The sequence below is a fragment of the Filicampus tigris genome, chromosome 5, assembly GCF_054856515.1.
Source record: "Filicampus tigris isolate MCC_2025a chromosome 5, RoL_Ftig_1.0, whole genome shotgun sequence".
Lineage (NCBI taxonomy): Eukaryota > Metazoa > Chordata > Actinopteri > Syngnathiformes > Syngnathidae > Filicampus > Filicampus tigris.
Window position 1 is genome coordinate 22,629,320 of NC_141221.1, and position 72,089 is coordinate 22,701,408.

At 40.9% G+C, this 72,089-nt stretch overlaps 2 long non-coding RNA genes across 2 annotated transcripts; one reads left to right on the plus strand and one right to left on the minus strand.

Annotated features, from left to right (window-relative positions):
• Positions 1 to 12,214: 12,214 nt before the first annotated feature.
• LOC147147792 (uncharacterized) lies at positions 12,215 to 59,448 on the minus strand. The gene is made up of 3 exons (XR_015086902.1): positions 59,083 to 59,448; positions 15,060 to 15,138; positions 12,215 to 12,722 (listed from the first exon to the last, which is right to left on the minus strand). It is a non-coding gene; the product is annotated as an uncharacterized LOC147147792 (long non-coding RNA).
• On the plus strand, positions 17,024 to 24,129 carry LOC147147793 (uncharacterized). The gene is made up of 3 exons (XR_015086937.1): positions 17,024 to 17,057; positions 23,343 to 23,782; positions 23,894 to 24,129. It is a non-coding gene; the product is annotated as an uncharacterized LOC147147793 (long non-coding RNA).
• Positions 59,449 to 72,089: the final 12,641 nt, after the last annotated feature.

Here is a 72,089-nt window from a genome sequence, read left to right on the forward strand (position 1 = left end):
ATTACTACTTTAAGATAAGAACAAGAAATTCAAATTAGTGTCAGACAAAACAATTAACAGTACCATTAAGTTTAGTTAACAGCCTGCAAACGCTGCAGGCTGTTTTCAAAATTTACAAGCATTTCTACTTGCAAGGAATTGTACTACTTTGGACTTTACTGAATTTAGAGACAACTGTTTATATAAATTCTCACAAGTGTTGGCACTGCTTTGGGTTTTGGATGTACAGTTAGTGTCTCGATGTGTTGACCTCAGGATGATACGCCACTATTTTTTCCCGGGCTGAAAAAACAATAAAGGAGGAATGCAAGAGAGCCAGTTAGAGCATATGAGTAAGTCCCAAATATGCACTAATCAAATGATGGTTTGCCATTACAATAACATGTTGTAAAAATGTATGTGGACAGCCTCTCTGACCAGTTATATCTGGCCAAGGCAGCGGGGTTAGGTGGTCAGATTGGTGGTCTGGAAATGTTTTGCAGACTTAGAATACCACTTCAGTGTAAACCTGATAGATTCAGATCCCAATGTGTTAAAATACAAACGTGTCACTCTACTTATGAATGTTTATTTCTGCACTTTATTGGGCGACCTTTTAGAACAAATGTTTGCATCAGTGGATTGGGGTACGGAAGTGATCGGTCTGCGGCTAGAAGCCCCGGATGGGGATTTGATGGTGACCAATGCCTTGTAGGATTGTAAATCAGCTATTTGAGGACTAGTGTCAATCTATTTTTTTATGTCTGTCCCTACTAGTAAGTGTGTGTGTGCGTGTGTTCGAGCATGCACAAATTCTTGTGCCCAAGAATCACAGATATATGTTATTAAAATGGGCGGCACGGTGGTCGACTGGTTAGCACGTCCGCCTCACAGTTCAGAGGTCGTGGGTTCGATCCCGGCTCCGGCCTCCCTGTGTGGAGTTTGCATGTTCTCCCCGTGCCTGCGTGGGTTTTCTCCGGGCACTCCGGTTTCCTCCCACATTCCAAAAACATGCATGGTAAGTTGATTGGATATTCTAAATTGCCCCTAGGTGTGATTGTGAGTGCGGATGTTTGTCTCGGTGTGCCCTGCGATTGGCTGGCAACCAGTTCAGGGTGTCCCCCGCCTACTGCCCAAAGACAGCTGGGATAGGCTCCAGCAAGCCCCGCGACCCTTGTGAGGAGAAGCGGTACAGATAATGGATGGATGGATGTTATTAAAATGAATAAAGTTCCCCTTAAATGTGCTGGAAGACTTTCATGCTTATTGTCCAAGAAGGCCAAGATGATACCTTCTTGAACGGTGTGTTTTATTTGTTTTATGGCCAACTTTATTGATTTAAGGTGGAAGCAAGCCTGGCAGCTATCTCAGTGCGAGTACCTTAACTTCATCTGTAGGAAGACAAAGGTGTCGATAAGTTATAGAATGGCAAACCTGTGATTTTGTCATTCTGTATCCAACTAAAATAAAATCTAACACCCACAGAGAGGCAGCACAGGTGGCTGGCCTAATTAATTTATTGGAAACAGTTATATTTATGTGATAACTAGCATATGAGAGGTTTTTACATTCGCACAGTGAAAGGTGGCACCCGTTACATATACAGTGGCAAAAAAGTTTTGTTTAATTTAATCAATTTTATTTCATCAAGTGGCTGCAGAAAATAGAATCATCTGGATCCAGATTTTTTTTTAATTAGACTATAAGACAACTAAAAAAAAGAAATCTGGATCCAGGTAATTTTATTTTGACGAAATTAAATTGAATAAATTCAACACACCATTTTTGTCTGTGTAGGCCTACATTTTAAATTGATTTATGCTGGTTTAATATTAGAAAACGATGTCCCCAGGTTGTATATGCCTGAAAGTGTCCTTTACCTCGCTAATTACTTGGCTAACTAACGAGCTAACTGGCTGGCAAATAGGCTGGTAAGTTAATGAACCAAACCAGCTTCCTAGCTGGCAGCTCAAAATAAACATGGTCACAGGTGTTGTGCACAAGTTTCATTTACTGATGGAGTAAATTAACTCTCATACACACCTTCACAAACACATGTTGTAACAAACCCAACTTTTATTTGAATTTATGTTGATGCACCCTCATGGAGCTTTGACTGATGAAAGTAAAGAGAAACTTTCCAAAAATGAGAATAATGATGATGTGCACGTTTTCACAAAGAAATTGTTGCCATCAATAAAACGGTGAAAAAGAGAATATAAAGATTTAGTTTTAACATGAGTTTCATAACCCAGGTGTTGAGTAGATCAAATATCCCATCTTGGAGTGACGGATGTTGACCCAGCTCAAAAATAACCCAAAATGGGTAAAACATTTCAGAATCCAGCATTTGGGTAGATGAAACAACCCTAAATACATTTTTAGTGTTTATGTACCGTTAATTGCACATTACTAAGCCATCAAGCTAATATTTTGTACCCCTTATACTTTTGAGAGTCACCGGACTCCCAGTGGACGTCAGATGAACACTTTCATTGGCTTAATTGAAAATTAATTTGTAAATATTTCCCATTGAGCTAATGTTGGACACTACTTTGCACAAATATATAATTGGTTTTGTTTTGACTGCATAGTTATTTGCATTTTGCACATTTAATTTGATTAGAAATGGACTGTAATCAATCACTTCAGAAATCTATCAAATAAACACTGTGGAGAGAAAATAAGTAAATTTGCACAACACATATTTTGACCTCCTCAGGAATATTATGTTCAAGCGTTATCGTCCATCCATCCATCCACCCATCCATTTTCCAAACGCCTTATCCTCACGGGCGTGCTGGAGCCTATCCTAGTTATCTTCGGGCAGTAGGTGAGATACGCCCTGAACCGGTTGCCAGCCAATCGCAGACATTTGAAATATTTTTGGAAAATCATGGGCGTTGAGTCCTCCGGGCTAAACAGGAAAAGGGCCATCCAGATTGTTATGAGCGCAAAGTTAAAAAGCTAGCATCTGTGATGGTATTGAGGTGTGTTAGTGCCCACACAAGTACATACAGGTTTAATAAGCAATGTCTTTTTCATGGAGATCCCTGATTATTTCAGCATGACGATGCCAAGCCACATTCTGCACGCGTTACAACAGCATGGCTTCAAATTAAAAGAGTAAGTAAAAGTATGAGACTGGCCTGCCTGCAGTCCAGACCTACCTCCCATTGAAAATGTGTGAGGCATTACGTGCAAAATACAATAATGCAGCCCCCGTACTGTTGAGCAAGTGAAGTTGTACATCAAGCAAGAATGGGAACGAATCCCACCTCCAAAGCTTCAACAATTGGGGTCATCAGTTCCTAAATGCCTATTGAGTATTATTAAAAGAAAAGGTGATGAAACAGAGTGGTAAATAAACATACGCCTGTCCCAGCTTTTTTGGAATATGTTACAGGCATCAAATCCAAAATAAGTGCACATAAACAACAACAACAAAAAAGTTGATCAGTTCCAACTTCATTGGAATTGTTTTTTTTTTTCAGTTGGGATTCCATTCCTATTCTCTTACCATTATCCCAACATCCTCCAACCACTGGGAAAACTTCATCTTCGTTTGACCATGCTTCCGTGGTTGTTCTTCCTTTCCACTTCGAATATTACACTCCTTCCTCTCTTCCAGTACGGTCTCTGGCTCTTTGTGTTCTGTTCTTTGTCAGGCCCAGCTTCCTGGAATTCATCCAGAGGATGTGTTACTTTGTGATCTCAACAAACCAATGTCTTGATTCCTTAGCCTATTCACAAGACACAGCCACTCTATACTATTTCAACTTTTTATTCCCGCCATGACACGTTCTACATATTTGCTATATAGGGAACAACTTCAAAACATCTCGGGGCATGTTATATATGGTTAGAAAACTGAGATTCGAATGATCCCAAACATTATAAAATACAATCATATTTGCAGGCTCGGTGAGCATTTAAGTCAAACAATCCCTAACACAAAAAAATACGGAATTCACCATTTCAGCCTCATGAATGTCCAAGGCAATATCATAATCCATCAAAATTGATCCCATTATGTCAACAACAGTCCAGTAAAAGTATTCCAATAATTAGTCCACACTAAGCCTTACATCCATAAGGCCACATTATTAGCTGCTGCAATCGTTACATACAATCGTTACAATCAGATATGCATATTTTGGACATATTTCAAGTACAGCTTCAAATTTACTTTAGGTGCACCTTTTTAGGCGTTCAGGTAAAAACGCCAGGTGGAATTTTAAAGGGTTAGAGTATACAGTATGTGAATTCATTTGTTAGTGGTACTACTAAAGGCCTGTAGTGAGTATAACACATAAGATATGGCGCATCTGTATGGTGGCGCCAATGTCGGTGGATCCTGCATATCAGCACAAGGATTGCTGCGCGTTTACCAATTCAGCAGACTGGTCTTGGCCAAGCCCGTAAAGAAAGAAATCCCTCCTAGAAAAATATCCACTCTGATCCCCATTATCATTTTTATCATTTTTCACACTATATGATTGTTTATGCAAATATTGAAATCTTATATATTGCTTTTTTTTGTTTTGTTTTGTTGATGTTTTTTCATAGAAAACCTGATGTATGAAATTTCAATAAAACTGAATTATAAAAAATGTATATTAACCTAACTAAAAATGTAAGTATTTAGATAATTATTCATTGATGAATAACTCCACAATGTGTGGATGTACATTAGACACATACACAAATGTTCATCATCATTAATTATGTCAATCCCTTCAAAACTTATTAGCAATATTCCGGTTTTGAAGAGGATATAAATCCGTATCGGAATATCTCTATTGAAAGGAACAGTGGTTTGTGTTCTACACATGCTCTATCCGCAAGAAATCTTTGTCTTTTGAGTGCATGAAGTACTTGTGTGCTTCAGCGTCTGGCGTGCAACCAAAATGAAATAAACAAGCAGGGATAAACAAACATGGGGAAACTCAGACACAGCACAGCAGCATTCTTGAGGAGCAAGGAGGAAAGCCAACAACTTCATAGTGTGGTGAAAGACATGAATATAATGTATTTTATTGATGGTAGAAAGTAAGAAGCGAAAATGACGTCTACTTGCGTCATGACGTTGTCCATGTGTTGTGACTTAGATGGGGATATTCCAATTGATCACAATTACCATGTGTACGGAATAACTCTGTCTGCTCACACATGTAAGCGTGTTATTACGAATGATTCAGAAACAGGAATTTTTACCAAAACCCGAATATTGTCAACATATAAAAGTAGTAAGTGTTTCCAGTAAAATTAATTAGGCCCGCAACAAATCAATTTTGGCACCACCTGTGCATTGTGGGTTTTAGGTTATATTACAGTTGTATAGAGAATGACAAAAGCACAGGTAATCCATTCCATAAGTTATTGATACCTACCGGTATGTCTTCCTACAGATAAAGTTGGAGACATTACATCGAGACAGCTGTCCGACTTGCTTCCACTTCAACTCTATACAAGTTAGGTGCTAAACAAATAAAACACACCGTCCAAGAAGGCAGCTTGACCTTCTTCAACTATAAGCATTTACAGTAAGCCCTCCAGCACATTTAGTCACACACACCCCCACACACACACACACGCACTAGGGGTGGGAGCGATATTCGTTTTTTCGATGCATTTTTCGGCGTATTAAAAAGATTCTGAATCGATTCATAGATATTAATAATCACTGTTTAAAGTTTAAATGAAAAAAGCTAAAAGCATGCGCAAGTGATTGAGTGCATTTGTACATCAGATTACTATGCTAGGCTAAGATAATACGTGACAAGATGGCGGAACAAGCAAAACCTCATACGAGCGCAGCGAAGTCAAAGTGTCAAATATAAATCATTGCTCTTCCTTGGGTTTTTGTTTTTCAAAAAGGTACCGGTGTTTTGGATTGACTATAAAATGTAAGCCAATTTAGTGATGCATCGGAATTGGAATCAAATCGAATCATAGGCCTCTGAATCGGAATTGAATTGAATCGTGGGCCTCGGAACCGGATCAAATCGTGAAGTACCCATAGATTCCCAGCCCTAATATTTACAGCATGTTATTGTGATGACAAACTGTCATTTGATTTGTGCACATTTGGTCCTTAGTCATACTCTCTCTCACACTTGCTGTCTTTCCATTCTTTCTTTATTTCTTTTTCAGCCTGGGACAAACACGGTGGAGTATCTATGTGAGGTCAACACATCAGACACGAACCATACCTCCAATAACCAAATTGTAGACTGTGTACATATGAATTCAGCCAATAGTTTGCAGTGTTTGCCGGCTATTAGAGACTCACTTTAATTTTATTCATTTTGCACAGACTTGTTTGTCTGCCACTGATTTGAATTTTTTCACTATTTTGCATTAAATTTAATTGAAGAGTCTAGTGTTGTTTATTTCATAATATATGTTTGAGTGACCAAATCTAGCATATATTTAGATATAGGTCTACTGGTAATCAATTTGGGCGGCACAGCAGTCGGCTGGTTAGCACATTCACCTCACTATGTAGGGGCTCGAATCTGGGCTCTGGCCTTCCTGTGTGGAGTTTGCATGTTCTCCAGTGCGTGCGTGGTTTTTCTGTGGGTACTCCGATTTCCTCTCACATACCAAAAACATGCATGGTAGGTTAAGTGAAGACTAAACCGTCGGTAGGTGCGAATGGTGTTTGGTTGTGCCCTGCAATTGGCTAGCCTGTGAGCCTAGTGAGGATACGCGGTTCAGATTATTATTCTTACAGAATGAATGAGTGAATTTTGAATATTGGATAATGAGCATTTGAATAGATTACTGAACAAAAACATGGTCGTTGAAACAACCCAGAATTGTAGTTAATTTGACCCAACATTTGGGTGAAATATAGAACTCACCCGCTGTATTAATCAACCAACCATCCAGCTGCATACCTGTCAAGTTGTACACTTTCTGCGTTATTTGTGCAGGTTTAAACATCTTTTCAGAGATGTACGCCGTACATACCTGCTTTCCGTCAGCATTTCTGACAGCAGTCATTCGAACATAATGTGTAAGATTATATACAGTTATGTTAGGGCGAATTTTGTTGAACTTTGTTAAGAGTCAATACACCCCGGGGTTGATAGGTATGCAGCTGGGTCAAACTAACTACTGTGGCCATGGTACTATAATAGCCCAGCAGGTGGGTTAAAAATGTGGATTATTTTTGACCTAATTGTTTTTAGTGTATATACTGTACCAGTTAATGGTCTAATAAGTTTCATGGTGATGAGTCACTGTTGCAATTTTTGAGTTGACTCAATTCATCCCCGCCAGTCATTTGCAATGCAAATGATTCCAGAGGCATAGTTTCCTTTTACCCTCTTTTCTGTCGTGCTTTCCTCATTAGAGTCGTGGATGAACTGGAGCTTGTCATAGCTGACTTTGGGCGAGACGCAGAGTACACCCTGGACTGGTCGCCAGCCAATCACAGGGCACATGTATCCATCCATCCATCCATTATCCGAACTGCTTATCGTCATGCGGGTCTCAAGTAGACAAAGCAAAACAAAAAAACACTCACACATCATCCCTATGATGAATTTAGACCCTTCAATTAACCTAACATGCATGTTTTAAGGGAAAGTCTGAGTATCATCAGAAAATTAACACAAGCATAGAGAAGACATGCAACCTCCACACAGGATTTCAAGATTCAAACCCTCAACCTCAGAACTGTCAGGCAGATTTGCTGACCAGTCCATTACCGTGCTGCCTATTTTAAGCAATAACTGGCCATGTTTCCATTGTTCCATTAGCATCCCTGATTTGAATTCACGCTGCACACACGGCAAGCCTGCAAGCAGCGGGGCACAGTGAGCAAGCTAGTTACCTCTTTGACACATTAAAGTTGCAGTCTGTCGCCTGCAGCACTTCATCCAACAGCTCTTTGTTGCTGTTCATTCTTTTGCCATTATCCCTCTGCAATATTTCAAAGTCAGCCAAATAAGAATCGTTTTGCGGATGCATTTTTAATGAAGGATATTTTAATCAACATGATTTCTGACAAACATTGTATTAGGGGATTAAAAACACCAGTTTTTGTTGTGACATTTATAGACTTTTACTGTGAAGTCGGAATGTTTGTTTTGAATAAGCAGGCTTCAGTCAGTGACCACCAATCCAAAATTTCATTCACTCCATTATTACACACACAGAGGGGCTTGCATCAAAGGCTCATGGTCTCAGGCATCTTTGTCCCGTCGTATCTGGTCATAGCTATTTACTTATAATAACATTTATTTACATGCAAATCCAAGAGAATGTTGTAAATCTACAGAGCAATGTGTATTGTTTACTCATGCATATTTATTATCTGTGTTTTGAGGCCACATTGCATATCTAAGAGGATTAAATTTCAAACTCACAACAAAGAATGAATGCCCGGCAGCAGAACCCAAATGTGAAGACAAATCTGCTATCCCATCTTAAATCTGCTGCCAGACAGACATAGGTGAAAAGTTCCATTGTGATGGTTTCTCTAAACACCTTTGCTGAGCCCTGGCAACAATAGCTGTGGGTCACACTGCTCTCTCTCTCCTGATGAAACATTGATGTCCTAAATAAAAAATAGATAGCCCTGAAATGTGATTACAAGTGTATATTACAAACACGTCTTGGGTGAGACCATCAAAACTGCCACTCAATAGCCTTGGGATAACGATAATGATAATGGGGAAACTGGTGGTGAGATTGTGTGGCTTGTTTACCCTCTCATACAACTGCCGTCACAACCTCAAACAATGTGTTTCCCTCTTTTAAAGTACAATTTTTTCACAAAAAAAGGCTTTGCAGTTTTGTCCTCCAAAGTCAAATGACCCTCAAGGTCATACGGATTTTCCAAGAATAATGGGCCCCATTCACTAACCGTGCGTATGCACTAATTTATGTGCCCAACGTGTGTATGCATGTTGGATGCAGATATGTGATTCATCAATATCTTCGTACTTATGACTGCTTGTTACGTGATGTATCGGTTGCTATGCAGTTGCTATGGTCCTTTTATGCTGTCATGTAGGCCTGAAGTCTTACAGTTTAAAGGTTTGAGTTACTGTGACACGTTGTCAGTACGTCCAACCTTCTTCAAGTGAGGATGCAAACTCTCTTCCAGTCCTGATCTCTGTTGTTACTTTGTATTTTTGTTGATAAAGACTTTAATCTTCAACTTTCGTGTCATGTCTACGTATGGGTCCAAATCCCGATCGTCATGTGAAAGTACTTGAATTTGTGCGTATTCACAAACAAATTTTGAACCTCCTCAGACCATGCGGAAGCACAAGTGATGATGGGTAAGCCTTCGAAACAAACGTCAAACACACACCTTTTACCCAAGATGCACAACATATTGAAACTTTTTTACTTATAAAATCAATAATAATAATGTTAACGATACAAGCCGTTTGCTAATGCTTTGACTATAACGTTCTAAATAACTGTGGACACCACTGATCACTTTCACCCTCTGCCATTCAAGTGTGTGTATGGGCTTATGTACTGCATGAGTGAATCCGCCAGTGTCTGTGTATGTGTGTGAATCACTGATGTATAAATGAATGGACTAACAATGCAGCTTACTCACTGTCTGGAGAAGCGAAGCCCCCGGCGGTCATCTTCCGTTGCCACTCGCTAAGCCTGCCTAACTTGAATACATTCATTTCTCTGTGGCGTTTTCATGCTATTTTCTGTATCCCTGGCGAAAATGCCACAGCGTTTGGTATATGGTTGTACCAATAAACCTGGGAGAAGCGCAACATGCTCATTTCATCTGGAAGAATGCGACTTTAAATTTTCTTTCTTAAGGTATATCTCTCAGTGCTACTCAAAATTTGTTAGCATCAAGTTGTCAGAATCGTCAACAATGAAATCAGACCTGGTGTGTGTGTGTGTATATATATATATATATATATATATATATGTATAGGTAGATGTATTTATTTATTTATAACACGTCTTTATGTATTCCTTTTGTTTACATATGGCAATTTTCTGTCCATTCACTTATAGGTTCTTCAAACGCACGGTTTACACAAATGTGATCATTTATCAATGGCGTTTGTGTAGCATAAATTATACATTTTCAAAATGTCAATGTTTTTGCCATTGCCATTGTATAGCACATTGCTTTTTTGCACCAAATTGTACCACAGAATCACAGGGAGGGGCTACCCAAAGATGCTTGCAGTCCTCCTAGTTTTACCCAAATATACTCCCATGTTATTCAGCACATTTCTTCTATTGCCTCAAATTGCAAAATGCACAACATTTTATGAAGAGAGAAAATGAGTAGAAGACACAAAACTGTTCTCAGAGTGTATTTTCATAAATACTCTCAGTAAATCAAAGTACTTCATTGATCATTCACTGTAAAGGCCAGAAGGAGTCCAAGCAAATATGAGGGTGGGAGCAATAATGACTCTCAAACCAAAAGGAAACCTTTTTCTCAGTGCCGTTATTCCTGGTAAAACCATCACACTGATGCATAAGATAAGCTTGTTATTTTGGGATCATGAGCAAATCCTATCTTTTGCAAGCTTGTGTCCTTTTCATCAGTTTGGCAAAGGTTAATCTTTTTCTCATTTGCAATGTCCATAGAATCCTCAAAAAATACTCTAAAAAGTCTTGTCTCTGTACTATTTGGCAAAGTCCAGCGTGGCATTCTTGATTTTCTTGTTAATAAATGGTTTGGATCTTCTAGTGTACTTTCATTTGTATCATTTGTTTGTGATCTCATCTATTTCTGTTCCCTGGATGTTGTTGCTGATGTCACTAAGAGTTGTTTAAGGGTCTTTATTTACAGCTCTCAATATATTCATGTCATCATCAGCTGATATTTTCTTGGTCCGATCAGTAAACACGGAGGTATTCACACGTAAAACGGCTAGGAAACAGAACAGACAATTTCATGCTATTTATTGTTTGAATCTTCATTTTCCAGCTTTTCACTACAGTGTTCAGTGTTTTGGATGAAGTCTTGGCATAGGTTTATGGACGGATCCCTTCTATTTAATTAGACTTGGGATGGGCACTGAGTTGGGCTGGCACACCACTCCAGAGGTTACTTTGTTACTCATTATAAAACACACCAGTCAGTGACATGTTCTGGTAGTCTTGCAGACAACAGAACTTGTAAACAACTGGAAATAAAGCAAACTTTGTTTTTTAACAACCAAATTAGTCTTGCTGTTTGAAAACTTTTGATAGAGAGTGTAGAAATGATGAAAAAAAAAAAACAATAATAAAAAAAAATCTTTTTATATAATTCTATTCCTTAGATGTATATTCTAAAATTAGGCATTCATGCAATTTTCATTTCATTAAAATCAATTTAATTAAGGGAAGTTTGAAAGCCACTAATAAATTGGATTTATTCTATATTAATTACCCCTGTTAATTTTGAAATTATTTTGTTTGTCATTTTCTTTATTTGGGCAGCAGTAAGAAAACATTCAAGCCTACGCTTTTTCACTGAATGGCTTCATCAAGGATGGCCCCAACTGTTAGGAGGTGGCGTCCAAATGGAAGGAACTGGGACTTAAATGGAATAGCAAAAACCTCCCATGGGAAGGTTCGAACTAAAGGGCGAGGACAATGACAGCATGTGACGCAGGTGTGACACAAGTCTGATTTTGCACTTTTATCAATAGAAAGCCTTGGCACAGAGCAGCAGCAGGGGAAGAGCCATGACCTTGGCAGTAGGCGGTGTCGGCTGGGATTTTAAGTAGGATATCCTATGCCAAAGGTCAAACAGAGTGAACAGGATATCCTCTCTCCTCGCCTCTCATCTCCTCTTTCCTCTAAAGATCTCCCTTTGAGACAATGCATTTCTATGCAAAAAAAAAAAAAAAAAATGTGCTTTTCAGAGATGAAGGGTTCGTGACTGTGTAAAATAATCATTATCAGTCTCTATGTTTTTCTCTTGGCTGTTTTAGAACTAAGTGCTTTCATATAGTTCAAGATAAGGGAAACGTAGCTGGGACTAGATGCATGCCGACCACCAGCCATTCTCATTTTGTTTTCTTAAAAACACTGTGGTTTATACCCATTAGAGCAGGGATTCCCAAGCAGGATGCCATGAGAGCTCAACAGTGGTATTATTCAATTTATCTTAATTTGTCAGGAAAATGCCATTTATTAATGAGAAGTAAATGAGGTGCATCACAAACATTCCAAGACTGGTGTCACAAACGTATTACAAATCCAAACTGCAAGTTTCTCCTTTCCAAGTAATCCCCCTGAGTCTAACATACTTTTCCAGATTCTCTGCCACGCCTTCATGCACTCCTGTAAGGATTCTTCCATAAACGTCTGTAGCGCAACATCTTTACAATGGGTCCCCTTGGGCTTGACGATGTTCTTCTCTGCCAGGAACTTCCGGATGCTTGGTGCGTTGAGAGCAGGCGTGTTGTCGCAGTGAATAGCCACGGTTTACCCTAGCACAGCACTCGCCTCTTCTCGCACATTTGAATGAAGGATGTCTTGGATATGATTTTCTGGCCCTGTGGCAAGATCTCGCAGTGGGCGACGCCCATCACATTGGAGAAAGCAATCAAAATGACTTTGACTAGACTTGGACTGTCTTACTTTCTTCATCCTTGGTGACATCACTGAAGGCTCTGACGTTTCGTCTTTGTGTTTTACTCGAAGCGCCGTGACTCATCACAAGTGATGACTCTGTCTAGCAAGTCCGGTCTCATTGACCTCATCGTTTACTCTGCTCAGTGCTTGAGAACCTGACACAGAAGCTATGTATATTAGTGCATGAGGGAAAAGGTTAAAGGCCTGTAGAGAGATGAAGTCATATTATGTACAGCACACCAAGGGCAATTACATTGAAGGGGACATTTTTTGGTTTGTTGGTGGGTGTATGAAATATATTTATCTGTTTATACCAATTAAATGCTCTTCCATTAGATGGAAGAAGGTACTGTGCAATAAAGCTGTGTATCCACCATTCATTTAATAGAGTAAGTCATGACTTTGTGCAAGGATGTTACCCTTGTGTTCAATTAAACAAGCCCAGATTTCCCACTGAGTAAATCCATTTTTTGTTAAATAGAAACAAGATAATTATCTCAGTATTCATACTTTTTATGACATTTTCGTTTGGTGTTGTGATTTGAGATTTTTATTAAGTAAAATGGACGGCTCACTAAGGTTTTAGAAACACTACATAGAGCACTGACATGGTTGAGTTAAAAAAATTTTAAAAATAGAATTTTCAATTAGAATTATACTGACTGCTCTACTGATGGATTTACAGGGCTCCCTCATTCATTGCGGTTAATGGGGGGACAGAACCCACTGCGATAAGTGAAACCCGCAAAGTAGAGTCGGACTTATGATTATGATTATTATTTTATATGATATTTATTGTACAGTTTTATTTTGGGGGATTTGCGCCTCTTGTTACGCTGTTGCGAACCCCAACATGGTTCCCACACTTCTAAATACTTGTTAAACAATCAATTTAACTATAAAAATGCTAAATGAAGAATATAAATACCAAGGTTGCAGGCTGTGATCAGAATTTAGCTTCGACCGACCGCTGCAGCTGACGAGCACGACGGAACGTTCGCTAAAAACTACTTTAAAGTTTTAATTTTTATCATAAAATTGACTTACCTTAACTAGAATGCCACAGTATAATTTATCCAATCCTGCACTTTAAATTGCATGTCGCCGTCGTGAAAAGTGAAAGTAAAAGCGGCCGCTTCTTCTTCTTCTTCTTCTTCCCTCATTCTTCTTCGCCTGCTTTTTCTTTTTCTTCTCCTCCTACTTCATTTAAATGAAGAAGCATGGCCGCCGGGGATCATGCATTAACTTTATCTTTGCACAACAACATCAATAAAGTCCTTTGGATAAAATGTAACGCGGGATTGTAGTTAAATTAAGCAGTTTTAAGACAACCTAAAACAAAAATAACACGCACTTTCACACTTTATTTGGCGATGTCTTAAGTTGTCCATGCCGCTGGTCGGCCGGGAGCGCGCTGTGCTGCGCTCATCAATTGTAAACACAGCAGTTGTACTGTACTATCTGATTTTTACAAAACTTTACAAACACGTCATTACAAATATGGAGGAGAAAGTATCCGGCTTGACTCTGACTAAAACAACGGCACATTTGAATAGTGGACGAGACTAAGCGAGAGGATGCGATGACGCGCAGCTCAGCTCACATACAGTACAGTGTGTGGAAAAATTAAATCCACGTGTACTCTCGTTGGTCGATCTCGCGCTGGGAACCAGTCACTGCCTTTTATGAGAGCCTGCGGGTATGTACAAAGTCTCCGAGTCAACTCATATCTTTGAAACAATGCGTCTTTCTGCAGTTTAGCTCCCAATATGGCTGTGTTGTTTCATTTTTAATTTATGAATGCTTCTGAAAAATCCGCAATGCACTGAGGGCGCGAAAGTTGAAGCGCGAAGTAGCGAGGGATCACTGTATATTGAAAATCCTTGTTCTCGTTTGCTAGTAGTATCTGCAACATGTAAGTACTGAATTAAGGACCATTTGTCCAGGATCATCTTGTTTTGAGACATTTTCCAAAGAAGATTCCGTGACACAATACTGAACCATTATATATACTACACTGTTATGAAACCCATGTCTTTATTCAACCTTGTGAGAGTAAAACTCTTCAGAAACTCAAAGTTTGGCTGTTTTCACTAGTCTGGACCAAAGGGGGAGGGAAGAGGTGGGGGCACATAAATCTGGTTCGCTAAACTTTCATAATGGCAATTTTATGATTTGATTGGCATTACTGCATGACAAAATCCAAATTTTCCGTACAAAAATACCGCCTATCGGCTTATACATATTTAATAGTTTATGCTGTGCAAAATTTATCAGTTGAGATGCGATGTAATGCTTCGTAAATGTAAATTGCAATGGAGAAGTGTGCTCATCATTATTAAGCTACTATGTGTTGACTCGTTTGCATTGCCATTGCTTGCTGTCTTTGGACAACAATACAATAACGGGAGCAGTAGGCTCGCTTTATTTGCACAGTTTAGAAGAAAGAGGCACACTAACACAACAAGCAACCATAAATCACCATAACTCACCTACACACTCTTGGCGCTCTGCTCATTAATCTAATAACTCTTATGGCCATGAAATATGCAGCCTCTCTCCATACTTGTCCTGAGCAGAAAACAGAAAGGAGCAGTAATAAGACATAAAATATTCAAGTGTAGACCATTAGGCGTTTCCTCTCAGCAATCTGACACGCTATTACTTTCCACGTCCGACTTTAATCTAATCCCTTTGCCCAACGCATTTCCGTAAACTACTATACCAGCCTACAGCAAGAGCTCTCAAGATTGCGTCATGCATGCTTCTTACACTTTTTTTTTTGCAACTAAGCATAAGCGGGAGATGAATACACAGTATGCTGTTTTTGTGCAAAGCTCAATGTGTACTGTACAAGTGCAATGTGCGAGTTTGTGTTTGACTGATCAAGCATTTTGTTTGTGTGTTGCAGGAATCACTCAGTAAAATATTACTACCGGTATATAACGCCAAATCAAACCAGCAATTATGTTGGGGCTTTTTCCTTTAAACTGAACAGATCTTGGACTTTGCTCCTTACATATTTAGAACAACCCGACCAATCCCCACATGAGCAAGCACTTGGCAACAGTGGGGCGGAAAAACTCATAAATGGAAGAAACCTTTAGTAGAACCACACTCACAGCAGGGGATATGCCTCAAGCAAGTGGTTTGAAAAATACTAGTGTAGGATGTTACGAGAGCATAAAATGCTCCAATAATATGTATTGGCCTATACATACAGTATTATTTTTAATAATGTGGGTTACAACGGCAAATAAAATTAACATATGGCAGCATATCTAGAAGATACATTCATGAAGCATTTTTTTAAGTATACTAAGTTTCTCTTACAGGCCTTTTCAGGTATTACTTACTGTATTGCAGCAGAGTGTGCAATCAACCAACTCATCCATTGTGTATGTACTGCAGCGGCGCAGCGATGAAACACCGTGCTGTCAACATCCATGCTAAAACATCATCAAGATCTGGTGGTGGCCACACATCACAAATGCAGAAGTGTTGAAGAGGACCACCTGTAACTCCATCGATGCAAACATCAGGTCAAACCGATTGCCAAGCCATTGGCTTGGTCATGTCTGCAGGATGGATAGCAATAGGCGCTCCCTTCAACGCTACTTTTTGTGGAATTAGCTGATGGCAAGCAATCTAGAGGAAGACCAAAGATGCATTGCAAAGACTGCACTAAGGATGATCTGTGCATTTTTGGCATCCCAGACTACTTGTTCGACCTGACAGCCAACCGTGAGGGCTGATGATGTCATTATGTGGCTCACTTGAAGGTAAATGTAGTGTTAATACAGTCACAAATCAGATATTGATACTCAAACCAAAAAGGGTACAAGACCTGCAACGTAAACATATATATTGCTTTGACCTGTAATTGGCTGGTCTAGGGAGTCAACTGGGATAGGCTACAGCACACCCATGACCCTAATGAGGATAAACAGTAGAAAATATATACTTTTGATTAGGATTTCTATTTTTTTTGCAGAAGTGGTTTGTAAAGTGGTCAATGGATTTCAGTCCGTTGCACTCTACACATTTAGTTGAACTGAATGAATACAATGGAGTGGGACCATTTAAAAAAAAAAATCAACAAATATGTGTTGTCGGGTGATCTAGAGCCAGCTGAGGTGATGACCAGATAATTGGTGCCAGCTGGTTTTTGCATTTGAGTTAGAGGGCTTGTCTCTTTAAAGGCCCTGATACACCAAACCGTCGTCGGAGGTCGTGAAGCGTCGTGGCGTCTTCAAGAGCCGTCTGTTTAGTGTAGTGGCCACCGTCGTAGTGTCGCAACCCCTCTGTAAGCGTCTTGGGGGCGTTTACGTATGTTGAATCACCAGTCGTGACATTTGGTCACTCTGATTGGCTGTTAGCTAGCAAATCAGCGGGCGGAGCACCAACGGGAAGTGACAAATGCGGAAAAACAGTGAGCTCACCTCCGCTGCCTTAATCTTCTTGGAAGTACAAGAGCGAGGGTTGACAATGTAAGTATTTCACAATACTGTGTCAAGAACGTAATGGTTTACTTCGCGTGGGAGTTCATCGTGAGCGAAGAATAGAGCTGAATGCATTGTTTACGTTTTTATAAACCGCCCCCGGCCAACAGCTTTCTGGTTGGGGTTTTCTAACCATGAGAAATGGAGACTACCCCCGCCGATGGTATGGAAGGGTATTATATCTTATGCATGCGCAGAAGGTACTTTAATGGTCAGCGTCGCTGTCTGTCGTTGCGGTGTGTTCCTCCAGCGTGACGTGCCGACAGCCGGCTGGACGCCACAGGGGGTAAGCGTCTGTCACTGTTGGCCAGCGTCTTTTGGTGTATCAGGGCCTTAAGAGCCCTCTACCTCCTTGCTTCTCTCTTCTCCTCCTCAGTGGCTGGCTTAGCGCACTGCTTGCAGTGACTTGGTTTCAGGTTGGCGTGAATTTAAAACCATTGGGAAGGTGGATCAATTTGAGCTCTTCACAGCAACTCTGCTCTAATTGGAAAGGCTTTACTCAGTAACTACTACTACTACTTACTACTTAGTAACTACTTACTGAGTAACTAAAACCTTGTTGGTCCACTCAACATCATTGTTGTAGTTTTGTCACTTAATCATTTTTGTACTGTCACAGACCCGTCCTCAATAAACCTCCTGGCATTTTGTGTTAACCTTGACATCCATCAGCTCGTTGGTGAGTCAAAGCCAAACATTTTTTTGCCTAATTGTATTGTGCTTTGTTGGGTGAAGGAATGAGCAATAACTGTAGAGCTAGCTTTAGTCAACTCAAACTAGCCCACTCAAATCCGGTCAACACAGCCAACTTATTCCTTCTTTTATTGAATAATTGAACACCTATGTTAAATTACTAGCAGAGCTTAATGGTTTAAATCATTGTGTAATTATCCATGCCGAATTAGATTGGACATTTGTGGCGCTTTTGAATTTATTGATTCTAATGCCAATCAAGCTATTTGATTTTGTGTTTTTAGCCTACTGACAAAAAACAAAACAAAACCCTGTTGCACAATATTATTTTAAGAACATGGTCTTCAATTTAGCTTTGAGCTAACTATTTGATTTAAATGCACTATACGCTTGAATTTTTTAATGAAATTTGCTTTTGCAATGTGAGCTTATGTTTACAATTGTTTTGGTATTTCAATTCAAATTCATGTTAAATGATTTGATGTGAATATATATTCTTATGATTGTAAAACAATTGCTACAATGAATTATAGCATTTATTGTTTTATTTTCAGACAGTGAGCTAATGTTTAAACTGGATTTGTTGTGCTAATTGCAATTTTGGCATTGTTTTAGGTCATGGTTTTTTTTCCACTATGCAATTCTGAAATTTGATGGTGAGCTATCCAACCACTGCTGTGAAGTGGCATTGAACTGGACATTCACAGCTTTGAAGATTTTTTTTCCAAGTTATTATATATTTTTTTTTGTTTGTTTGTCAATTATATCTGATTTTATTTATAGACAATTCGTCTTTTTATAGCTCTATATATTATAATATCTCTTTGTGATTGATATTATTTAAAATATCTTAAATATATTTCTTGAAACTTATTTCAGGTGTCTTGTGCAATTATTCTCACTCTGTGGCCCCATGGTCGATCCTATTCTGTATGCCTCACATAAAACACCTTGGCGGTAGTCAGTCCTTTGAGCCCTAGCCCAATAGTGTTACATATGGTACTCCTCTTCAGAGGAGAATTTTCATTGTGGGTGCTGATTAGAATGTTAGTATTCCTCAGCATTCAATCAAGAGACATTAATAGTACACCTCGATAACTGCCTGACTGCACAAGCCGTAAAGTTCAGCATCTAGTCATATTTTAATGGCATCAAGTTTTAACTAGAGATGGGCCGATAATTGGCATTTTGGCGATTATCGGCATCGGTCTTTTTTATTAATTTTGTGGCCGATATGCGATCAATTAAAAACGTATCATTTTGGCTCTCATAGCCGCTGCGCACGTCTCTGTCTGCTGCCTCCTGAGGCTGTGAATGTGTCCGGCATTGACCCGCCCACAGCACCATCTGATTGGCTGCGCGTGCTGTGGGTAACAGCCAATCAGCAGTCAAAGCTGCTGGCTTGTTGCTTCGAGAGTTGAGCAAGAGCACTGTGTTTCAAGACCTCACTGTTTTTTTTCTCTCAACATGAAAAAGCAGCCCCGCCATTGGTTAAGAGTGTCCACTCTGGGCCAATAGCGATGCCTAATACTGAACAGTCAGCACACACCAGTGTCGTGAGTGAGCAAGATACAAAGCGCTGCATTCAATGTAAATTGAGCAGGGTTTGTTGTTCAGTCAATTCCCCTTGTTAATGTTTGCTGCCGCCGCCACCGCCAGCTCTTGGTGCTCGTTCACATGTTTCGTTCTCAAATGTTGCATCAGGTTTAACCTATTGAACCTGGCCACTTTGGTCCCGCCTCTTGCAACATTCGCTCTAGCTGGAGTTTCTATGTTGAAGTAGTTAAATATCGCCGACATTATACCTCCTGTACCCCACTGCCCCCCCCCCACCACACACACACACACACACACACACACACCCACACAATCATGAAAAAGCAGCAGTGAGCAAGATACAAAGCGCTGCATTCAACGTTCTTTACTAGTACAGCATCGGGAAATGGCATCGGCACGTTATTTGTAAGTACTCGCAGATACCAATACCAGTGTTTTAATGTGGTATCGGGATACTTACCGATACCAGTAGTCGGTATCGGAACAACACTAATACAAACACAAGTGAAGCAGCAGCTCTGCTCACTATCAGTCACTCTACACATGCCTTAAGTGTAAATAACTTGAATTTAGAGCAATTTTAATTCCGTGCAAAACACATCAAGTTACCTCGTGTATTAAATGTGCTATTACAGTGGTACCTCTACTTATGAAATTAATTGGCTCTGGAAGAAATTTCTTAAGTAGAACATTTTGTAAGTAGAGACGCCTTTTCCATGTAAAAAAAAAATCCAAGCCCCCCAATATTGAGACATAAATGTTTTATAAAGCATACAAATGCATGAAAACATGTAACAAACACATTTTACAATTAGATTATTGCACAATAAATGAGAGTTGTGTATAATGTAAAAAAAACTAAGAATGGAGTAAGAAATAAAAATGATGGTCATTTACCTTTTAATTGCTGTCCTCATCGCTTTTTGCCCTCTTTGTTTCATGTTCTCTCTCAGAAGTGTTTTTTGCCTGGCGTTTTGTAAGGAACTGATTTAATAACGTGGCGACTGTCGATACATTACGATCATATTCTTTGGCGAGATCAACCAAACGCATCCCTCTTTCATACTTTTCTGTCATGGTCCGTGTTCGCTGTTGCTGTGTTGCGCCGCAGTTTCTCTTTCTCCCCTTCCTTCTCTGTGCAGTGCTGGAGGGTGGCAGTAGGGGGAGCTTAACTCTGGCAGCAGAGACTCACACACTCACCTGAACTGCATCAGACTAATTAAATTGAACTATTTAACCAGCTTCTCCCCTTACTGCTGTGCCAGATGATTACTTGACCTCCATGCGCCTTGCTGTTGAATCCCTCCTTCCATGCGCTCCAGCTCTTGAGTTGACAACACCTGGTGATCTTAGTTACTCCCTTTTGTTGTTTAAATGTATTTCCCTGAGCAAGGTGATTCTCAGTTGCTACTTTGTTTTCCTGAATATATATTAGTTTTCGCTACTTTTGAACCCGTTGATTTTGTGTTGTTACTTTGTGCCAAAATAAATGTTACCTTTTTTGGAATACTGCTCTCTGTCTCCTTGGTCCTGGCCTTTTAATTGCCTTACGGCACGGCACGTAACAGAATCATCTGGCCAAAGTACAGAATGGACCCAGCAGAGACTGAGCGTTTCAAGCTTGCGCTCTCAGCGCAAGGAACACTGGTCGGCCAACATGAAACCACATTGCGACAAGTGTTGGACCACCTGCAGCAACTCTCCACCAATGTGGCCCGGATGAGTGAACAGCTGGCGGCCGTCAACAATCATCTGGCTCCTCAGGTCCTGTGTCCTCCCAGCAGGCTGCCGCTCCTCTCCCTTCCCCAACATCTCCCCGAGAGCCATTTATTCCGATCACGGCTAGGTATTTGGGAGACTTGGGTACATGCGCACAATTTTTATTGCAATGTACGTAAGTGTTTAACCAGCAGCCTAGCACTTATGCTACCACCCAGTCTAAAAAAGCCTTCATCATGAGTTTATTGACTGGACAGGCAGCCGCCTGGGCCTTAGCCATTACAGAGCAAGAATCAGAGTTGTTGACGGACTACAAAGAGTTCACTGAAGAAATTAAGCGTATTTTCGACCACCCAGTGCAGGGTAAGGAAGCCGTCGGACAACTGCTGGACCTACATCAGGGCAGTCAGACGGTCTCCCAATATGCTGTTAACTTCCAAATTCTAGCAGCCAAAAGTGGCTGGGGGGACTTAGACCTGCAAGCAATTTTTCGAAGGGGGTTGGCTGGGGAGGTTTTAGATGAGATGCCGGTGAGAGAGGAGTGTGGCTCACTCACTGGTAAAATTAGCCACGCGCATAGACAACAGGCTTAGGGAGAGATGGAGGCAGAAGACATGCTGAGCTCGCCACCCTCCGGCCTCATCGCTCAGCACAGCAAACGCGGGCAACTTCACCTTCTCTTCAGCCATCAACGCTCTCCAGCATCAACCCAGCGCAACTTCCCCCGCGGAACCCATGCAGTTGGGAAGGGCCCGACTCACCCCTGCTGAGCGACAACGGCATATGAAGAATCAACTATGCTTCTACTGTGGCCAGGGAGGTCACTACATTACCAGCTGTTCCAAACTGCCAGAAGACGGGGCTCACCAGTAAGACGGGAGGCCTTGGTGAGCCGGATCTCTTCCCTTTCTTCCTCCCAAACACGTGTACCAGGTATGATTCACGAATCGCAACGTTCGTTGCCGGTCCACGTGCTAATTGACTAATTGGCTGATGACAATTTCATAGACACTGACTCCCTCCCACTGACCCCGCTATCTTCCCCCAAGCGGGTAGTAGCAGTAGATGGAAGCCTCCTCAAAGAAGTACCACGCCCCTTGACCTGGTCCTGTCCAGTAACCACCAAGAAATAGCTGAGTTCTATGCAATAACTTCCCCACTCACACCTGTGATTTTAGGGATACTCTGGTTAAAGTTGCACAGTCCTCACATAGACTGGTCCACAGGAACTATTAGGGACTGGAGCAACCATTGCCATTTCCACTGTCTGAAGTCGGCAATACCCGTCAGAGTCCCCAGTTCCACCTGCACCTCAGAGGTCATTGACATGAGCAACGTCCCCAGCGACTACCATGACCTAAAAGTGGTTGTTAATCAGGACTAAGCGCGTTCCCTCCCACCGCACCGGCCCTATGACTGCAGTATCGACTTGCTTCCAGGGGCTCCGCTCCCAAGCCACAGACTATACAACTTGACCAAACCAGAACGGGAAGCTATGGAGAAATACATTAATGAATCACTAGCGGCAGGGTTCATAAGACCTCCCTCGTCTCCCGCGGGCGCAGGGTTTTTCTTTGTAGGGAAGAAAGACGGAACCCTGCGTCCCTGCATTGACTACACAGTCCTAAATTCTATTACAGTAAAAAAGAAGTACCCTCTGCCTCTTCTTGACTCTGCATTTAGTCCTCTTCATGACGTAACTGTATTCCCCAAATTGGACTTGCGTAACGCCTATCACCTGGTAAGAATCCGTGAGGGTGATGAATGGAAGACTGCCTTAAATACCCATTTGGGCTACTTCGAGTACCCTTTGGCCTCACAAACACTCCGGCAGTCTTCCAATCCCTGGTGAATGATGTACTGAGAGACTTGCTGAACAAGACAGTATTTGTATACCAAGAGGACATCCTTGTGTTTTCTCGCTCGCAGAAGGAGCATGTGGACCACGTGAAGGATGTTCTCAGGAGGCTTTTGGAAAATAAGTTATGGCAGAGAAATGTGAGTTTAGCGTTTCCACGGTTAAATTCTTTATGCTACGTAGTGGAAAAAGGGCACCTCAGAGCTGATCCTGCAAAAATCGAAGCAGTCAGATGATGGCCAGTTCCCACCAGTCGCAAGCAGCTACAGCGTTTTCTTGGGTTCACCAATTTTTCCGCCAGTTCATTCGCAACTATAGCAGCATCGCAGCACCTCTTACAAAGCTGACCTCCAGCAAACTTCGCTTCACATGGTCCACTGACACTTAGGGTGCTTTAGACCAACTGAGGGATCTTTTTGTAAACACCCCTGTTCTTATTTACCCAGATCCCGAGCAGCGGTTTGTGGTGGAGGTAGACGTGTCAGATTCAGGAGTGGGGGCCGTGCTCTACCAGCGCCTGCCTGCGGACCAGAAACTGCACCCCTGTGCTTAATTCTCCAGACGCGTCACCCCAGCCAAGCGCAATTATGATATGGGAAACTGAACTGCTGGCGGTGGTTCTGGCTCTTCAGGAGTGGCGGCATTGGCTGAAGGGGGCAGCCCAGCTCTTTATTGTTTGGACTGACCATAAAAACCTGTCCTACCTCCGCTCCGCCAAAAGGCTGAACTCTCGCCAGGCTCGTCAGGCCTTCCTCCGCGCTTTGACTTCGCCCTCACCTACCGTCGTGGGTCCCGGAACGTGAAGCCCGATGCTCTCTCCATGGCTACGGAGAAAGGCTGAACAACTTGAAATAAGGTTGCTGATAAAATTGATAGGGAATAAAAAGTGAGTGTCTGTGTTTGTAAGCCACATTAAAGCTGATTCAGAAATTCATGGTAGAGCACTGCGAGTGAAAGTCAGTAATGGCTGTGCTTGTGTCACGACTTTCTGCCACAGAAACCCAGGATGAAGAAGACGGCAGCTGCATATGAGATACACAAGAATAAAGGAACACCCACAAAAAGAAACGGAGAGAAGACAGTCCCATGATGAGATGTTCATTTTGCCGCTGGCCAGTTGCTGCGTTGAGGATTTTTTGTTTTTGAACTTTAAAACAAAGATAATAGGTGATACGTGAAAGATGAATATTTGTATTACAGTATATTGAATTTTGGGGAAACTATTACTATGTAAACTTAAAGGAGATGCTGTATTTAATTGTATGTTTTAATTCAACTTTATAAGACATGCTGCTGAGCTTGGGAGCTCCCTGTACATTTTGTTAGAATTTTAAAACTAAGTTGTCCATTTTCTAAGATATAAAACAACTTTAACATATTGCACATCACAAAAGCTGTTTAATAAACATGTGCTTAAAGTCATATAAACAGTGAAAAGCTGGAGTTTTTATTATTCTAAAGTTATACGCCAATTTTTTCCTTTTTTATGCATATTAATATCGGCTTCAAATATCGGTTATCGGCCACCTGGACTACTAATAATCGGTATCATATCAGCCCTGGAAAACCCATATCAGTCTATCCCTAGTTTTAACGTCAGATTTATTTTAAGTGTTTAACTTAGAACAAGGAAATTCATTTGAGTAGCATAGGGAATTGAAAATAGTCTGGTTGAAATTATGCAGTTTGATAGCTCCCATGTGATACAAACATAATGAGAGGATTGAAAAGCTGTGCTCCCTTCTCATTAAAAAAAACATAAGCGGAGGTTTGAAGTGGTACTGTTTCAGATTGTCACATCCAGTTTTACTCTGCAGATATGAAAAAGTACGGTATATTTGAATCCTAAAATCATGTTGCTGTGTTTTACTTTAGCCTTTACATGATGCCATTCGACATGCAATAGTATGGTGTAGGTAAAACTCACTTTTTATTGTTCATGACACGGATGGTATAACATACAAAAGCAAACTAGCTAGGAGCAGAACCTAGTCCATACACTTCTAGCACAAGAGGTTTGTCTACTCTAATCCTCTGAAGAAATGTCTTTAGTATTTAAAAAGATAACCTCTACCCCCTGCTGTTGTGTACAATTACACATGCTGCAGTAAACTACATTTGAATAAATGATACCAAGTACAGTGCTACAACAGAGTATCCTTTCAGGTGCTACATTTTGTTAGCCTTTATTCAATCAAGCGATCTTTTGTAAGGTACCTGGTCCAAGGGCACAGTGAAATCCGTTTGCTCTCGCTCTAATTTGCTCAGGACACAAAACATTTGGAGCACGATTAAGATCCCAAATGAACACTGAATTTCAGACCTGGGCATTCCGCCTATCCGACAGACTGCTCCATCTATCCGCTTATGACGCATGCCCGTTTTTTAGGTGATGAACAATAGACTGGAAGCTTAGAACAATAGATTGACTAAGCATAGGCGTAAGCACATTTTTCTATGTAATCGTCTATAGGCTACGGACGCAGTGAGGATTCCATGCCACGGTGAGTCTTTCGTGTCAAATTTCATTCAGTGGGGGGTGGCTGGCGGAGAAGGCTGAAGTTGGTTGACGGAAACGCTAACGAAAGCCCATTTAAAATGATAGAAGAACTGACATATAGGTTATTACCATTTGGTTCGGCTTGACAAAAAGGCGGATGGCGGAAGGATACCCAGGCTACAGATGGAGGCCAGGGTTTGTTTTTTTTTTCGAAATTGCGAGGCAGCCGCCTCCAGCTAATGGCCTGGCCAACCCGTGTCTCACAAGCCGCATTTGTCCGGTTTCTTGCGTCTCTTAAAGCCCTTTTCACTGAGAACTTGCAGCGCACCCTTGTCCACCCCTTTCATGTGGTGAGCAGAGGTGGGTAATCCAGTTACAGAAAGTAAAAACCCTGCCACAATTCGGCTTTAGCCACAGGTGCTTCTATTCAATTGGGCTTGTTTACCTGCTGGTTCTGGTGGTGAGGGGCGGCAACACAGAATGGAGCATTTCTGGACGGTGCTGCTCATACTTGGACGTCTGCCACGACGGAAACATTCGACTTGATGCCGGCACCGCCATGACGTCACAAAGCGTTGCCAATAAAAGAGGGGCTGGCAAGCAATTTACTGCTATTTTATCAGACTTATTAACACGTGACGGCATGAGGACAATGGAGGAAGGCTTGCTTGATAAAGTGCATTTACTGTATTAACACTGAAAGTTACATCTTGTCAACAGAGCTGGGCATCACCTAACCACCATTGAGTTCCCGTCTGCGATTTAATATAACCCACTTAGTCCGAGTCAGCCAAATGGCGTCGAGAACGGACTTAACCTGTACCATGTCACATGCGGGTGCCGCACTCCTGACACGCGGCGGAGTAAGGAAAATATAGAAAAATAAAACAAACAACCTTGCGGTCGCACAGATGCAATACTGTGCCCCATAATGTTTTTATTTCACCGATCACCATGCTGTGCTTGTGTCAGTTTTTGTTTGAGCTTTTTTCCTTGTTTGCCAGCATATCTGCTCGTGAAGCACTTGCATGTGATATTGTGTTCTCGATACACCGATTGGCTGTCGCTGACGACCATGGGCGACCATGGGGGTCATTTAAATATGAGTACGGTAACTCGGTAGCGGTTAGGTGATGCCCAGCTCTGCTTGTCTCCTCTTCATTTTCCTTTTTAAAATGAGCAAAGACTGGGATTTCTTTCGTAACAATGAAAGACACATTAAATCAGCACTTCCAAATATGGGCGCGCTGTTGTGCGTATGACAAAGGGCTTGTCGGAACACGGCGATTGAACAGATTGCATTCGGCAAGTGAGGTACCAGCTACTGTATGTGTAGCTCACGCATGTACTTTGACGCAAATAAGCTGGAGGGAAAAAACGAGTAGTGTTGCCGTCCAAGTTCACTTTCAAAATGGGAGGGAAAAAAATCTGAGCATAACAAAAATGTGAAGTTCAACACAGGACATTTCCACACAGTTTTGTTGAATCTAATGCCAACCCCGCTAAAAAAATACAGTTTGTGCACCCATATGTAGGCCTATAATGTGGCTCTTTGCAGTAATACTTCAAAAATTGTGTCTCTAGTTTTAATAAATGGATGTTTTAACGTGATCATAGACATTCTTATTTTATGTTAAAGTTCCAGTATGTTCCCTGTGAAAGAAAGCAAGTCAGTTGAATTTACAGAATACATACACGTCATGAGGCATGGTCAGGATGGTACCAACCTATGCCTCAATTTGAGCCAGGAAAAACCCTGAAGGCGATAAACGTACCAGGAAATTTTAGTAAAATGCCCACCTCTGCTGAATTGCATGTTTACTCCAACAGATTGTACAGTACATACATGAGTGTTTTCGGGTGCTCTGGTGATTTTCACCATGGAACATTTTGGAGAGTATTGCAAACACAAAATGAAGTTTGAAGTGATGGAATTAGAAGTGTGGTAAGAATAAAAACATTACTGAGTTACAGAAAATAAATAGATCGCGCTGATAATGTTAGAGAAGCGAGAAACCCATAACGTCCATGTTTTGTTTAATTTAACTGCTCATGTTAGTGCGTGGCAATTGGATGGGTGTCCCCATCCTGTGTAAACTTTTAAGCATTTAAAACGTGGGGCAACATACTCAGAAAACTGCTCTGTCAGAGGCCAGCCCCAATTGTTACCATGTGCTGAAATTATCCACTCACAAGGAATTGCAGAGGACCTTTGTTATATGTGGTGTGGCATGACTCCTTCTTGTGACTGGATCCAAGTCAGGCCTTAGATCAAGGATGTGCAACTTTAATACTGGAGGGTTTCATCATTTTTCATTAGTGCTACTGCGGGGCCAAATAAGACCAAGCACTTCCTAATCAGTTATATGACAAAAATGCTATTTTAAATATGGTCAAAATAAACGCACACATTCAAAATACTTGCTCCTACAGTTTTTCTCCGTTAGTTTGGCTCATTTCTTGAAACAGAAATAACATTCTTAAAACTATTATGTGCGTTTAAGATATCAGGAGGACAAAGCCAAGTTCTTAGTGTTCATTCTGTTGCCTGGTTTGCTACTTAAAGGGGAAGTCAACCCCACAAAATTTAGTAATTTGGCCAGTCTTACAGTACTCTTACAAACAATACTCTTCCAATATAGCTCATCAGCAAAGGGTAATCTCTCTCCTAAAACTGTTCAAACTTGGTTCAAAACTAAATCTCTTTCCCATTGTAAGGAGTCAGTACCATCAAATTTGCAAAGAACTTTCTCAATTGCTTTGGCTCATTTGCATTCACTTCACATGTGGTGTATGTCATCATTCATACATGAATATGAGAACAGCACGCACCGAACCCTCTGAATCATCACAGAAATCAATTCATTGAATGCATGTCACATATGGAACAACCAAACCAAACAATTGGGTTGTAAGGCGATCTCCACGTACCCACCTCGCAGTGGTAATCTGTGATCTCCCTGGCCAAATTTACATCATTTGCCCATGGAGGTCTGCTTGCAGCTACTTATAAACATACTTTGCGTGCCTATAAACATACTTTGCGTGCTTTGATCGTCTGCACTCTGTGCGGCTCTCTGGCTCTGAATTTAAAGGGAATGAGAGGAACCGCTAGTTGGCTGTGTTCACACCCACAATGGCACAAACTGCCATTTCTCACTGCGTGCATCTGCAAAATTAACAAAACAAAGGAAATTCCACAAATGTACACAGCTTTGCGCTAGTCTTGTGCTGGGCATGAATATAGAGTGCCTAATATTTATGCTTCACCATCTTGCCTTCTAAAATCAAGACGTGATGTAGTCAGTATAATGTAGATACTAGGCTACCACACATTTATAGTGCTTGAATTTAAAGATAAAGAATTACCCCCCCCAAAAAATTCAGCATAGAATGAACATGCAAACACTTATTTGTACTTTATATTATTTGAGTATTTTTTCAATATTACTGCAGGATGACAGAGTACATACCCCATCCAACAAATTCTGCCCTTACTCTTGATTTGCATCTGTGGGATACTTTGTGAACAAACAGAATACTGGCTTTGATTTCTGAACATATATTCACAGAGATATGAAAAGCTGAAGGTTAACTGTATGAATTCCATGGTGGAAGAGTGGGGATCCATCAGAGGGATACAGTGTGCTGTGATGAATGGTATTTCCACAGCAAGTAATGAAATGCAATAAACACGGGCCATTATTTCAGCTATTGATCAGAGTTATGTTAATCTAAATCAGATAACAATAGTCTAGTACAAGTGATCAAATAAGTATTAATGATGAAATCTGACGATATCAAGAAAAGCACAAAAATGTAAAGCTGCTGTGTGATCATTTATTCTTCAGAGGAGGGTTCACCAAACCTTTGAAATTGCACACTAAGAGTAGCTACTCATTAATGCAAAGGGCTACTAGTCTGATACACACTTTTGAAAAAACACAGTTGCTCAACTTTCTTTTAATAATGTTGTTAATAATAGTTATGCTACAGCCTAGCAAGGATAAAAAGTACAGAAAATGGATGGATGGATTTTCATTTTGTGAAGACACTGATCATGTAAATAAATTCTCATAATAACACCGGGGATCACTATTCAGTGTCAATTCAATTTAGGTCTGTCAGCTATTTTTACACAAATGTTGGGAGCAGAATCCATAACTGATCTCAGTTTTTCTCTATCACGACAAGTTTTTGATCCTACAGATCCCCGTTTTTTGAAAAAAAAAAAAAAAAAATTAAATAAAAAAGAAATAAAGGTGTATGTATGTAAATAAAACATTAAGATGGAATAGTTACAAACTTCGAAAACTAAAACAACAGCATAAAATGAAATAGAATTCACAACGGTATGTCCATGGTTACAAGGTTAAGAGAAAAGACAGCACTAATCCTCTTAATTCCTGCTATGCTAGGTTTCTGTTTGCAGATATTGATAGTGATGTATTGGGTGCTGCACACACCACTCGCCGCACTGTCTCAATTGTGACTGCACAAACAAGTTGCCGCGTAGCTGTAGATGAGCCCAATCGTAATAAGCTCTTCTTACTAAAGTCTTACAACAGCTAATCAGTGGAATTTTCCCTTTCTTGACTCTAAGTCGTGGAGAAAAAAAAATTGACGTGCTAGAAAAAAACTGACCGCAATTTTGGAATCTGCATGCCGATTTTAGTTCTAATCAGCATAAAAATCAAATTCAAAAGATTTTTATTCTCCCCGAAATTGTTCCCCAGTGTTATCAACAATGATTACCCTTAGATGCATGACCTATCATACCTACACTTTTTCATTAAAGGGATCAAAAATTACCCCAATTAGAATGAATGCATGTTGTGCTGTCACCTTGAATAAATGTCTCTCATTTTGGGTAAAGATGATGAATGTTTATTCTATTTTGGTGAACAAAAGAATTATTTCATGTTTGGCATGTTAACTGATTACTTTTAACTAACATTTTATCCCAACAGAGCATTGACTTGATGTTCTGTCATGGCCAGATGACTCATCTGTGTCCAACTGGTATTTTTTACTCAAGGGGAAAGGGTAGATTTCTTAAAGGGTAGATTTCTTCAATATGTGATCCTGCATTTTTAAATGGCCTGACAAGTCCAGGTGGACAATACTTTTGGTTCTCTTCATCTGAGATGTCAAATGCCAAGTCAAACCCCATACTTGGCTCTACCTCTATACATTTGTACAGCAAGTTCTCAAGGAATCCTATAGCAGCCATGATGCTCTAAATGAGAACAGAAATGATTCTTCGATTGGCACACAGAACTATGAATCAAGAGCCCCTTTCCACACGCGGTGTATCCCTTGACAGTGGCCAAGGATGGCGTCCAGTTGCTCATACCATTTGTTAACTTTTCTATCGTTCCCTCTGCGGCGATTGTGGTCCTTGGGTTTTTTCTAGTCTTGATTTATCTTCTTCAGCTTTGCACAGACTCGTTTTGTAGTGTAGTTAATATTCAGTTCAGCTAGCTTCGTCGTGATAAGTTGATGAACTTTATCATTCCTCGTGGCGATTCAAAGTTTTGCTGGATGGCCTCGTCCCCGTAAATGTTTAGGAGGGACTGTATCTCATCATCCGTCCACCGATCCAATTTTTTCCCTCCTTGTAGTATATTATGAGTGACAACAGTGAAACTGAAGCATGCTACACACACTAACGCCAAGTCGCTTAATGGCGGTTGCAGTTGTGCGCGACCAAAACAACCCACCCCCAAGTTCAACCAACTAATCAGCGTTCGTCAGCACAGCACGCCCCATCAAATATTCCGGGTAGGTGCGCGAAGGTGTTGGTGTTGCACCCTGAATCTGATCTGAAAACAGGGAGAAATAATCACGACAGTGATTGTGTGCTGTTTCCTCAGCAGACTCTACTTGAGTGAGGAAACTCTCCCAGGGTCCCCTGCTACGTGCATGGAGACATAAACAATCAATCTCAGATTGTTCATTACAAACTATAGGAGATCCCAGATAGACAGCGTCACTAGTGTAATAAACAAGAGAAATATTCAAATAACAAAATAAATGTTTTCTTTTCATATTAATAGTAGTCATCATTTTATCCTCAGCAATACAATATTAACGTTTTAATCTTATCAGATTATTTTCATACTACAAATAATACATTTGTCAGACTTTAATATTTCAAGTTGTTACACTCTCCCCTGCAAAATAAATGTCGTCCCGACATCAACCCATCTACACAACCTCTCTACTTGTTCCGTAGACAGTCTTTCAAACTTGACACTGGAAATCCTCTTCTGTGAGCTGGTACTCAAACAATTGTCAAATGACAAAGGTCAAATGATCACAGGTCAAATACAGTTGGTGTCCAATTCTCACAGTCTATGTCCACTGGTTGACAACTGTAAGTCCATATCAGTCAAAACAGTCCATTTTAGTCCATAGTTCCAGTTAACCTGTCGCTCCTATAAGCTCATGTCTGTTGGAGTCCATGCATAAGGGGTGACTGGTAATGAGGCTGAAGGTATAATAAGACTGAAGGTGTGTCAACCATGGGGGCAGTATTTGTGCAGGGTAAAAGGGTAATAGTGGCGGTGATGTCAGAATACTGTAGCAGGAAGGAACACCAAGCTGATCATAGATCATGCGTCGTGGCGGGTGCCTTTCCCTCTGTGGCAGCTGGTAAGGTAACTTGTCAGGTACATCCACCACAATTGATGGAGGGTTATCTGACAAGTGATCATCAGAAGGTTGTCCAACTGACATGCTCGTCTCTTCATCAGGTAGGCTCTCCGAAGGTGTGTCCAGCTCTCGCACTTGAGAGTCACCTTGTGGTTGTACTTGAATGGGAGCGGGGACTTCAACTAGAGCCCTTTGATCAACTGTTTGTGGTCTGTGTTCCGACTCCATTTCTTGGACAGCGCATTTGTGTTGGTGTAGGGACTTGAACAGGTGCATAATGAATGTCATATTCATCTCCACTGTCGTCATCAGACTCTTCAGGCGGAGATCCAGAATGATGTCTGCCTTTCCACATCCTTTTCCTCCTTTGACATACCTCTGGTTGTGTCTCAAAAGGTAAATAGTCAGAGGACATAAGCAAATTTCTGTGCAGAACTCTGGAACGACCTTTACCCTTTTCTGGCTTGACTTCATAGATCGGTAGATTGGATCCCATTTGCCTCACCACTGTGTGAACTGTATTCTCCCAGAAATCACAAAGTTTTCCTGGCCCTCCCCTTGGAGTCAGGTTTTTTATCAGGACACGTTCTCCAGGATTGAGCACTGAACTCCTGACCTTTGTATAATATTGCCTTTTACTCCGTTCTGCTGCTTTCTGGGCACTCTCATTTGCAATGGCATATGCCTTATCCTTACCTCGTCTCCATTTCTCCTCATCTCATCCCGTTGGCCATTTGTATCCGTTGGCCATTTGTATCCGACTCTGTGCACAGTCCCAAGAGCATGTTGACTGGAAGCCTTGGAGATCTGCCAAATAGAAGGTGAAATGGGGAGTAGCCTGTCACATCACAACGGGTACAGTTGTAGGCATACACAAGCTTGTTTCGCGAATCCCTCCAGTTTGATTTCTGTGTCTTAGTCATTTTTCGAAGCATTTGTAACAATGTTCTGTTCATGCGTTTCACCTGACCATTTCCCATTGGATGATAGAGTGTTGTTCTGGATCCAGTCATGCCAATGAATCCCTTCAATTGCTCAAACAACTGATTTTCAAATTCGCCCCATTGATCATGGTGGATATGTGAGGGGAATCCAAACTTCAAGGCAAAGTCAGAAGATGAGATTCACAGCAGTCGTTTCCTGACTTTGAGGTAGTGGCGTACGCTTGGACAAAGTGGTCAACAATCACAAGGATATATTCATATCCCCCTTTGCATCGATCAAGATGGAGGAAATCGATACAGACCACTTCGAACGGGTATGTTGTCCCAATATTTGTCAATGGAGCTTTCCGTTCACAGCAAGGTTTTTTCTGTTTGAGACAGGAACAGGCTTTCGTCACATAGCTCTCGATGTCAGACTGCATATATAGTCAGAAGAAGCGGTCACGCACCAGTGATATGGTACGGTCGACAACCTGGTGTCCCATGTTATTATGTAGCTCCCTAGTACCTTTTCTTTGTATTCTTCGGGTAGAACCAGCTGTTTTCGAGCTGTGGTGATTCTGTAAAAAAATCCCTTCTTTGTCTATCAACAACTTGTCCCACTCTCTGAACAGGCATTTTGTTTTTGGATTGAGTGATTTTAGCTCCTCAGTTAATGGTTTAGAGTCCAGTACAGGACGGATGAATGGGTCAGATTCTTGTGCTTTTCTTAGGTGTTCTTTGGTATGGTACTGACTGATTCTATTGCTGTCCCATCTGCAACTGAGACGGAGAGACAAATCGGTGGGAAAGGTAGAGTCGAAAACGACATTTCTTGTACCTCAACTGCTTGGATAATGGCAATGATGGCATTAGGCGACAGCTCCACTGAACATTCCAACATCAGACTCCACATTCAGCAGCATCCTTGACAAAGCATCTGCATCACTGTTCTCTCGCCCTGGCCTGTACTTTATTGTGAAGTGAAAATCAGCCAACTCTGTGACCCATATGGAAGTGGTGGCATTCAGCTTTGCGGTAGACAAGATATATGTGAGCGGGTTGTTGTCACTATACACAGTGAATGATGGGGCATAGAACAAATAGTCGCCAAATTTTTCAGTGATTGCCCATTTTAACGCTAAGAATTCCAGCTTGCCTGCATGGTAGTGATAGTTCTTCTCAGCTGTTGTTAATGTGCGGGAGCCATAGGCAATGACTCGAAGCTTACCGTCCTGCCTCTGACACAGCACTACACCTAAACCTTGGTGTGAAGCATCGATGAGGACAATGAATGGTTTAGTGAAATCTGGGAAACGTAACACTGGCGGGTGAAGCAGACAATCAATTAGCTGTTCAAGTGCCTGCTAGTGCTAGTCAGTCCACATAATTGGCTTACTTGAGGGCACGGCATGGCTAGCTTTCTTTGTCAATCAATCACATTTTATTTATATAGCACTTTTCATACATAAAAATGCAACTCAAAGTGCTTTAAAACATTCAAAGCAAAACATAGAATTATCTTCAATCAAAAGAAAAGATAAATTATTTAAAAGTTGTTGAAAGCCAAACTAAAAAGGTGTGTCTTGAGCTTCCTCTTAAAAATATCAACAGTCTCTGCAGACCTGACATCCTCTGGCAGGCTATTCCAAAGGTGAGGACCAAAACGGCTGAATGCAGCCTCGCCATGCATTTTGGTCCTCACCCTTGGAATAAATAAAAGGCCGGCGCCAGAGGACCTCAGGATCCGCGAGGGCTGGTATGATAAAAGCAAATCAGATAAATAAGATGGCCCAAGACCATTAACACATTTATAAACTAATAAAAGTACTTTAAAATCGATCCTGAAACACACAGGGAGCCAATGCAGCAATTTCAAAACTGGCGTAATGTGCTCCCGCCCTCTGGTTCTCGTCAGCACCCGAGCGGCTGAATTCTGCAGTAGTTGCAGTGGTGAAATGCTCTTTTTCGGGAGGCCAGAGAGCAGGGCATTACAGTAATCTAAACGACAGGAAATAAAGGCATGCATCAGCACTTCCGTGTTAGCCTGAGAGAGAAACGGGCGGACTCTGGCGATATTCTTAAGGTGATAAAAACCAATCTTGGTTACATTTTTAATATGAGGAATAAAACTGAGCTCAGAGTCAAAAATGACGCCAAGGTTCTTCACACAGTGTGAGGGATTAAAAATGTGTAGTTTTGGTAAAAGCTTCTCTCTCTGACCTTCGGGACCGATAACTAAAACCTCAGTCTTGTCCTGATTGAGCTGTAGGAAATTATCTGCCATCCATGACTTGATATCTAAAATGCAATTTAAAAGGGTATCAATGGGTCCTGTGTCATCAGGAGACACGGCAATATACAGCTGCGTGTCATCAGCATAGCTGTGAAAGCTGATGCCGTGTCCCCTGATGACATCCCCGAGGGAAAGCATATAAAGATTAAAAAGTAGGGGGCCTAAAATCGAACCTTGAGGAACCCCACATTTAATTTCATGAGTTTTAGAGGAACAAGTATCCATACTTACAAAGAAATATCGGTCTGTGAGATAGGAATAAAACCAGTCAAAAACAGTACCAGGGATGCCCACTAGATTTTTAAGTCTATTTAATCAAATTTGGTGATCTACTGTATCAAAAGCAGCGCTTAGATCCAGTAGCACCAAGACTGTGAGTTTTCTCACGTCTGCAGTGCACCTAATATCATTTAAAATCCTTAAAAGAGCAGTCTCCGTACTGTGGTTCATCCTAAAACCAGATTGATATTTCTCCAAAATATTATTTGTATTTAAAAAATGATTCAACTGGATGAAAACCAGTTTTTCTAAAATCTTACTTAAAAACGGTAAGTTGGATACGGGTCTGTAATTATTAAAAACACTTGTCATTGTTTTGTCTGTTTTTTCATGGGCATTACTGGGTTCTGCTTTCAGAAAATCATACAGACAGCTTTTCTAGCAAAATCTTTGATATATTGTCTGTAATAAGTGAGGAGGCCAAGAATCTTTCTTAGCTGGCCAACAGTGTGTGGCTTGATGTCTTTTAATGATCCAACAGCTTAAAAATCTGTTGGATCAACTCTACTACCATCTGGAGAAACTATCCTGCCCAAATAGCGAACCTCAGGTTTGAAGAGATCACACTTGCTTGGTTTGAGTTTTATGCCATATTCTCTGAGTCGCTTCAGCACTTGTCTCACGTTAGCTACATGGTTTTCAAATGTTTTACTGAAAACCAGTGTGTCATCCAAATAAGGGATGCAGATGTTATCCCAAAGTCCTTCCAGACAGTCCTCCATGCAACGCTGGAATGCTGCTGGGCCATTCTTGAGGCCGAAAGGGATGTGAATCCACTGACGTCAGTGGTTTACTTTCTTCAGACATAAATCCCTGATCGTAAGCTTTTCCCTGGTCGAGGAGAGAGAACCAGGAGTTACCACCCAAGCTGTTCATGATGTCTTGAACTCGAGGGATTGGCTAGCGTTAGCACGACACCTTATTGCTATAGCGGCTGAGGTAATGTTGGATTTATTTGTTGAATTGTATATGTGAAGTGATCCATATAGACTGAATTTAAATTGTTTTATTGTAATAGCTGTACATTGTGTGAAGTGAGAGTAATGTTGCCTTGTACTTTATGTAACAGTTTCACCTTTTTCTACGCCATTAAACCTGTGGACTCAAGTACCGTCTTCAGAGTCGTGGTGTGTAGAGAAGGAGTTGAGCCGACTGTCCAAACAAGGCTGAGACAGTACAGTGAAACCACGGCTTCCTTGCAGGCAAGATAACGTGAACACGCTGGTAAGAACAAATCATCACTTTCAATAAGTAGGCTAATAAGTCGACGTTCGACGAACAGCCTGAAGTCAGAAGGAGGAAATAAATAAAGAATAAAATAGCCATGACAAAGACATATTCACATGCTTCTTCTATGCACTCTGGTGCCTCATCATCTGCCACAGCTAAGGCAAGAGCAAAAGCAGAAGCTGCAAAGGCACGTCTTTACTATGCTGAGGAGGAAATTAACCTGAAACTAGAAAAAGCTAAGTTGGAAGCATCCATGCAAATGCTTGAATCCAAGAAAGAAACCGCAGCAGCCGTTGCGGAAGCAGAAGCACTGGAAGCAGAAGCACTGGAAGCTGCTGTGGATGCTATGAGCGAACAATGTAGTCACATGCTTGTGTTGGATTCTACTCCCTGAACAGCCACGCAGCGCACTCAACAGTATGTTGCTGAACAAACCAAAGCTTTGGAAACAGAACACCAGCTAACTGAAGAGGATGTCTCACACAATATTTCCCAGAATGTTCAACATTGTAAGGATGAATAGGTTCGTGAGCCCCGACGAGTGAATTTTGAAGAATGTCATTCCACACTGCCATACCAATTCAGAACTCAAAATGACCAAAATGGTGCATCACCCTTATCCTATCCCATGTCTCCTAATTCCAACCACAGCAACTCTAATACAAATTAATTTGTAAGCTACCTTGCATGCCGTGAATTGGTGTCTACCGGCTTACTTGAGTTTAATGACAAGCCACAGAATTACAGAGCCTGGAAATGCTCATATCACTCTGCAATCAGTAGTTTAAATTTAACAGCAAGTGAAGAAATTATCTCCTTTTAAGATGGCTAGGAAATAGTCAAAAGAACATTCTGATCAAATAAGGGCAATTCATGTTAATAATCCAGAAGCAGGCCTAGACATGTTATGGACAAGACTTGAACAAACTTACCGTTCAACAGAAGCAATCGAAGATACTCTCTTCAAGAGCATTGACACCTGAATGGAACACTCAGAATTCCACTACCCAGCCTTACAGAATATAATGACATTCCGAACAACAGAAACGAGATTCCAACTCCTAACGTCGCTCTTCATCATCCACATTTAAAGTCAATGGCTCATCTCAGTCCAGAAATGGATCCAAATGCCCAAATCATGCTTCTCTTGGGTCGAGATGTCATCAGAGTACACTAGGTATGCAAACAAGTGAATGGCTCGCACAACCAGCTCTATGCGCAGAAGTTAGATCTTGGGTGGGTTGTTGTAGGCAATGTGTTTCTTGACAACATCCACAGACCACTGACAATCAGCTCTCTCTATACAAACACCACAGAGCTGCGACGGCCATCCCTCTTAAAACCGTGCCCTAATGTGTTTCATGTTAAAGAGAAGTACAGTGCCACCCAAGTGTTAAACCACCTTACAACATGTTCCGAAGTGGAACCTACCTGCGATAATGACCATCTAGGATGTAATGTGTTCCGGAGGACCAGCTAGGATAACCAAGTCGCTCCTTCAATTCAGGATGCTTCATTCATGAAAATAATGAACAATGGACTACAGAAAGATTTCAACAACAGTTGGGTAGCTACATTGCCTTCAGTCCATGGCGGCGGCTTCCCAACAATAGGCCCCAGGCACTAAAGCGTCTCATGTCTCTTGTGCGAAACCTTGAGAAGAAGCCTGAGATGAGAGAACACTTCCTCGGTTTCATGGATACGATTTTCAAAAATGGGCATGCCAAGTTAGCAACCCCACTTGATGAGGAAGAAGAACAATGGTATTTGCCAATATTCGGAGTATACCATCCCAAGAAGCCTAAGAAAATAAGAGTTGTATTTTATTCTAGTGCCCAGTTTAATGGTGTGTCCTTCAACGATGTGCTCTTGACTGGACCGAACTTGAACAACACACTACTAGGTGTCCTGATCCGCTTCAGGAAAGAAGCTGTTGCATTCACTGCAGATATAGAACAGATGTTCTATTCTTTTTTTGGTCAGAAAAGAGGACAGAGACTTCTAGAGATTTTTATGGTTCCGCGACAATAACTTCAACAAAGACATTGTGGACTATCGTATGACAGTCGACTAACTAACTAACGAAGAAGAAGCATTTAAACTAACGAAGAAGCATCAGCCAAAACCAACGGCGCATACGTGCAGGCCCGTGCTCGCGTCGAGTGAGCGGCGTAACTTCGTTCAAATAAATGACCAGTCGACTCAGTACAAGTCTTACAATAAAATGACATTATGCATGATAACCCAATGAAACACCTCCGGTGAAGGCGTGGTGTACAAGTAAAAGAGTTCCCTGTCTTTGACACCCTGGTGCCAGTTAGCCATATCTGGCCCTTGGTATCGCACTCAAGTCAAAATCACGCAGGTAAAATATGAATGGACTATGGCAATAATGAGTCCACTAAGAAGATAAAGTGGCCCTCAGGCGGTTGGTCAAGTTGCCAACTCCCTGAAAAATAAATATGGAACACCTCATCGTCAGGGACGGCCGACTTGACTTCCTTCAACTAGGGAAGTCAATGAGTTGACGGCTCAATACCAAAAAAACAATATTCCGATCCTCAATTTTAAGTAGCGATCCTCAAGCTAAAATATCAATATTTGCAATTAATTCATATATAATGTATAATATATTTATTACTCTATAATTTATAAGGTTGTATTGTCATCCAATCAGAATGTTTGCCATGTGTTGCCAAGGGCAAAGAACTTTGTGCTTTGGCAGAAAACGACTATTGGCTCTGGTCCCGCCCATCAGAACTTTGTAAATGCATTTGATAGGATGAAGAACGATCAGGATGAAGGCCCACGTCTCGTGCGCACTGCATGGAGTCCACGCCACTGTTGACAACATGACATGGAAGTGGTAACAAAATAGTTTTATGTAGTTTGGTTCATCTGATGTGTGCACTCCCACTGGTGTGAATGCAGCAACACATGTTTTTTTTTGCAGCTTTGTGTAAAAAAAAAAATCACTTCTGGTATCGATATCAGATCAGTATCGCAATATTTGGTCATGTATTACTTGGTATCGGATCGAATCCAAAATCACTGGTATCGCCCATCCTACTTTCAACTTTTTTTTTCATTTTCTTCTTTTTACATGAATCATGTTTCCGCGTTACTGGCAGCGTATTAAAGTGAAAATTAAAAAAGTTTTCAAAATTGGAGATAAGTGTTTTTCACAGGGCAGCGACGTTATGAACAGCTCAATGCCACATTATGCGGGGACAGCCTATTTTTTCCATTTATATTTCCTCTGAGATCTTGCTGCAGTGAGGAGCGGTTTCTCTGACTACTGCAGAGTAAAATACCGAGCAAGACATGTCATAGTTGAGGCTCACAATGAGCTCTTCTTTAATCACTTCAGCAGAGCATTTGTTTAATACATTTGTCCACTTACTCTTCAAAAAAAGGGAAAAATAATGTAAACTTTTTTTTACTGTTTTTACCATATTTATAGTTAGTGTACTATATATATCAACTGCCTGTACTGTAAAAATTCTGCATATCTGTTTGAACTTGTAGTTAATGTAAGGATGTGCATGTATTCTTTATCTATTATTCATCAATGTATTACTGAGCTTTACTTGTCATTCATTGCACATTCCTGTATTAACCTTGATCAGAGGGTTGAAAAAATGTATTTTTTACATACCATAGCCATCTCTGGCATTACCTGGTGGACAAATTCTTTGCAACTCAATACGGGACGTGTTCAGGCTGTTACTCAATTATTCATCAAGCACACGTGTTCCTAAATACGGGACGATTCCGTTTTTCAAGGGACAATCTGACTTCCATTGTATGAACATTGAATGAAGGCTAATGTATGTGCATCAACAATACTGTTTTGGGGTAGCACCTAATGCAAATAAGCATTTACAATGCACCGGTGGGGGAGAAACTGCACATTACTCCATAATGATGTACACAAAAACATTCATTCATTCATTCATTCATTATCCATACCGCTTATCCTCACAAGGGTCGCGGGCGTGCTGGAGCCTATCCCAGCTGTCTTTGGGCAGTAGGCAGGGGACACCCTGAATTGGTTGCCAGCCAATCGCAGGGCACACAGAGACAAACATCCGCACTCACAATCACACCTAGGGGCAATTTAGACAGTCCAATCAACTTACCATGCATGTTTTTGGAATGTGGGAGGAAACCGGAGTACCCGGAGGAAACCCACGCAGGCACGGGGAGAACATGCAAACTCCACACAGGGAGGCCGGAGCCAGGATCGAACCCACGACCTCTGAACTGTGAGGCGGACGTGCTAACCAGTCGACCACCGTGCCGCCTACACAAAAACAGTTAATTGCAATTTTTTTTAAATAGGTTTAAACACAATAATTATCAATATTGACTGGTATGAAATACTTAGATTGTGACAGTTTTTCAGACATATCACCCAGCCCTACTAAGCACATTGTTTAAAATGGAGTTTTATATTTACCATTTTATTTCACTCTTTCATAGTTACGTTGACCTCTTATTAAAGGTGAAGTATTATGTTAAAATAAAATTACCTGAATTCATTTTTCTGCGGGTCATTATTTTCGAAAAAAAAATAATAAAATAATAATAATATACAGGTATATCGATATCGACCAATATGAAACACTTATATCGTGATATACTTTTCAGTTACATTGCATATGTACACATGTGCTCTGGACACACGTGGACAGACGTACACTTATATCACTGTGTAATCAGTGACAGTAGGCCTATAATAGGTAACCTATTGGCTTAAAGTTTATTACGGGAAGCTGTTTCTCTGCACAAGAAAGGCAATGATGTTAGCTAGTGTTAGTTTAGTTGGCTCGTCTTAGTACAAAGTAGTAGTTCGAAGATGATAGCCATGGATATGAACGTAGCTAGATAGGACTTGTCCCTTTTGAGCTGCATGCCTACATCGATGCAATACTAGGAGGGGCAAAGCATTCAGCACAATCCATATGTGTGTGGACAGCAAGAAAACCGAAGGGGAAAAAAAAGCATTCCGTCACATTGTGCTCCATAAGATTACAGCAGAGTAACTTGAAATAACCTTTCACAGTTAAAAATATTTAGTTTTCTGTTGACAGGACTTTGGTAGGACTTTTGAGCACCCTTTCGATCGTCGATTTAGAAACAACGAAGCACCAGGTTCTGTGAGTGGGTTGCATTATTTTCCTTTTCTCCAGATGAGCTACAGGCTAAAAGAGGAATAAGGAGGTACGATAAAGACTGGAAGCAAGTATGCATTTAGATAGAGGTATAATACAGAGAGCAAGACATGAACAATTTGATATGCAGAAGCATAGAACACTGAATATTGAGAAGACCAAGATACAGGGAGTAAGTAATTTCCATATTACTACAGTATCCCTGCAACGCAGACATCTCTGCAGGCCAAACAGTGTTTTATTCATGCAAAAGGCATCACAAAAAAATGCTAGAACTCAAGGCTGTTCAGGCTGTTACTCAATTATTCATCAAGCAGAAAAATGTACCCTGATTGAAGTTACTTTGAACTTGGGGCATCATTTTTTTTTTTTTTTTTTTTTTTTTTTACAGGATTCTTTTTCTGTTATTAAATATGGTTTAGTGGGAAAAAAGCCTGAACCGCATCTTGCAGACTTCCTCCCCATCCAGATTTATTTATACCACTTTCAATAATTTACACTGCAAAAACCATTCAAGCTACGCTAAGGCTTTGTAGTGCCCCAACAGGGGACTGAGTTCTACTTTGACAATAATAGTGTAACGCCATTTTCTTGAGATATTGCGGACTAGATATGAGCTCAATGGCCACTATTAGTACTGAAGTTGTTGTACCTAATCGTGAAGCATCAAATGTTTAGTTAATTGGAAACTTTTGCATTTTCTGCAGTTTGCTCTTGTATTTATTTCATTCTATTTTCCCTTTGCCACGCACACATTTTAGATGTACTTTCTGCTTGCCTTAGGGGAAATTGAACCCATCTTACCCAGCTCACATTCTCTGACACCCTGCTGGTCGGACTGTCGAGCTGGAGCATGATGCCAGTGTCAAATATTCCTTCGCCTCTTTTTTTCCTTCAACCGCAGTTCTTTTTTTCTTCATCTCTTCACCCCCCCTTAACTCTCACTTTCCATCACCGTCACTCTCATTCTTTCCAAAAACCAGCTTTGCAGCATATTTATCTTATTTTGGGGTTTAAAAAAAAAAAAAAACAGATTCCACTACTTTGTCCCAGCGGTGGAATCATAGAAGCAGGGCACCTCGAGTCATCTAATTTGGAGCAGAATAACAATATGTACCTCTTGTTTCCTGCAAAAGGAAGACCTGTTAGTATATGACAATTACATGGCAGGAGAGAATGGTTGGTTTGGGATGTTAAAACAGTTGTGGATAAGAGTTGGGAAAAAAAAAAAAATCCTCTGTAGAATTTCCAGTTTTGGTCTCACAGTTTAACAAGGGAAAGCCTGAAAACCTCCTAACTCTAGCTCTAATGGAGCAAGACTTTTTTTTTTGTGTGATCACTTTTTATTCTTTAAGATAAGTGATTAGCATAATCACTTGTTGGTAGGAAATTTCACATTTTAGCAGGAAATATTCTGAACGAAAGTTTGAAAAATTAAATATCCAATATTGCGTTTCTAAGAATGGGCCGGCCCACAAGCACCGTGTCGTCACTCCATCTCTGGATGGAAAGAATGAAAGCGTTCGCCCGGCTACGTCTGCATGGACGATGTGCGACCGCGACGAGGAGGTCCGGAGAGCGTGACCGCACAACGCAACCTTCTCCTGGCTGCCTGGCCAGCGGTGGATACGTGACCCAAGGCTTTTCAAAGTAAATCAGTCCATCCATCCATTTTCTCGAAGCTTATTAGTGTGCGCACGCCACTCCGCGATGTGGAAACTTCGCCAAGCCAACCTGAATGTGGAGGACTTGTTTATTCGAAAATTGACATCACTCGCAATGCGACGCTAAGCTGAATCTCTGGCTGGACATAAAAAGCGTTTGTCACGGCTAGGGCTCCGCGCTGTGTTCTTGTTGAGTGCTCTTCGGCTGGCCGGCTGACTGGTGGCGGCATGGAGCTACTCTTATTCGACTGCATGAGTCCGAAACATGGGTCCCCATGTCTGGAAAGTAAGAAGCTGGTCTCGTTCTGCAAACCCTGTCTGTTTAGCCATCGAAATCTAATTCTACCTCGACACGCCGAAGGAGCTAGCAAGGGCAAACAGCCATGGCTGCCTCCCTGTCTGCCTATAGAGCTGTAACAAAACTTTAGCGTTGCTAAATGTCAGAAAACTATGACCGGCAGTAAAACTCAAATGCTACTAATCCTACTATTGTCCGTCCACTTCAACTTGTAAAAAAGTAAATAAAATCAGCAAATATTTTTGATTTTGTGGAGGTGCCTTTCCTCATAAGAGCTCACATCTGATGTCAATAAATATTGTGTACATTGCTTTTATATGTTCACAGGTTGAAGTGGACAAGAGTAGTAATGTACAGTGTTGGGGGTAACGCGTTACAAAAGTAACGCAGTACAGTAATACATTACATTTAGGCAGTAACGAAGTAATGTAACTTGTTACTCCGATTTTTTTGTAATAGTATTACAGTTACTGAGTCGGGTAAGACAAATTTCGGGACTATAATACATATGTTGACGTCTGTATTTTACATTTAACAAGTAGGTCTGTTCATGATATCACTTAGACCTAAATTATTACTTCCAGCAATACTTAAATAAAAAGTTCCTATCGCACTTGGAGCTTCACGTAACATTGTGAGTGCGCGACTCTCTGCCACGCAATTCGATTGTCTTTACACCTTAAAATAAAAAATAAAAAATAATAATGAAAAAGGAAAAAACATTTAGTCATGTCAGTTTTGACTTCAATACATATTTTTGCTTTTATTACACGTGCCCTGTCTGTGTGTTTCTATCTATCTATCTATCTATGTATCTATCTATCTATCTATCTTGTTCGACCAATTATCGATTATATGTTATGCATCACTATTATTTGTGTGTAAATGGCAAATGGACTGTCACTTTTCTACCTTTGGTACTCAAAGCGCTTCACACTGTACCTCATCTACCTCCTGATGACGCAGCATCGGGAGCAACTGGGGGTTCAGTATCTTGCTCAAGGATACTTCAACATGATCACAATGGCCAGGGATTGAACCCACAACCTGCCGGTTGGGAAAAGACCACTCTACCACTGAGCCAAGCCGCCCCCAGTGTGTAAATTAATTTGAGAATAATGATAATTTCAATTGTGGTTGACAGTCTGTGATTATTTATTTACTGGACAAAATATCAGTTCCAATATTTATATTTAAAAAATAAATCTTATTGATACAAATATTGATCAAAGGTAGTGATGTCCCACCACACCATAGAGTCGAAACGTTTAATATTATAGACCACACTATATAGTTAAATATGCTCATAAGTTAATTTTACCAGCTAGAGTATGGCAGCAAATTTTGCATTTTCCTTTTAAGGTCTTGAAATCATTATTGAATAAATTAATCGCCGATTTTTGAAAAAGTAACTTAAAAGTAACTTAAACGTGAGTAACGCATTACAAATAGAGTAATATTGTAAAAAAACGTATTACTTTCACATGCAATTAACTAGTAATATGTAATATATTACATTTTGGAAGTAACTTGCCCAACACTGGTAATGTACATATGAATTTTGCTGACAATTGGTCATCTTTTCAATGGTTCTTTTTGATTAACTTATTCTAATGATTCAGTTCACTTAAAAGAACTGTCATGCCCATCACTAGTTTGTATATCCCACGGTGGCAGAGCGACGTCAAGATTCCGGAAGTGATGTCAGAATTTCCTGATAGTCAAACTAGAGGAAAGAAAGCCAAATTCACATGCAGTGGAGTGTTTAACACTAGGAGTAGGAGAGCAGTAATTTTGACTGTTTTCAAACTTTGATGTGTCATTACTCTGCGTATATAGTGATGCTCCTGGCCTCTTGACTTTTCCTAATTATCTATATATATCATTACCATGGTGCAATTTGATGGTATTAAACAATATAAAAATAGTGAAGAGTCATTATTCCTTTAACTACGGCGTCCTAGTCAATTTGACGGTTCTACTTTTATTCACGCACATTGCACTGTGACGGCGCCGCCGGGTTTCTATAGCACCCAGCGGCTGCATTGAGAAACGCTGCTGATCTATATAAAAAAAATAAAAGTAGAGGAGGCATTACATCTGCTTCAAAATATTGACGAGTCTAAGGATGAATTGCTTGTCTGACACACAGCGAGTCAGAGAAAAACAAAAAAGGCCCTCTGGCGAGGAGGAGGAGCAGCCTTGTCGCGTGTTGTAAAATAGTCTGTTAGGTGTGATAGTCATGACGTTGTGAGTAGTGCATGCCAGACAGTCCAAATAAATAAAATAATGATGTCATGTGGTGCTTGTTGACATAATTCCCCTACGGAAAAATAGAGTTCTGGTGTGCGATACGGACAGAGTTGTTTTGTGTGTCGTACTAAGGATTTACTTCCTCTTCTTCGAAGTGAAGTGCAGTAAAGCCGTTTGTGACTCGCATCTTCTGTACTTTGGCTCCAAACCAGCTGTATTTTATATCAGCTGACACGCACGCAACACAAGAGCAGCACCAATTGTTTCTCATTCATTTACATGACATAATTCACATTAAATTATACTCACAACAGAATTTTAATAAACAAAATACCTTTATTAGACACTCAAGCAGTGAGTAATAATCATTTTAGTCAATGAGGTCATTGCTAGAGCGCATTCCGTCAGGTTGACGGGTCTCGCACTTCTTGTAGTGTCAAAATCCCCGTACAAAATCCCCCGTACTCCTAGTGCAAACCTGAAGACCACCACACGGACGGTTTTTGCCACAATTCAAGAATTCAAAAATCATGCACTAATAATAATGACCAAGACATGTAGGCAGCATTAGTAGACACCCGTTTAAACAGTTTATCAACCCCCTCAAAAAAGTTGATTTGTGGGCGAGTTCCACTTTAATCACACAAACAAACAAAACGCACATTGGAGTAGAGATAAGATCGGGCCTAAAAATTCCAGCCCAAGCCAGCCCAATATTAAGGCCCAACCCAGCCCGAACTGGACCAATTAACTTTATTTGCAGGCCCGAGCCCGAAGCAAACTCGAAATTTTATATTTTATTCGTGAGGACTAAGGAGGAGGAGGAAAGGGAGGGAATGCATCAGTCAGACCTAGACAGAGCACTGCTCTGGGAAAAGGGACTGGATGCGATTTGTGTGATCACATTTGTGACGATGCCTGTGTGCATAATAATAACAAATGAAAACCTGTCTTTTGTAACAAATTCCCCCAGTTGAACAAGACCGTAAGAAGCATATTCAATAAACATTTTTATACATTATAATGTGTGTGTCTGTTCTATCAGGTGTTCATGCTTCATTTCGTTGGCAAAATGCAGCAGGCCATTTGACATTTATTTTAATTTCTTCGAGTTGGCTGAAAAAGAACGCAAATAATGTACATATTTTTATGATCATTATAAATGCATTTACACACTGAAATAACGTTGGAAAAGTTTGTTAAAGATATTTCTGTTTGTGACTCGTACGTCCATACCGTTACGCCACAGTGCCTTATAAATATATATATATATATACATTTTTTTTTACAAGTCAGCGAGAGAGAAGCCTGGGCCCCACCCAGCCCGACATGCTCGGACTCAGGCTCGGGCTTAAGATCTTACCTCTACATTGGAGGGCTGTGAGCACATATGCCGCTCTGAGTCTTTATTTAAAATGTTTGAGTAGAAACATGCACAAGTGGCCAACTAGAAGTCCATCCGGCACTTGCACCTCTTGTCCCTTCTTTTCTTAAAGAAGCTAGTAGCAGTCCTACTGCCCCCTCCACCTCTCTTGGTGTATCTCCTCCTCGCTCTTTACTCCATGCTGGAGGATCTGTCCTATTTCTGTGGGCTGCAGACACAGCCTTCTACTACTACTATGGCAAGAGCACTGGATAAGTGATAAACTATCTGTGTATGTTGGGTAATGGGCAGAGATTGGCATTTCATCCCAGGGACGGAACGGACACCCATTTTGTGGACGGACGGATGGAGTATGAGAAGTTTAAAAAGGACATAGTTAGCAGGGATGGGTTTTCGTCCGTCCCTCTATTCGCCCTACCGACTTATGTGTTGTGTTGGGTTCTTTTAAAAAGCAAGACCACTATTATCTTTTGTGGTACCACGCAGCTGCCTTTATTAACTGACTACACAGCACTTCATCTGCGCTCCCCGCAGTAACATTGCACAGGTATAGTCTGCCCTCTAGTGATTCAACACATGTAGTACCATGGATTATGCCACAGGACCCCTTTTCACTGACTGACAGAAACATGCCGAGTCTGTCTTCTGTCTTTAATCCCGGGTAATGTATGTATGTAATGTATAGGCATAGGAAAAAGGTAGATAGCAATTTTGTTTTGTTAACTAACTCTTAACGTTCAGTACATACATTTTCCCTTTGGATATATTTAGACCGTAAAAATATCTGCAAGCACCGATGACCAGGAAGTGGAAGTCTTTAATTTTCTCCTAAAATAACATTGCGTTATTTTGTAATAATCATTTTATTGCAAAATAACGACATAAAAACAAGAATTGATTGTGTTATAATGCAAAAGTTTGGCAATAAAACGCAATAGCATTGGGTTATAAAGCAATCTTAAATATTCTTGTGATGTCCCCTGGCAGACACTAGTCAGGTGACCGACCTGCGTGAAGTTGGCAGCTAAATGCTATCTTGATTAAACAGTTGTAGATACTCACGATACTCCCGGCCGCTAAGTGGATGTGCGTAAGAAATTAGCCAGCCAATGACCTTTAAATTATGTTTATAAGTGCACAGACGCTTTTTTGGGGTGGCTCGGGGTGGGAGGGCGGACTGATAGAATGTAAGGACAGAACACTTTAAAAGGACGAGGACGGACGGGGTTGCAGGCCGATTATTTTTCTTAAGAAGGACGGAGGGATGATGACTAAGGGTGCCCACGAAGCGGACGGAGGATGGACTGATAAATTAGGGTAAAGTGCCCATCTGTGGTATTGGGTAAGTTAGTGTTGCTTCCTGTGACAGCATTTTGGGTTGCTTGCAATCGTGCTTGATGAGGTCTCATGTGCATTGCGCAGATTTACACCATGAAGGCACACAGAGAAAAATTAACCCATTGACAAGGTGTAAACAAGCACCCCATGCTTGTTGGGACCAATCAAAAGTTTTGGCAAAGGACATCAAAGCATAAGACAGCATGTGGCATGTATGCTTTGGTACAGCATTATATGTGTGTTTCAGAGTGTGTGTGTTTATGTGTCCTCATTTTCCACTTGTATGAGCACTTTCCAGAAACTCAGAATGCATGCAAGGGTTTATGCGTGTAATAAACCTGTATCAAAAGTGCCACAAGCTGTTACCCATTGATCCTCATAGCCCTGAGTCCCTCCTGCTTTATTTTCTATGAAATAGAGAAATATAATTCTAAATGGCTGCTCAACATGAAAACATGTACCCGGTGTTTTTTTTTGTTGTTTTTTTTTTTTAATTAAAGCGCAATCAACTCAAAACAGAAGCAGCGCCTCATAATTAAAATATACTGTCAGATGTTGTCAATTAATTTTATTTTTGCATCATAATTTTGTTTATCAATGAAACACTCATAGGACTTACCGTTTATTCAATAATTTCACTAAGCATGTTAAGAGTTTTATCTAAGCGGGGCTTGCCTGATTAGCATATTCCATCATGTTAAACAAACAGAAGACTATGAGGGCCTTGGGGGAAACGAGGCAAACATGTGCACAGCATACAAAGAGATCAATGTGTTTCCAAAGGCACACAAAGGCCTGCTGTTGGAGACCCCTCCTTGGAAAAGCTTTAAGGAGTGATGAAGGTGCTCCATTGTCACTGTTACTTTAACACCTACGCTGCCCTCACTTAAAATATACAAGAATTTGCTTGTCGGTTGCAGATGAATGCTTTGCAAAGTCGGTTCTTGTAAGGCCTGTGATGAAGTGTTTTTGTGATGCTGAATACAGTGTAGTAAAGTTTAGTAGATTTAGTATTGAAGGTTGACCCAAACATGTACACTCATGTATCAGAGAATATATGAATACCATTTGTTTAAACCTCCTCCTCATGCTGCCGGTAATAACAATGTGACTGCTCCTGTGGGCTTCTGGGCCCTCTTTTATTGAAAGTCAGGCAGTCCAAGTCCAATGAATAGCTAAAAATAAGAAAAGTGGTGAACTGAAGGTTAACAAAACAGGTAAGGCCAAACCAAAATGTACAATTCAGTTTTATACAAAAGGCACAATTTTCAGTCTTTGGCCTAATTCCAAAACCCACACCACACCCTACGCTTCTCATTGAAGTGTACGTGTAGTGGAAGTGCACATAGTGTTCGAGAGCGCAGGTTACAAGTGAAGGAAAATTGCAGAATGGGGACAGTGCGTGTGACGTCATAAACTTAGGACACTGTATTGGAACTACAGTGCGTGTGACGTCATAAACTTAGGACACTGTATTGGAACTACGTCACCAAACATGGGGGCACTGGTTGTTGTTTTGGTAATTTTGCTGCTTAAAATTATATTAAAACTACTACTATTTTACTGCCAAGTAAAAACTTGGGCTGCGGCCTCCGGTCGATGGCAACTATGGCTCCATTATTTGCACTATTTGCGGCCACTGCAGGATATGCCGCACAAGCACAGAGAGTCACTAAGTACGTCGACAACACTAGGACAAAATACGTAGGTGACTTTAAAAAAATGACCATCCCTGTAATCGTCCCTAACCGGGTCAAGTACCAACTGACGTGTTTTGTTCCTTTAAAAAGAAAGACCACTGCGATACCACGGAGTGCCTTCATAAACTGCCTGCAGCAACACTGTAGAGTCCTTTTTTTGTCTTTTTCGTGTGCGTTCCCTGCAGTAACATTGTACTCAGGAGCATAGTCTGCCCTCTAGTGGTTCATCACATATAATGCCATGGATTATGCCACAGGATGCCCATTTAACTGACAACTGAAAGAAACACGCCCAGCCTGTTTTACATGTGTAATCCGGGATTAATTATGTATGGGGCGTAGGAAAAAGGTGCATAGCAATTTTGTTTAGTTAACTAACTGTTCACAATTAGTAGATACCTTATCCCTTTGCATGCGAAGTATGTCCTTGTCTGGTACATCTCTAGAGCGTAAAAATCTTTCCAAACATCATTCATGCTCATGCCACCGCCGCCGTGTACTTAAACCTACGACATGGAAGGGGAAGTCTTTCGTTCACCTCCTACAATAACATTGTGTTATTTTCCAATAATTATTTTTATCGCTAAATAACGCAATAAAAACACAAGTTTGTTTGTTTAATTGTAGTTGTAAATTGTAAGATTGTGACCTCGAAATATTGATAAGTATAAAATTATATAGTTACTGTCGGCCGAAAATCTTGGACGTCCAAATATGGTCAAATTGTTTTCTTTTTTTGTCACAAATAGATTTCAATGGTCTGTCCCTACTTCGTCTGTAATTTTTATGCAATTCTAGCCCATTTAAAGCAGTGAAAATAGCAAATACCCAAATTTCACATCCGGAAGTATCTGCGCCACGGCCGTCTGCTGATTGCAGCCTTTTTTTAAGCAATAACGGGTGAAAATAGTAATGTTCGCTGAATTACATTGACTTGTTTGATATGGATCGATGATATGCTTTGTTGCAAAAAGACAAGGGGGTCTTTTTGTGTCGTGAGGTAAGTCTCCATTTCATTTTAATATGCACTTTAGACATGGTTAGTTGGATCATTGTGTTATTTACTGCACCACTTTAAACCTGAAAGAATGCGTTTTGTGAAGGCGTTATAGCCAAAATGAAGATGTATTGTATTGGGTCTTGTGTGTTTGCTTCACATGATTGAGGACTTTGAATTACTCGGATGAAAGTGTTTGCGGCTACCAGTACTTTATTTTCCGAGGAAACGTCTCTTTGACTGTTAAAAGTTTGCCGACCCCTGGTCTAACAGATCTGTAGATGATGCTGCGTTGCTAGCTGTGCATACTGTGCTGAAGCATCGTGAGTTTAAGTATACATGTCAGAATGTTGTTTATTGATTTTTGCAGCGCTTTCAAAACAACCCTGTCTCAATTTGTGTAGGCTTCTTTATACTTGCGTCGGTCATGTGATCAAATCCGGCCGTTGTAGCCCGCTGGAACCCCCAGCTGTGGTGATTCACATGGCTGACTTTCATGCTGCTGACGTGGGATCTACTCCCACTCAGTGTTGCATTAACAATAGCCTTGTGATTGACTCATGATCAGTCTAGTGGAGTCTGGTATCTGTGGTCTGTCTTGTTCACTCAGTCAACAGGGACCGGGTCCAGCTTTCCTGTGACCCAACACTGGATAGGTGGTACGGACAATGTATAATGGATGGATAGACTTGTCAGCCTGATATCTGTCTGGCTAAATTGGCAGACCTGACAATTAGTCAATGCCTCTTAACACCAGTGGAGGATTTATTATCACTCGGCTATCCATAAGGAATTATGAATGAGTAAGATTGCATTCATTCATGTATTGATTTATACATATCCATCCATTATCGATACCGCTAATCCTCACAAGGGTCGCGGGGCGTGCTGGAGCCTATCCGAGCTGTCTTCGGGCAGTAGGCGGGGACACCCTGAATTGGTTGCCAGCCAATCGCACGGCACACAGATACAAACATCCGCACTCACAATCACACCTAGAGGCAATTTAGAGAGTCCAATCAATTTACCATGCATGTTTTTGGAATGTGGGCGGAAACCGGTGTACCCAGAGAAAACCCACGCAGGGATTTATATATAATTTATTATTATTTTATTATGACCCCTCAAGGAAAATTGTCAACTCTGCTGTATGTTTGTTTGTTGCACGCCATACAGAGAAAGAGACTACATGCATGCAGGCATGCAAGGGGAGATGTTAGAGTGCTTCAGATGAGTTTAATGCCACATCTAGGAAATGAGTTGGCAGCAGAGTTTGTTGCTACCCCAATTGAAAGTGCTAATTACTTTGGCGATGGCCAAAGTAATAGAAGCATATGGCTTTTTTTCCACTCTAATGGCATCATTAGGTTGATACTTGTTGAGAGTGTTTCGATGGGTGTCCGATAAATTATTTTCAATTTCAGAGTGAAAGTGAAATGTGAAAGGGGATTTCATATCAGCTTCAGACTTTCTGATCAGGATACTTAACTTGCTGTCAACATGTAGAACGCATATACAGGTCTTATATACAGTATCTAAGTAAGTGACACTCCTCTTTAAAGACTAACCAACCATCTGGATAGACTCATGTCATGTCATGTCATCTTCCAAACCGCTTATCCTATATAGGGTCGCGGGGAGTTGCTGGAGCCTATCCCAGCCGTCAATGGGCGAAGGCAGACTACACCCCGAACTGGTCGCCAGCCAGTCGCAGGGCACTGGATAGACTCTTCAATATTAATTCTTCAGTATGTAGACAAACTATAAAATTCAGACAAATATATGCTTTTAACTTTCAACGGGCTTTAGATGGCGGCACGGTGGTCGCCTGGTTAGGATGTCCGCCTCACAGTTCAGAGGTCGTGGGTTCGATCCCAACTCCGGCCTCCCAGTGTGGAGTTTGTATGTTCTCCCCGTGCCTGCATGGGTTTCCTCCGGGTCCTCCGGTTTCCTCCCACATTCCAAAAACATGCATAGTAAGTTGATTGGATACTCTAAATTGCCCCTAGGTGTGATTGTGAGTGCGGTTGTTTGTTTGTCTCTGTGTGCCCTGCGATTGGCTGGCAACCAATTTAGGGTGTACTACTGAAGACAGCTGGGATAGGTTCCAGCACGCCCATGACCCTTGTGAATATAAGCGGTATTGATAATGGATGGATGGATGGATGGGCTTTAGATAATACATTTGGATGTGGATGTGGTCATTTTTTAATGTCCTGTTACAATAAATGTGCTTAGGAAATGCAGTTTGCATTGCTGCCAACCTTGTTATTATCAGTGGACCCAGACCACATTTCTTTTGAGCATGGTGTGAGAACTGTTTTAAATGCAGTTGTCATGCTATGTTTGTGGCCAAAAAAGAAAAACCTTTTAAAAGTGACTGAACCTCGGTTGCTTGGTTCATGCCAAAAGACACCACAATCTATCTCTTACATCGCCACCCCCCCCCCAAAAAAAAACCACTTGGCAAATGTTTTTGTATCATAAATATTAGTGGTATTGGTACTTGGTATTGGTATCGGTGACTACTCAAGAGTAGTCTGAAAAAAAGGTACCAAACATCCCTAATATTAAAATTTTGATTTGAGGCCGTTTTGGTTTCCCTCACTGTCTTCTGTCCAGACAATTTGTTTAGGAGCTGGTGGCAAGGCCAGAGCGGTTGCTATGGTCACTATGCAATTTGTGATTGTGAAATATGACGACAAATGGGCAAATCAACTGACAAATGGTAAGCAAACCTTGAAAGAAAGGGACTGAGCACTGGAGTCTGGATGACACCAAAAGATAAAGCCTGGCCTGAGTCATTGAAGTGTCTCATGTGACTTTGTTAATATAGTATAAAGCCTCAACCTGAATATCCATATGACACACCATCAAGTGCCTATATGCACTGTCCTTGGCACCCATGTGGAATGAAAAAGAAACCACAGTATTGGACTGCAGGCATCGTATGTCCCAAATGAGTGCAGGTATTCATATCACACATTCCTATCGCACTTTGCTTGACAAAAGACTCAATAAAAAATGGAGCTCTATACCTACATCATAACACAAACCCTCTGCCACGGACAGACCCAATTGCACAAATATCCCACCCCTTGCAGTTATAGAAGACAGCAAGTGGCAAAACTTGTCTTGCTTCTGGCTCTGTTTTCCTGCAGTTGCATCATTGCACGTCAGTGATCATAAAACATGCAAACAAATGCAAAGCTTGCTAAACTAACGGCTGTGATGGACAAACACAGAAGAATTGAGATGTTTGAAAAAAAGATTTCTAAACGAAGCTGTTTCATAATTATTTTCACTTCACAACCTCCTACCAGTTTATGAACTTTTACTAACGAATTCATTCATTCTCAACACATTGCATTGTTATTCAGGTCTACCCAGATTGCTAAGAAGAAGTCTAAACAAACTGGGGTCTGTCTAATAATTGCAGTTTAGGTTTTACACGAAAAATTAATAGATGCAGCCATTAAAATATTCCTCGGCATGGGAGTGAGGAAGAGGGAATGAAGGGGGGAAGCAAACTAGGTCAAAAACAGATACAAACAGGTACAAAAGAGACAAGCAGCTGATTGTGAATAAGATAAGTGTGGGGGGGGTCAAAGAGTTGATTTCTTGGGCTGTGACTCCCTCATGGCGAGGACACGGTGAAGAAAAATAGACATAAAAGTGTTTTAAGTCAAGATAGGCTTTTCTTCACGGGGTTTTCTTATCTGATGGCAAAGAGGAGTGGGAGGAGGGTGTGTGTGTGCAGTAGGGATGGGGGTTCTGAGGATGCACAAGATGGCTGTGGAATGAGGGAATAACAATATTGTAAATATCAGAGACACAATGAGAATTTGGTGAGAAAGGTGCAACAACAGATACAAAAAAAGAGTTGAAAAAGATTGGGAGAAAAGCAACGAGGTGAGAAGATGAAGACCTCTAGAGAATAAAAAAAGAATAACACAACTGATGGGCAGGAGTGAGCGAAGACGGTTATGTGCAGGATACATTTAGAAGCCTGTCACTTAAACCTGATTGAATTTTAAATTCCATCACAAGATGTGGTTTTAATAGCATGCCAGTGTACTATACAGTACATATTGAAGCTTTGTAATTGCTGCCTGCCTGAGGAGAATTCAGCGTAGCACTTAAGACAATCAAAATTTGCAAGATTGCAAGCAATCATAGATGGGAGGTTCAGGACTGTCACAAATGCTTACAATTAAGTGAAGTCAAAAGGCACAGATTACACCACTGTACTCATAATTACACTGCTTAGTGTGCTTTTCTATTGATGTTACTCTCCAATCTCAGCTGTTATTATCCAGACTTTTTAGGGAAGCTAATCGTGCTTTTACCCTATCACATATCTATTCCAGTTGGTAAAGTCAATAAAAAACACTTAGGCATCCTTTAAGAGAAAGTACTCTCCATTTATTCCTCCCAAGGCCTGAATAGTGTATCCTCTAATGAACAATGGTTGAACTCTCTTTTCTTTGAATTTTGAAATACATGTTCGAGTCAGATACAATGGAAATAATATAATCCTTTCCATAATCCGTCACTATCATAAAACCTCCATTGACTAAGGCAATGACTATTTTAGTTATGCATATGAAATAAAGATTAACCACCGATAACAATAAAACATCAAAGCAATTAGACACTCAGGGTTCGATTTGCGTAGAAAGAGCACCTATGCCTGATTTTTGTATGGGTGCAGGGCTGGCTGCGCATTTGCCAATATGGCAGGCCAGTCTTCCCCAAGCTGGGAGTTCTGGCGCAGTAATGGTGTGTAGGGCACAGGCAGACAGATCCTAAACCCCGCAGACATTTGTAGTGGATGTGAGCCATATTTTATTCATAAATATGTGAATAGCAGGCATCAGAGCCAAAGAATCAGAATAATCTGTATTGTCCAAATATCAAAAAACACACCAGGAATTTGTTTCCGGTAGTCTAAGCTACACTATTATCACAAGTAACCAAAAAAAAAAAAAAAGAGTCTTTACGTTATGTAAGTATACCATTAGTGGTGTAGTATATTAAGTATATTAAGTAAAACCCTTTCAATCATTGTGGAAATTGATTCATTGTGGAAATTAATTCATTGCGTGCTTTATATATGTATGTAGGTGTGTATGTATGCATTCATTCATCTTTTATTATTCTATGGGAGGGGGCACACAATCAATCAGCAGTGGGGGTGGGGGCGGTCTTCAAGTGCCCAATTCAACACGCAGTTGTGCTTCTGCCATGTCAAGATTGTAGAGCACGACGACCGTGCCTTATTTAAAGGGGATGAAAGGAGCCGCTTTGATCGGCCATGATTGGCATCAACTGTGATAACTTCCACATTGGCGCAGCCCTGCCCCTTGCAGATTCTCGGCCTGTGCTCATTTACAAAATTACCAACATCGTGTCCAACCTGCTTCCACACAGAGATACAGTACATCACATGCCGTGCTGGATTTACACCGGTCACGAAAATACAGCCCTCGATCTCAAACGATGAGTGACATAATGACAAAGTGAGTGAAGTTGTCAAAATTTAACTTTTTTTTAAAAATTCAATTCTGAATTCACACAGAAGTCACACAAAGGCAAAGGGAGTTAACGACTGTCATTAGCAAAAAGTAAAATCAATCAACCACCTTAACTTGGATAAACAAAGATAATGAAGATGATGAGAATGACGCTGGAGTCTGTACCTGTACTTTGTCTTCTCACATTCTCATGTTTTATGCTTCTGCTGTCGGATTCTCTTGGCTATGAATTATACTGTATATGATAAAGAAGCTGTACTGTATGACTCTGCAAATGTCGCAAATTCTTTACAGTGCTCCAAATGTAACTTTTTGACTGAGTGAATGCAAGTCACATTTGTCTCATTAGCCCTTTTCCTGATGCATGATTGGCCAATTGTTTCTCGTGGTTGCACTTTTTAATAAAGCCAGTCCACCACTGGACTGCTTTTGATATACCGCAGTCAGGCAGAGAGAAGACATTCTGAAACCAGCAACCATGTGTTTCTTTACAACAGGAAGAGGCAAATTTGTTAGATTTAAAAAAAAAAAAAAGTACAGCATCATGCGCTGCTTTGAAGGCCAAAGGCGGTCAGTTCTGTACTTATCAGCTTGGCGTTGACAGCAACAATGAGCTAATGGGCTCATCTGAGAGCCATCCGGACGGCACAGCTCCTTGAATGTACAGCACACTTGTCAAAGGCTGCATTGTGCTTTAATAGATGCTACGTGACATGCTGCAGTACCAGAATACCCATCACACACAGAAAATATATATCCTTAAATCCGGATGTGAGTTTTACACATTATTCGGGAGGGAGAAATGCAGATATCTTGTTTTGTTAGAGTTTGAATCCAGTGAGAGAATTTAAATGTAAACAATTAACATTAAAGTGCAATCACTACTAAACATTTGCGGTAGCATATACGCATTAGAGACCCAAATGAGCAATGGGTAGCTTCCCTTCCCAGTGCCTGAAAAGCAATTTAGGGAATTGGGTGACTCGCTCAAGAGCCGCTCAGCTGTGATTGCTGGGGGGATTTTATTCAGTTGCCCTTACAACTGGTGTGCCTTACCTTTTATATTCTGTACATTTGCCATCATTCAGACTGATAAAGCAAAGTACATCGCCGAGCTCTTGACATTTAGTGAAGCAAATCAAAATGTCACCTTTCATCTATGAAAGGAGTAAATCTGATTATCTGCTCCCTGGATGCAGGCGTTGTTTACATGCTAGTTATAGATGAATCCCTGTAATAAGGATGAACAGGATTGGGTGACAAGACAACTCAAATTATTAATTATCCTCCAAGTCTTGTTTAAAGTAATGAAAAAAATAACCTAATTATGAATCACAATACAAGTGCAAAATGTTTTCCTCATTGTGCCCAAGGTCACAATGCCAATTAATGTTTGCAAAGCCGCGGCTGATCTCCCTTTAGAGAAGACAAACTACTTGGCTTCATGTTGTCATCTCCTATGTTCTCTCATTAGTTTTGCCAACCACTCGTCCACTATTGGCCCGCGGGAGCTCTTTGCATTTCTGTTTGAGATTGATTCCATATTTTTAAATGGTATTCAACAGCATTCGATGAGTAAAGACACCAGCTCAACAGATCACTTTTGCATATTAGTGTTTCATAAAGTATATTACTTTTTTTTTTTCTCCCAGATGAAGGCAAATTAAGTAACCTGCTCATTATCATTACAAAATTAGATTTTATTCAGTTATAGAGTATGTGTGGGTAAATATGTGTGGGGGAACAGTATTCTTTTTCTGTATAAAATATTAAAGTTGCATCTGAAATGAAGAAGCACCTCAGTCTCGTCGCCCCGTCAGTTATACAAGCAATTAATCTTTCACCATCTCATAGCATTTACTGGATTCTGCAGGAGGCTAATTGCTACATATTTCAACTAAAAGTCACAATCTGTCCAATGAAAAGAGTCTTTTGAACGTCCTGTTGACTCACCAAGAGGGAATGCGCGTCATAGAGGGTGCAGGAAGTGGGGGAAGCGCATGCTCTCACTTTGGCAGAACGACACTTTGCCTAGTTTACAAAAACAGGAGGAAGATTCCATCTTGCATGTTGTTGGTGGTGACTCTTGTGCTTTCCATGTGACTGGGAGGCATCATGAGACATCAGAGGGGTGGAAGGGGCTGGACTTTCCCTCTTCCTGCTACCATGTAGGCGTGGCACGATCAATACAGGACTTCGGCATGGATAATCCTCTCATGGCAGGCCAGTCCTCCATCATGCCTGTGTTTGATCGTCTCTATAAGCATCGTGGATTGGTGTCAATAGTGAATACACAGTGCTGAGCGGTATATACACATATACACCAAGAACAACAGTGTGTAAGATGGGGGTGGGGGTGAAGTGACTGTGAAGTTAATTAGAACATCCTGTGTCTACTTCGCTCTGCCTTCCTCCCTCCCCTTTATCTCTGAGAGGCTTTGATGTGGCTTAGTGCCTGGAAACCTAATGAAAAATGTATACTAGTTCACTGTCTCTCTCCCCTTTTCTCTCCTCTCCTTCGGCCTGACTTTACTTGGCTACTGCGGATGCTGCTACCTCCATTCCATAGGCCAATTTTCATAACATTGCTCTGTTCAATCAAGCAATCATGTTTAACAAGTTGAGTTTTTTTCCCCCAGAAACAGCTTATTTTGTTTTTGCCAGCTAAACATTAAAGGCATGTTGTTATGTTGCTTAACAATCAGCAAGAAACAAGGTGTGCCTTGCGTTGCGTGAGCAGCAAAGTTGACATTTAAAAATGAGTGAAATCTCCTCAGGATATGTTTTTACACTGTGCAACATGGAGGTCACTTGCATGCTCACTCAACACACAAGTCTTAAAATAGAAACAGAAACTGCAATCCCCTCATAAATGACTTGACTGCTGTGAGTTGCTGTGATAGAGCATATCTATCTATCGATCGATCGATTCTCAGATCATCGTCTTCAGTGCCTATCCGAGCTAAGGCGACCCATGTTTCAGTGATGTGATGCCCCTTTTCTTGATCTCTAACAGTGCTCCAGAGCACTCTTGCACTACTGAAAGCAGGTGGAAAATTATTTAAATATGTTGTACTTTGACTACTTTGTGCCTTCTATTCTTCCAAGGAGGCATAAGTCGTTTAATTTCCCTTTTCTGTTGTAGTGTCAACTAAATCTGAGACGACGTCATTTGGTTGTTGTCATGAGTAGTCTTGTCTTGATTTGGACGTCGTAACACTTCTGCATTTTTTATTTTATCAACGTAGGACATCTCGAATATACGTCGGTAGAACCACAATTTTGCTGCTGCGATGTTTCTCCGCGTTTCCACCTTGACCGTCCACAACTCACATCTAATTTTTTTAATGTACCAGTAACAATATTTTTCTATCAATGAACAAGTTTTTCATTTTGTTGAAAACATCCTTTGATTGGGCATTTTTTTCTACAGATTGCCTTTTTATTGCGACCGTCTAAAGTTGTCAGTGTTCGTACGTAGTTAGTTGTAAAATATACTTGTCGATATCCTTGTCCAAGATTACAAGATGGTTCAAAATCTGGCACAGAATGCATGAGCATTTGGTCTTTTTTGCATTCACACTTAGTCCAAGTCTTTCACTTGACAATACGACGATTATCAAAACGTTGCAGCAGGGCTTCAGCAGAATAAACAAGTTAATTCTTCATTGTGAAGCTTGATGCTGATTTTGCAGTTTACCTTAAACTCTTGAGGCATTTCCTCAGGTTTTCTCATGATCATTTCACTGCACGTAAACAAGTGTAAGTTAAACAAGTTTGGTGGCATGGCACATCCTTCTCTAAGCCATCCTCGGTTGTTTTCTGACGTTGCACAGGTTCCTTATAATGCTCAAGTCTTTGTCATCAATGTCAGTCTTCTTCAACATTCTGAGGAGCTTATTATGATTAACTTCATGAGACGCTTTCAAGGATCAATAAATGGTCAATATAGGATATATATTGGGACCACACCAAGGGACTCAAATAGCAAAAGTAAAAACTGAATTCCTCTATTGACATTTGCATTTGTGAGTTCTACTTGGCCACCCCTCCACATACTTTATTTTCAGTTATGCTTTTTGTATTGCAGATTAATGAACAGTAAAAGAATTCCCTCTCGTCTCTGGCAAAAATAATTACTTTTTGAGCAATCACATGAAAGTATCCTGATGTACAGTACATGCAAAGTGCTTGTTGACATATTAACACTATCAGGCGAACGGGAGGGTTCAGTATGTGGCTCTGGCTTGTATGACGAGACTGGGTGTAACCGGGAGTCAAGCCAGTAATTTTAGCAAGCTTATAGATGTCCATTTGAAATCTTGAGTCTAATTAATTATCCTACTCATTGATGAGTTCATGTCATGACACTGTAGGCACAAGAGCCTCCACCCAGAGGAGGCGACAACAGTCTTAGCCACAAAGCTGAAAAGCATTGGCATTTGTTTCCTTCAGATGAATGGTATCTGTTGAAAATGTCACCGTCAAGTTATTAAGAGCTGCCATATACAAGCAAAGTTGTACACTCTTGATTTGTCCCCCCCAACCTCCCTGGCCGCTCACTTTCTGCCAGTCACCACGTGCTCAGGCACCAAGGCTTTTGTGATGTGAACCCCCTCCCCCTTTCTCTATCTCCCACCCTCACACCACTTCCTTTGCAGCGACTTACTCCCTGTTGAATCATCACTTTCCCACAGAAATCACTTACGATCGACTCATAACTACGAGTGTGACTTGTCAGTTGGATTTGGCAACGCTGCTGCAGTGTCAGTGAATGTCAAATATAAATAAAAGAAAACACGTTTGTGTCATGAGAATGTAAGAGAAGGACACCGCAGGCCAGAGGGTGTTGCTGTCACCGCGGATCTGCATCACGCGGCGATTAGCATGCTTTGGTTATGCTGGAAGCCTACCAAGGTGTGAAGAGCAAGTTTATCTCATCTTCTCCTTCCTGCTCATTAGACATTCTCTCTATTTGCAGTTAAGGTTTTGTCACTGTAACTGTCATCTTTCATTGAAATCAGCATTCCCCATCTGCACCGTCTCCTCCACTCACAGGCGTACTTTGAGCTTTTAGACACGTTTCTCACACTGAGGATGAATCAGTACCTTCCCTGCTACTTTGAATCTTCCATCCGCTTGCCTGCTCCAAAGTTTGGAGAGCTATATTTGTTAGCAGATTTGTTTGGAGAGTCATTTCCTCTCATCGAGACATATCTCTATTTGTTAGCGACCGCTTCATCTTGCAGCCGAGGAAACATTTCGTTTCGAGACGCTTCTTCAAACAGCTCGATGAGCCCCCTTAATCCCCATTCCCGTATAAAAGTGCCAAACTCTCTTCTTATGACAAAAGTAGGAAGCGTAGAATAGTTCCACAAAAACAGTCTAATGTATACTGGCCTAATGAAAGTTTTATGGAACATTACTGCACCAGCACAGACAGCTTGGAAAGTCCATCATCTTCATTTCACTTCATTCACTTGTGCCTGTCATTTATGTCTCAGCGGTGGCTCCTCATTCCTCCTCCCTCCAGAGACCCTCCAGCATACTTAACTCCTCTTCAAAGTCATCTGGTCTACCTCATGCCCCATCCTGCATCTGTCTCATTACTATTTCGGTTTTATGAATTGGATGTCCTTTGTCCGCTTTATGCAGCCATCATCTACTTTGTACTTAAGTAGAGTCAGGCAGGCGCACATACACCCACAAAACTGTGCTGCCTCCATGTCCTCAGTGCACTGATCCCAAGGTCATAGACGTTGTTCATTATGGTAAAAAAATAAAAATAAAAAAATAAAAAACAGTTTTCAGTTTGTACTGCAATGTGCTGTTTCAGTTGGTTATGCAGCAAACAAATGCTGCTCTTTATTTTCATAACCATGGTAAGTTCACATTCCCATTACAGTGTGACCTGAGCATGAACACCCCATTTATGAATAAATCTTTCAAAGAAATATTGCCTCAGGGCAGTCTTGGCATGATATATGATGATATCATAATAGTGTGTGTTTTAACTTATTTGTACAGTGCTAGTCGAAATTTTCGAAACATAAACAATTCAGTGTTTTTTCATTATCTAAAAATGTCATGAATTGTAGATTAATACTTACCGTAAATCATCGACATTATGAAGAAATATTGATGGAATTATTTGGTCCCAAAAAATGTTAACCAAAACAGAATATGTTTTTAGAAGTTATTTTAGATTCTCCAAATTAGGCACCTTTCTCCCAGGTAATAACTTTGCACATCTTGACATTTTCTCAGTCAGCTTCATAATATGGATGATACGTTATGACTTGGAATTGCTTTCAGTTCATAGCTGTGCATTATAAAGAGTTAATAGCTCAAATTTCTTGATCCCTTGATTTGAATTTGAAGGTGTTTCCAAATTTTTGACTGGTACTGTATACAGTACTTTATTTAGTTTTCTAGTACACACTACTATAAAACAGATATACATAGCTTTGTCCTGTGGCTCGAACGTATTGTATTTCTATACATTTCAATGGGAAATATCGCTTTGATTTGCAAACGTTTTGGTTCGTGAACAGTCTTGCAATGAATTATATTAGTGAACTAGAGATTTTACATTATTAACACCCAATATATAAAGTCTACATATCCCTATTCAAATGCCAGATTTTTTTGTAATTCAAAAAATGATGGATATGAAAGATAAATATTTCAAAACCTTTCCCACCACTAATATAACCCACAACCTCTACGAGTCCATTATTTAAAAAATGAACTTTTTTTTGAGAAGGGAAGTAAAAATAAACAACTGAGATAATGTGGTTGCACACCCTCCTAGAACTGGGGATGTGGCTGTTTTCAGAATGAAAGAAACACATTCAAACTAGTTTTAAACACACACCTGCCACCATTTACAGTAAAGTGTCTTTGATTTACCCCAAATAAGTCTCAGCTGTTTTAGTAGGCTTTTCCTGACAGTTTTTTTGTTTGTTTTGCTTTCTATCAGAAGCCTGATGCTTTTGTGCTAGCACTGACTGCTATTTGGAACTATTCACAATAACCTCCACCTTGACTAAGTTCTATCCAAAGAGAAGTAGCCTGGAAGCATGATGCTGCCACCACCACTATTCACTCTAGGTATGATGTTCCTTTGGTGATGTTCCAGTGTTGTGTTTACGCCTAACATAACTCTTGCAATTGTGACCAAAAACTTCAACCTTGGTTTTAATGGACCATAACATATTTTCAAACATGCATTTGGGAGATTTCAATCGCGGTATGCGTGTGTGCGTGTGTTTGTTTATCACCCTACCACATAGCATTGACGTTTTAAGAAGACGGGAGGTTGTTGTCACAGCTCCTTCACTGTTGCTGTCAGCCTCCCACCCAATTTTGGAGGGACATCCAGTTCTTGTTGTGCCTTCCTCCAATTGATGAATGCCGACTGTCACTGTCTTCCATGGTATATTGAATGCCTTGGAAAGTCTTTTGTATCATTTTCCTAACTGATATCTTTCAGACATTCCGCTAATGCTGAGGAAGTTCTCTGCGGACCAGGGCACACTTTATTTAAATAGTGGTGGGTGTGTACTAACTCCCAAGGAGTTTGAATAGAATCGATTGAATCGTTTGAATTTTAGGCGAAAACGAAAGGATAGTGACTACAGAAAATGATAAATGAAGGTTATGGCTAATGAGGTGCACTAAACAAAAGACAGCTGTTACAAACACACAAAAAAAACAAGGACTGACTACATCACCCGCAGCCAGCCCAGGGACTAACTGCATCATCCGCCAGCCAGCCCTGTTCACCAGCAACCAAGTCCCTCTTAACTAGAGTGACCAGATCCAAACTCACCAGATGTGGAACAGGGACTATGCTTGTGGGGGACAATGTGGGACGCAGCTGACACTCGCGACGGACACCAAAAATGCATATGGAACAGCTTGTCAACTGTTCAGTAACATATCATATAATAAACTGTAACAAAATAACTATTATAGATCTACAAATAAAAACACAGAATACAGTATTGCAGTTGAAATTATCTGCATTTACAAAAATACAACACAAACTGCTAGTAAAAAGGTAAATCTCTGAGACATTAATTATCAATAGGATCTCTTAATTTTAACAAAATTAAGTGGTAATTACCATCCACTTTTCTGTTACAAAGACGTCGATATTGTCATCATCTACAAACATATATCTTAACTAGTGCTGTCAAGCGATTAAATTTTTTAATCATAGTTAATCGCATTTTTTATTTATTGTAGAAAAAAATCCCTTGATTTTTCTGTCCCATTTTCTTGAATTCTAATACCCTTAACATGAATAAGAGGATTTATTTTCTTATGCAGGGCGGCACAGTGGTCGAGTGGTTAGCACATCCGCCTCACAGTTCAGAGGTGGTGGGTTCGATCCCGGCCCCGGCCTCCCAGTGTGGAATTTGCATGTTCTCCCCGTGCCTGTGTGGGTTTTCTCCGGGTACTCCGGTTTCCTCCCACATTCCAAAAACATGCATGGTAAGTTGATTGGACTCTCTAAATTGCCCCTAGGTGTGATTGTGAGTGTGGATGTTTGTCTCTGTGTGCCCTGCAATTTGCTGGCAACCAATTCAGGGTGTCCCCTGCCTACTACCCGAAGACAGCTGGGATAGGCTCCAGCACGCCCCGCGACCCTTGTGAGGAGAAGCGGTATCGATAATGGATGGATGGATTTTCTTATGCAAATAGTTTATTCAAGCGAAGTCAACCCAAACATATTATTTTTTAAGAATATGCTCCATGCAAGCCCACTAGTTGAAACAAGGCATTCTGATAAATATTGCATTTGTGGAATAAGAGTTAATGCACCTGTTTTTAATCATAACCTGGGGGGGGGGGGGGGGCGTCCATTTTGTCACATCTTTCAACTTAAAATGATATCAAAGCTGCTCAGGGCTCACGTAACGCCGCGTCGCGTCATTTTATGGCTAGGCGTCGGCCGAATGAGCCGGCCGGGCCAGCCCGGGCAGGATGACCGACCCCGTGAAGGGCGATTGCTGCCACCGCGGTGTCCCGCGGCCACCGCTAGTGTGGAGATCTTTGGGAAGGGCCTGCCCAGAGTCACCGCTGCCCACGCTTGCCGGCCAAGACGAAGGCTTCACGCCATGCGCGCACACATTTTTTTTTTTTTTTAATCGGTCGTACTTCGTTAGTAGCTTAGCACCGACATTATAAAATCTGAACAGTTCCGGGTGAACCGTAATGATGGAACCGATTCCACTCCATTCCGGGGTTTCGGTGCCCAACCCCAAGGGGGACACAGTCGTGCATGTGTCAGCCGAGCAATTCATCCTCATCATCAATATTTTGAAGCAGTAACGCCTCCTCTACGCTAAAGCTTTTTTTTTTTCCAAGATACATGTATAGATCATGGTGACCAGCAGCCTTTATAAATACAGCCGCTGGTTGCTATGGAACCCTTAATCACTCGATCAAAAAAGTTGACAGCGTCAAAAGGGGGTTGGATTAACTTAGAAAATAACGCGCTAAATTGACAGCCCTAATCTTAACCATATATCACGTTCGACTGGTTCTACTGGTTCAAAGTCCACAATCGCGTTGTCTGTATCATTGCCATTATTCATTTGAGAGCTCGACAGCATCCGCCATTACTGCTCAAAAAAACTCCGGATGTATCGGACGACTCACGACACTGTCACATGTCTATTCTGATGCATTTCATTGCTTAAGGGACAGAGAATTAAATAATACATAGAAAATGATGTATACGCTCTCCCAGCTTTAAGGGTAGAAAGACGCAACAGCGCTCCTGGCTCTAGTGGTCGAAACGCGGTTATGCGCTCCCGTCCTTAATGGGTTAAAGTAATTGCTCGTGCCCCATCTGAAAGCAATTAACTAGCTTGGTAAACCTCCCCTGCTCTGATTGGTTGGCTGAATTGTCTGAAATTACGAAGGCCACCAATCAAGGCACAGCAGGGGAGAGTGCCTGCACACCAACCTTAACAGCCACGACTCAACGTGGGCCATAACAGTGATTGGTTAATTCTGAACATAGCACTATCCCCAGTGATGAGGGTGTGCACACTAGTGCAACCACTTTATCTCAGTTGCTTATTTTTTTTACCTCTCCTTTCTATTTTTTTAATTGAGTTGTACAGGTTTTAGCGGACAATAATGGAGGCAAAATATTTGAAATAATTTAACTTTGCTTTTTTTTTAATATCACAAACACCTGGATTTGAACATGATGGTATACTTTTTTAATGAAGCGGGAGAAAATGGCTCGATTCATCTTAATGGATGTGTTGCCTTGTTTCTTATTGATTGCTGTTAGTCAATCGCCACTTGAGGCTACTTGATAAAGGTAGACAGTGCCTGTCTTGTATCTCTGTCTTGCTCTTTTTGTCAAGGTCTGGACCCTTCCTGGTTGCCTCATATCCTACCTATAGCAATGGTTTCTTTATTTCTGCATTGCCAGTTAACCACTTTTTAGATTTAGATTCGATTGTTTAATTTACATATGTTTCTGGCTCCAAGGCATCTCTGTGCGCCCGAAACGTAATGTGTGGTGAGATTTTGGCCATTTTTTTCTCTGTATTCAAATCTTGCTAAGCTTTCTCACAGCCTCTCACGGGATCTGTGATGGGCCATCGTGGGAAAGGACTGTTGAGTCCCGTAAACTCAAAGACTACGGTTTGGCCCCCGGTCTCCCATGAATGTCAGAATGTTCCCTCGCGGCCCGTCACGTTCTGACGGCTGTCTTGTGTGGTAGTTTGTCGAAGTTGGTCGTCGGAAACGCTAACGGAAGCCCGTTTAAAATGATAGTTGGACCGGCCTATTGGCGATTACTATTTGGTCCGGCCGGACAAAATGGCAGATAGACAGACAGCGGAAAGTTACAGAAGGCGATAAATGGACCACAATTTTTTAGTAAAATTCCCAGCTCTGTTCTTAGATATTAAAATGTCATGTTTAATCCATGCACAAATTGTTTTCCAGCTGTGATTTTTGTGAGATGATTCAAAGGGGGAGGGGTGGGGGCGGGCGCCCTATCACATTGATTAATTGAGTTTTTGGTCCCCTGTCTGTTTCTTTTTGTAACAATAATAGTTCACCTACAATGGTAAGATGACTTTTGTTTTGTCCAGCTCTGCAAGAATATATATGAAAATCATTACTTTAGTTTTAATTACTGCCGTATATTCCACATCTTCCACAGTCTCGAAAAATAATTTCAGTGGACTGAAAGCTGAGAACAAAGACTACTTCATAAGCAGACAACACACGGAACACACAGAACACTTGAACATTGCTGTGAATGTTTGCATGTTTAAGGTTGTTCATTAAAAATGTTAACGACCTCTTTATTGAGGACAAATTTGCTTCTTTTCAACAGCTGTCTGATTAGTATAATTTACATACCTTTAGCTTTTTTCGATATTTGCAGGTGAAGCATTTTGTGTCTGGCTCCATCACAGGGTTTCCAGACAAACCTCCTCATAATATCATTGACGATTTGCTATCTTTTAATCCGACAATATCTTTTAATCCCAAAGATGTAAAGTTTGATTTTTCACTTAGGTTTCCCAACTATGTCTAATATTATTAAAGAAGCTTGGGAGCAGGATCGTCAAATCACTATCGGTGAGGCAGACTGGTCCGATGTGTTGAAGAGAATCCATTCATCCTCATAGTGTGCGAGACACACTTTTATCCAGTTCAAAGTGGTGCACAGAGCACATCTTCCTAAATCTAAACAGGTGCGTATCTACTCTCATATTGACCCTACTTGTGACCGATGTAAATGAACTGAGGCCACATTAATACATATGTTTTGGCTTTGCCCCAAGATTCAACATTATTGGAGTAGTATTTGTCACACTATTTCAATTGTACTTGGTGTTAAAATAACCCCAAATCCACTGATGTTGCTTTTTGGGGTTATGGATGAAGGGTCGCGGTTGCCTCCGGTGGTCGAAGATTTATCGCCTTCTCAACTTTGTTAGCATGCTTAATTCTTCTGAAGTGGAAGGATGCATCTTCCGGGGTGAAATATTAGAATAATGCAGATATACATTGGAAAACCTGTGAATCTTTTTTTTTTTTTTTTAATTGTTCGCAAAGCTATTTTGGAAAATCGCAGAGAATGATTTAGATGATGATTTATTTATTGCTATTTTTTGTGTTTTGTCTTTGTGTTTGCATAAAAAGTAAATAGGTAAATGTAGTTTTTCATTGCCTTCAGGGGGAGAAAAGGCCAGGCTTAAATAAGCATTAGCTTCTGCCTGTGCCATTCTGTCATGGGACATATGATTGTAACTGTTAAGTTGTGTATATATTATGGATTGTAATGATGACTGATGACAGAATAAACAATCAATCAATCAATCAATCTCCTCCTACAGTATCACATTGGATCAGAGATTATTATATATTATATATAATATAGTATTATTTCGTCTAAAACTTGAGAAGATTAGACGTGTGATGGTGGGCTCTGAACGGCAGTTTCATCAGGTGTGGGGTTCTCTTTTTTGACATTCTATGATCAACCATCAACAAAGGTGTCAAATTGAATATTTATGGAATATTCGGGCAGCTTTACATACTATTGGTCTTTTTGTATATTGTCGCTGTCCTGTGAAAAACACTTATGTCCATTTTTTTCAATTTTCATATTTTTACGTGAATGGTGTTTCCGCATTGCAGACATTGCATTAACGTGAAAGTGTAATTTTTTTCCAAAATTGGACATAAGTGTTTTTCACAGGACAGCAACGATATGCTTGTGATTTGTTTACTCTCTTTTTTGTGAAGGTTAGTGATAGCTGAATTGAGTTTGTGTAGGGTTCTTTTTTTGATGTTGTATTGTTTAAATTTCAATAAATATATTAAACACAAAAAAATGGATGACTAAATTCCAATGTTACCTCAATAATAATCTGTTCAATTCCTCAAAAATTACAATCTCAATGACAATGGCATTGGTAATATAGCAATATGGAACTCCTAACTATTGCTTGGGTACCAGACACTGAGGTCACAGATGGTCCCACGTAATATGCTCTTCAATACTCATTCATAAATTTGGCGTCATCTCCATGTCCTACTATCTTTGCATTTTTTATCATGTTTGTTTTGCTAAATCTGTCATTTATCTTCATTCAGACCAGTCATCAAATTCAATTCAACAACAGCTGCTACTCTTTATGACATGTGTGATAAACTAATTAGGATAATTAACTACTTAAATATGATTTGAATTAACTTTCTTCCCTAAAATGAAAAAGGTAATTCATCAATGTGTCATTGTGGGCCATTTTGGGGTTGTGAAGGCCTTGATAGACCAATTCGACATGGGCCAACAGGGACGCTTAGCCCCTGTGGCGTCGGGCCAACTGTCGGCACGTCATGCTGGAGGAATACACCGCAACGACAGACAGCGACGCTGTCCATTAAAGTAACTTTTACGCACGCGTGAGAAGTAATACCACTCCATAGCATCGGTGGCGGTAGTTACTACTCCTCATGGTGAGAAAAAGCCAACCGGAAAGCTATTGGCCTTGGTTGGATTATAAAAACGTAAACAATGCATTCATCTGTATTTTTTACCCACGGTGAACTCCCACACAAAGCAACACCTCAAGTTTTTGACACTGTATCGTGAAATACTTACATTGTCAACCCTCGCTCTTGTACATGCAAGAAGATTAAGGCAGCAAAGGCATGCTCACTGTTTATCCGCATTTGTCACGTCCCGTTCGTGCCCTGTGCGCTGAACAGCCAATCAGAGTGACCAAATGTCAGGACTCACGACGCCGATTCAACATGCTGAAACACCCACCAGACGCTTCCTGACGAGGTCAGATGATATGACGGTGTTCGCTACATTAGTCAAACGCCGCAATCAGACGCCCCAACGCTTACCGACATCAGATTGGTGTATCTAGGCTTTGACATACAAATGTCAGTTTAAACACAAAACAAAATGTCTGACATCGCTGATACTTGACAATTGGGCCCAATCTCAATTTCCAGACTTGCACGCTACGGTCTTCACTGAAGTGTACACGTAGTCGAAGTGCACCTTGTAGGTGCCATAATTCAGTGTTATGTCACATAGTATTTAAGTTGCTATGGTAATGGGGGGTGCGGTGCTTGGGTCACATGTCGTAAGTGGTGAATGCCGGGTAATTTAAATAGGTGTGCTTAGCAGTTGCATGGGAGAGAGTCTGGCTGGGTCGCCGTATTTTTTGTTGACTGCTTTGCTTAGCTTCACTTCACTTCATTACGCCATGATATGCTACGATCAAACCATCCAGAGTGCGTATCTGTGAGCAACTGTTTTATTAAAATCAATCAAAGCGCATTCAATACTGTTTCAATTGTCAAGCCACCATACCAATAAGCAGCGCATCAGACAGGTAGTGAAGCCACCCTCTTTCTCTAAGAAGCGACAAGACTGCTTTGGAGTCGCTACCCACGTATTGCTCGAGGGCGCAGGTTACATGTGTACAAAAGTTGCAGAATTGGGACAGTGCGTGTGACGTCATCGACTTATGCCCCTGACTCAGCGAGCATGGCGGCACGGGTTGTTGTTTTCCATCCACTCGTTCCATATCCATCCTCCCACCATCCATTCTCTCTTCGGGTGTGCTGCAGCCTATCCCAGCTGACTTTGGGCGACAGGTTGAATACACCCTGAACTGGTCACCAGCCAATCAGAGGGGACAAACAGACAACTATTCACCCCTATGAACAATTTAGAGACTTCAATTAACCTACATTTCGTGTTTCTGGAATTTGGGAGCAAACCTGTACCTTTAGAAAACCCACACAGGCGCAGGGAGAACATGAAAGCTCCACACAGCCCACATTTGAGCCCTCAAGCTCAGAACTGTGAGATGTGCTAACCATTTGGACAGCGTGCTGCCCTATCCCCGAATAATTTGGGCAAAATTGCTATTTCAGACATG